General features: G+C 32.2%; 2 protein-coding genes and 1 long non-coding RNA gene across 3 annotated transcripts; 2 read left to right on the top strand and 1 right to left on the bottom strand.

Annotated features, from left to right (window-relative positions):
• Positions 1-11,174: 11,174 nt before the first annotated feature.
• LOC149908425 (uncharacterized) lies at positions 11,175-13,829 on the bottom strand. The gene is made up of 5 exons (XM_090101668.1): positions 13,722-13,829; positions 13,267-13,386; positions 11,990-12,205; positions 11,601-11,757; positions 11,175-11,227 (listed from the first exon to the last, which is right to left on the bottom strand). Exons 1-5 carry the CDS (start codon positions 13,827-13,829, stop codon positions 11,175-11,177), a joined length of 654 nt encoding a protein of 217 aa, XP_089957794.1.
• Positions 13,830-34,190: 20,361 nt separating this feature from the next.
• LOC149908424 (uncharacterized) lies at positions 34,191-53,162 on the top strand. Its single transcript, XR_016456747.1, has 3 exons — positions 34,191-34,253; positions 49,582-49,674; positions 53,074-53,162. It is a non-coding gene; the product is annotated as an uncharacterized LOC149908424 (long non-coding RNA).
• A 3,241-nt stretch (positions 53,163-56,403) lies between these two features.
• On the top strand, positions 56,404-61,082 carry LOC149908423 (homeobox protein abdominal-B-like). Its single transcript, XM_090102273.1, has 2 exons — positions 56,404-56,965; positions 60,178-61,082. The coding sequence occupies exons 1-2, from the start codon at positions 56,404-56,406 to the stop codon at positions 60,570-60,572; spliced, it is 957 nt and encodes a 318-aa protein (XP_089958399.1). The 3' UTR covers positions 60,573-61,082.
• Positions 61,083-72,089: the final 11,007 nt, after the last annotated feature.

The following is a 72,089-nucleotide window of genomic DNA, read 5'->3' as shown; positions in this document are numbered from 1 at the left end:
GTTATAATGCGGTCTTATTATTATCTTATAAGTAGGTACCTACCTATCATACGCACCTACATTATTTTTACTACCTATGATAAGGCTAGAGCGGATAGTGTGTAATTTATATTTCTTAGTACCTACTAAGAAATATAAATTACACAATAATAGGTACCTAAATAGGTAACTACGAATACGAAGTTAGTAAAGAACAGTAAAATGCAATATAATAAACGATTCACCTATTTACATAGGTACCTAATTACAAAACAAATTAGCACTCAAACATAAAGATGCGGCAAATGGCCAATTGAACGCCAATAATTTCAAACATTATGAACTTTTGAGTCAATAAATCGGGTGAGCGGCTCTAAAGGCTTGTTATTTCTCGTAAACGCTTACAAATGGACAGTAAAATTGTAGTTGTGGTGTTATGTGACGTGTTATCACAAATTATGACCGCCTGCAACGTGGACTGTATAGTCCAGGAGCTAGTAACAATTTCACTTAATTATCTATAAAATAGGTACCTACCTATCTAATAACTGTAATGTTTTATTTTATTTTTAACACTTAGTTGTATGGAACGTGATCAGCAACCGTTACGTCTACGTTATCTACGTTAAAATAATAATAATTAAAGAACTTAGTTAATCGAATAAATTTATCGGTAGGTAGGTACTTTCTTTATTCATTGGCAGTCCGCTGCAATATGCTAGCACGTAAATTTGCTCGTTGTTCTCCACAGGTTAAAGTTACTTTATTTAAAGCGTACTGTCAAACATTTTATACTTGCAGCCTATGGCTATCTTTTACGCAGCGGGCTTACAATGTCCTACGTGTAAAATATAATAATGCAGGCTTTAGAGGTACTGTTGGGGCTTCCGCGCTTCTGTAGCGCGTCTCAGATGTTTGCAAATTGCCAGACCGACGATTTTTACACGATAATGAGGAAAAGGGCAGCATCTATGATGAAGAGAATGCGTGAGAGTTCCAATGGTATTCTGAAGACATTAATTGAGAAAGTACCTAGACGGTCCATTCCTTAAGCGGTGGGCAAATTTACATCGTACGCAATATAATTATGACAATGGATAATTTGGATAATTTTTAATGGTTTTAATCTTGTTTTTCTTTTTAATTGTATGAATTTAATTTGTATGAAATTTAATTTAATAATACGTATTAGGTACTAACATAGTTTGTAAGAATAATGTATAGGTACCTACTAAGTACTAACACGAATATGGATGAATATCTGGAAATAAAATATTATTTATTTATTTATTTATTTTTATTAGTTAGGTATTACTAAGTAGGTGGTTAATTATTATTAATTAAGTACCTAGACGAATCACATAATTTTTACGTAAAACTAGTTTCCTTCAGAAATTCATTTACCTTGTTACATTATCCTATCTCACCTTCGTTCCATTATCCATATGATCTATTATCTACAATCTACATGTACCTACTATCCACTTCCTAGTAGGTATCGATAGTGTCAATCATTACTACGAGGAATTGTAGTCTACAAAGGAATGGAATGGACTCTACAATTTGTAGAGTCCATTCCTTTCATACAAAATGGTTGCGAGCGTACGCATGCATAATTGAGTCGGTTTATCACCACACCTCCCCGAAACAAGATGGGGAAACCTCAATTTAAAGATGGCAGAATAGAAGGCGGTGCGTAGGCGGGGCCTATACCCGGCCCTTTACAAATGGCGTCCAAATCGACCAATGACAGCACAGATAGTACACATCTTCGGTACTCCATTGACACAGTGATTTTTTACGAATGAAAATTATTTTTTTATTGAATATATTCTCCTTGAACTGACTCTTGCATTATCCTACAGTTCAGAAATGCAAAATGTTTTATACTAAAATTAAATTAAAAAATAAATTTTGAATATTTTTTTTAATATTGATGATATAGGTAAATATATTATTTATGAAATTTACCTACTTTATAAACTTTAAATTTTTAAATGATATTTTTAATAAAAACTTCAAATACTTAATAAATAATTCAGAATTTTTAATAGTAGGCAAAAAATGGTCTCATTAATAATTTTAATTTAGCAATAATATTTCATTAAAATTTATTTTAAGTATAAACTGACATCTATGAAAATTGAATGGCAATATTTAGTTACCAATAACTTATGAAAACTAAATGCTGTAGTAGTTCTCTAATAAAAATACAGATGTCACCACTTACGGGACCACAGAAAATATTGTCTGACGGGAATAATACTTCCGCTTAATGCTCATAGATGGCACTGTATCCAAATAATAGTTTTAGCTTCTTCCGCTAGAGGGCAGTTATCTAAATAACTGAAATTCCACTGCCGATACAGTACAATATTTAATTCATGTCTAAAATTCTTATACATATATTTTGAACGTGATGAAGTATGTGGGTATAAAGTATAAACCATGTATAAACATTCACACAATTTTTTATATTTGAAAAATATATTTCCATTAGATTTTTGAGCAAATGATAATTTGTCGCGATCAAGTAGGTATCAAAACAGAAAGTTTTATATAGGTAGGTACCTAAACGTACTTTCATAGGTAGACCGTACTTATAAATAAACCAGCAACAAAAGGCAAAAATTTGTTTTAAAAATTTTGTCTGTTTTTACACAATCTTCTGGACGGATTTTGAGAAACATTTTTTTGTTACGTAGCCATGCTCTTTTATATAGCATCCTGTATGTATATCCTGTATTTTACATATGTAGCAGTATAACCATGGTGTAAAATCGTGTGCAAAATAGGTGTATAATAGGTATACCCATTATATAAGTACCCATTATAACTATCATACCTATTAAAAAAAAATCGAAAAAATTGTAGAAGCAAACAGATATATTATATGGCACATACAGGTAAGGCTTTTTTTGTACAAAAAAAAAATATCTAGCTACGTAGACGGACTACTTAGTACTTACCTACTATACCTACCTGCCGCGTTATGTAGGTACCTACCTACACGGTCTATTTTTATTTTCTTAATTGTTATAGTGATTGCTCTACCAATGGTAGCCTATATGAGTCCACAGGAGTAGTAGAGACACGTCTGATATTTTTAAATTGGTATTAAAATAGTTAACTGTTAACAGTAGGTATATTTATATTCTAAATTATTATATCTAGTCGATAATCATGGTTAACTTATTAGTTAGTTGTTTCAAAATATTATTGTTTCCTCTGATTCGGTACCTATAGTTAGGTAGGTACTTATTTTCGGTTGTAGAGCCATTATTCTCCAAGTTAAGCACAATAATCTCGTTCTTTCATCACTAGGTATATTGTTGGATAAGCGCTTATCCTGCGCTTAAATTAAGAAACGCCAGAATGAAAAACTTTATAAAACCCCCAAACCACAATCAACAACAAAGGTAATTGTGTAAGTAAATAATTAAAACATAGGTAGGTATGTGCTTATTGTTTCTCTAGCAAAAATTGCCTAGATGCCAAATTTGTTAAACATAACTTTATTCTATGTTATAAGTATATTATCATTTATCATATAGATGGGTAAAGTATTTATTGGTATATATAGGTAAACCAGAATCTGATGGCAATTAGGGAAATCAAAATTTAGAGTGTGCAACCCTTGGGAAAATGGACTGAACGATCTTGATACTGCGTATTTTTTATTTTGTCCTCAATATCATTAGTCACATTACACAAGTGGATAATACTGTATTTAATAATGAGATATCCACGTATTATTATCCAGGTACTTATTACATGTATAATATACATATTACTTTTCTAAAATACATAAATGTATTTACACATACCTATATTTGAATATAAGTATATAATTATGGCATGTGAAAATATGGATGTAATGATAATGCAGATCAAAACTTATTTACTAGGTATATTTCGATTGTTTATAATTTTTTTATAAAATAAAACAATAATAAAATAAAATCATGTTTATTTTCGTAAGTATTAACACATTATAAAATTGACTTGTACACCTTGGACTTGACAAATAGCCGAATCTGTTATAAGTTTTCATAAAATTATATTTTAATCAACAAACAATATTATAGTTACCTATTTATAACATTTTTAAATTAAAGTATCAAAACCGGGTAAGTCCAACTTAGCAATAAAATCTTTCACGCGCTTTAAAATTGAAAATTGTGATGTGTTTGACCCTTCTTCATCGAATATTTTTCTATACACATTGTAAACAACACCTCTTGCTTGTGATCGCAGCGGTTTTATGGACATTTTGAAGATTTTGAAGACAAAATCCTAAAAATTAATCATCAACACAAATAATTTGACAACCAATTTGATAGTTGTCAAATAAAGTTGCCACATGAAAATCTCGTATTTTTGAAATATAAATATGCCATCAGATTCTGGTAGACCTATACCTAGTTTGTTATCCATACTAATATTATAAATGCGAAAGTAACTCTGTCTGTCTGTCTGTTACTCAATCACGCCTAAACTACTGAACCAATTTGCATGAAATTTGGTATGGAGATATTTTGATACCCGAGAAAGGACATAGGTTACCTTTTATTGCGAAATATGTACCACGGGCGAAGCCGGGGCGGACCTCTAGTATCTTATAAAGCGAAATCACAAACAATGAGTTTTTATAGACAACTGGCAAACCCGGCGAACTCCGTTTCGCCACCAAAGACACCTTTTCTTTGCTATACCTAAACCTTACGGAGCCCGAGACCTTTCCAACGAATGCAAAACCGTGGAAATCGGTTCGTGCGCTCTGGAGTTATAGCGTCAGGAAGCAAAACCGACTTATTTTTATATAGTAGAAAATACTTACTAATCCAAATAACAGTCGCTTCCAAAACGTAAATCATTTGACTTTACAAATTAGAGACCAAAGACGTAAAAGCTTTAGGTATAGGATTTAGGTAGATAACTAAACTATATAAATAAATTCGTAAGTATAGAAAGCAAGATAGGCTCAAACAAAAGATCTAACCGAGATTTAGAAACAGCTTAATGCAAATCAGCTCCTACGCCACGGTAATAGGGTTTATTTTTGCGCATTTTGAATGGTTCCCTCTATACAGGGGGAATAGGGTGGCTACACTGTTATTGATCGGCGGCCATTTTTGATTCGCGCATGCTCATTGCCAACACAATTTCCTTTAACCTGGTAATTATAGAGATGGCGCTGCTAATTTTATTTTAATTGAGTTTCGTCCCTTTGTGGGGAACTGTAATTATTTTATAATTGTATAAGTGAATACGAAATTCTCCCATGTGCAATACATACGTATGAGTGAAAAATATGATTACCTGCGGCAGCTGTAGTTTATTTAAATTTTTGTTTGGTAATAGGGACATTGAACATGTCTGCTACACTAGGTTATAGAAACGATATACCGATCCACCTATAAAACATTAATTATGTATTTGATTTTTTAATATTTATTTATTTTGCTCTTGCATGTAGAGCCATTGGTAGAGACATTTTTATACTTTTAATCATGTCTCTACAAATGGTATACGTATTGCTTGCTTACAAATAAATAATTATTTGCTTATGTTTACACTGTAGGTACTAAAATAAGTTGGAAAACATTTAAATCTAAATTATTTTATTAGAGTAAGTACCTACCTATATCATATTTTAGAAATGAGATCTTATACAGATGCTTACTGGATATGTGGCTCCTTTCTATATTTACAGGAACATAGCTGTGAATTATAAATTACAAAACTAATAAAAAAAAAACCGTGAATTATATAGAAATATTTATTTTTCTAAATACCAGCTACCTAACTATGTAAGTAGGTAGTCATACTACCTTCTCCTGATTGAAACCAAAAGCCGTCGGCTCGCTACCGTCGGGTTTAATTTTATTAAGATTCTTAGTTTCCTATTGTGCTTTAAGTACCTTCTTATTTAACAATTTAAATGTAGGCAATGCCTTTGCTAGGCAATAAATATTTATGAAACATACCCTACTATTAATTTAATTCATGAATTATTGTCTAAAAAAGTAGCCTGTTGACATTCAAATCAGTAGGTATACATTTTTATACTAGTAGTTTAAAAAGTTATTCCTATATATATTTACTATAAGTACCTATGTCCTAACTTGCATATTTAGTAGTTTTAAAGTAGATTTTATGAAGCAAATTCTAGTTTTTTGCTAGCTATTTATATCTACCTACTACCTACCTATACATAGGTATGATTTATAAATTGTATGTACCTAGATACCTATCAGATATGTATGTACCTATAGGTATATTATAAACCCACATAACACGTTGATACTTACCTATAGGTAAGTATAAATGACACCATACATTATTGATTGTTGATCGTAAAAAGTACTGCTACAAGCACATATACAAGAAAACCGGAAAGGCAATGCAGTTATACAAAATGTAATCGTAAATAATTGATAAAATATATTACCAATATAAAAGTACCAACAGAATGAATTTCCAAAAATCTCTAAAGGTATTTTGATCTTAAGGATTCGCATATACCTATAGATACACATGTTTTATTCGCTTTTATTACATGCATAAATTTATCATGCCAATTTATATAGGTAGAGTATGGCCAATTCAGAACCAATGTTGTTATGTGGGAATTTTGCAAATAAATGTGCAAGTATCAAAACAACTGTATTAACTGTATCCTTATATTAACGGTGATAGATAAGCATTAAAATTTTCTATAGTACCTACCTACCTACTAATTAATTATGAATGTTCGTTTATCTACACAAATGATTAAGCGATTATAATTTAATTGCCTTGATGATTCATAATAATTTTCCTCGATTTCACCTTTGAATTCAAACGAGTAGAGGTATCATATTTTATATCAAACATGTTCAGATAATTATACCTATATAATTCAAAAGCCGAGAAGCTATATTTCTTAAAGGTCATATATGTCGTAGAATAGCACAAAAGAATATTGTGCCCGTATCAATACCTAAGAGAGTAGATCGTTGTACGCATCACGTGCTCTCCGTAATAAAAGCCAACAACGGTGCCTTCGGAGAAAACGCTATCTCATGGAAGTAACTTTCTTTTTGCTTTTATACACTTTTCTTTTTACGCCCCCGCCGGGACGGAGACGTGACGGATATATTTCTAAGAAAATTTCGAATAATCTCTAGCCGTTTTTCCTTGGATATTTTCTTTTCATGTTTCGCTTGAAGTTTCTTTAGATTTATGGTTGGCTTTGGAGAAAATTGTATAGATACTGACATTTAAGAGTCTTTTTGTGTACTTTGAATACATTCATAATTAGGTATGCATGGGTAGATTAATACCTATAGCGATTTAAGCGCGTGATAGGCTAGGCTCTATTTATTCAACTTAGTAGGAATAGCATGTAGGTACCTAGTAGGTATATTGGCATGCAATTCAGTATTATCAATTGTTTATTAATCTGAATTCAACATTAGGTTATCTGTTATATTATTATTAGGTACTCTTAAATCTACCAAATCATATAACACTGTTCATTAAGACTCCTAATCTAACGATCAAAATAAGTCGGTGACTAAAAGCATAGAATCGTTTAGAAGAAGGCATGAGATTAGGGTGCTGAGAATTCGTTTTATTCAAATGTAACCCTTTTACGAGATCAAGTCAGCGGTGGGTCGGGCCCAATGCAATAATTAAAACCTCCGCGAGTGACATTTATGCTGATGCGAGGACCCAGCCTTAATGATTGTGGGGCGGGCTCTTTGACCAAATCTACGGGACCCCTTAATTAACATTTTCCATCCGCGATGCCGAGGCACCGAGCTTAATATCGTGCCTTAAATTTCAAAAGACAGCGGCTCAATTTATATCTTCTTATTAAACCACGACGGGGAATTTTGGCAGCGAAATTAAACTCTGTATCGTGTTTCAGGACTTTATTAAGACATAAAATAATATTATAAGGTTAGAAATATGTGAAAATATTTAAGTATTCAGTTTTTCCTTAAAGATTATAACAACGAAGCCATGCTATTAAGTATTAATACACAGGAATAAAAATGAGTTGGTTTGGTTACCTACGCAAAAAGTGGCGCAGATTGACTGTTTGAATGAGCCAAATTAATTTATTAATCTGACATTTCTTCTCTGTAACTTTTTACTACTACGATGAAGTAAAATGTAACTGAAAACAAATTAAATATGACAAAAATATGCTGTATTTCTTCCATTTCATTTTCAAAAGTAAATAATTAATGTAATAATGCAACTTACTTAAAAAGCTCACAACGTGCATTAATAGATTGGTGTGCATTTGGCAGCGGCTATCTAAATGTACTGCCACTATGCACATCACAAAAAATGCTATGCTTGTTAAAAGAAAAAATGTCATTGCGTATAAAAATAGAGTTGCTGTTATTCTTTTATCCTGAAAAATATAAAATTGGATGAAATTTGCTCTACCTATGCAGATCTTTTAAGATTTTGCTTATTTTTTACGTATAACTTACGCTTAGAACTTACGATAAATATTCCAATAAGAAAAATAATACTAGTGACAAAAACCAGTATTTCAGAAACACCAAGCAAATAACCAAATATTTTTGTCAATAACGGTATTATTTCATTACTTTCACCGCAAACAGGACTCAAAATTGGGACTGCTGAATAGCCTGCGCAAAGCTGAAATAAGAATATATTAATAAACATATCTACATTAATGGAAATGCAGTTCTTTTACAAAATAAAATAATTACCTATCTTATCATGTAAAGCAATCAGTATTCGCTAACAGTTCAAGAGATTTCATGATTATTTATCAGGAAACATTAATAGGTAGAGAAAAATTCTATAAATAATAATTTTTTGTTTATAGCTACTGTATATATATTCATTCAAAGTCATATTTATAATTATGTATCTTTTATTTATAGAAACAGATATAATAACTTACGATTCCATGCAAAGCAATCAGTATTGAACCAATTTTTAAACTTAAACAGAAACAACATTGATTCGTTGAAGGTAAGGGTTCGAAAATCGCCATTATTGCGAGTTATAATATTAATTATCAAAATACTATCTCATAAAAATGTATTTCAAAATATTCTCTGTATATTTCCAATTCTATATAAAATTCTATTATATTGACAGTATTTTGACTGTTGGATATTATCTATTGACAGAAGGAAAGTAAAAACTCAAAGGCTAGTAATTAATAAATCATTTGATATCATTTTCTTCCTTAGGAGAAGAATAAATAATAGCAAGAAAATATAGAAAAACATTAAAAGAAAAACCCATTGTACCTACTTTAATAAGGAAGCATATTCATAAATAATTTATAGCATTAATAATTAAAGTTTAAGTTATAAATACTCAAGTAAAAGTTTTTTGTACACATAACCTTTTTTTTTGTCTTATTACCTAAGACCTACATAATAAAGATTGGTAAAGTTGCATCTTAAATAAAAGGAGGTGCATATATTTTAAATGAATGAATATGATAAAAGTATGAGAGCTTTGTAGATAATAAGATTATACAAGTGGATTCTGAAGTAGCACTAATAAAATACACATGTCTGTTGCTGTGTGGTCTCCTAATTGCTGAGACTTTTAACATCACAATATAAAGTATAATTTTCTTAAAACATGACGCTTGGCGTTTTTTGTTATTCTCACGGATTAATAATAGGATTTAAATTGTATCACAAATGAAAAAAAAAGGACCAAAACTTTATTTTCCAATATTTATTTCTCTCTTAATTGAATGATACATACTTTAAAATTATCGCCTACATTTCGGCGCTATAAGAGTTGATGATGATAACAAAATAACACCACACTGTAAGAAAAAATCAATTAAAAGTATTTTCAACTTTATTTTGTAGTCTTAAGAAGGCATAATTTAGAAAAATACTTACTGATAAAATATAGTACAAGATGAAATATTTGTGAAGAAAACCATGGGCATTCAGTATTCTGTTCTTGGATTAACATTAAAATTGAATATGGTATGGATATCACGGATGTTAATATTGCACTTAATATTAGAATATCCGCAGTTAGAGGTTCATCCTGGAAATCATTGAATGTCTTTATTGAAAGGGAACATTTTAGATACTTTTCAGTAGATCATAGATTGAGATATCAGATATAGATATAACTTTAAATGGAATTAATTACTTAACAAAAATGCGATTAAATGTAGAGTCTAGCAGGAAAACTTATTGATATCATACCAAAAAAATACCAAGCAAAAATGCAAAACAGCTCGTTATAAGTATCAATTCAAAAACAAACAGAATCCATCTGAATGTAGTTACTGATATATTTATTGGACTTGATACAGTGTAGAGTTCTTCACAAAATGGTTTACAGAGCACTCCTGCTGTATGCATGCTTGTAAACTAGAAGAAAACCTCAATTAATAGATACATAACATAATCATCAAGAAAATCTGTATTTATGCATACAATGTACCTACCATGCCTATTATGGTAATAAGAACACATGAACACTTTAAATTTCTTGTACAATAACTGAATCTATCGACTACCGGTAACCATTTAGAAAAATATCCCATTAATTATTAAAATACCGTAACTTTCTCTGATTCATGATTCAAAATACCTATTATAAATGTACAGAATAATTATTACCAGATTATTACGAATAGTAAGCTGAAATTGACAATTTCAATATGACTTATAGCACAGTATAAATATTACATATTTCTTCTTGATTTCTTCTGTGCTTATCGAGAAAGATGGGAGCAAAATTTTGTCAACATTTAACAAAAAAAATATAAGTACTACGAAGGTAGTGTGAAATAAATAATAAGTTGAAATTTCAATTTTAACAATTACAAACAGCCATCTTAAAACAAACATAAATTATATCAAAAATAATTATTATACCTACCTATGATTTGCAGTGATACAGAAAGAACGCATCGGATTGATCGGAGAAGTCTTGTTTCTTCTAATTGCTTTTCCTACATAGATACTTTTTTATTTAATGTTACTAAAATGTGTTACGATATGAGAGAAAACAAAATTTATTACACGATTAAAACATTTATTACATTCATACAAAATAAACGATTACAAATCTAGAACTGAATAGACTTATTACAAATCTGCGCACCACTGTTGTTCCTTCAAGCGTTTTACTTATCATGTGTATAATAGCTTTCCTTCCACTTTCCTTCATGATGCTTTCTGTCTGTAGGAATACACTACTATTAAAAAGTAGGACCACACTGAAAAACAACAAAAACATTAATAGAAATATACACATACCTACCTAGGTATTGAAGTAAGTTTTTTATACAGAGACAGTAGATAGTTACGAATCCGTTCTCTAGCAGTTAATCTTGGTGGAAGAGGGTTAGAATAAGTATGCATTACTACTAAAAAATGGAGCCAGAATGCCCACGCTGTAAATAATAATAAGTAATTATGATAAATAGATGGGTATTACTTTAAATAATTTATAATTTTGATACCTACATTTTATTAAAATATTATGTGAAAGAGTTTGGTATGGAATTGGTACTTCAATATTAAGTTATAACACTGCAATCAGTACCTACTTTCTATGATTTAATTAAGATATATCTCATAGAAACGTACTCATTAAATCAACTAGCGCGAATACGAACTCAAAAACTGGAAAAGAACCTCCCATATAAACGCAAGCTGACACATAGAGCATTCCATAGATAAAAGACATTATTATTGAAATGAGTCCGGACGATATAAAATATCTTGCTGCAATTTGACCATTTCCCTGGAACATAAAGATACATAAACTTTACGATAGAAAATCTAACTTGCGAAGGAATCTTATAAATGAGTATTGCTTTGGTCGATAAGGTAGGTACCTAATAATAAATTGATACACCTTATACTTATACACCTGATAAACAATAAACATTGGGCATAATTTAAGGAATTCTTAAATATTTATCAGTCATTTTTATCTTTTTAAGTTTATCATATTGCAAGTCTTATGAACTTACAGTAGCCATCTTTATTAGCAAATTGATGCTCAGCAATAGAAATATAAAGTCCGCGATCAGCACAATCCATCCGATGCATCGCACAGTCTTTACAAACTCCGAATGTTTCATATCATCTTTATTTTCTGTTTCTTCATCAGCTCGCAGTACTTTTGTTGAGTTTTTGATTAAACAGGATGGACCGAGTCCAGCATTGGCGCCAAATCCAAAACTAAGCTGGAAAATTGTAATGAATTTGTACAATATTAACGGATATAGGTAGGTATCTACTTATATAATTTTTTATAGCAGATACAATAATTGTCATTTTTTGAAATTAACATTGAAACGAACTAATTAACTTGAACAATAACGCCGCGCCGGTTGGTGTAGACATGTCTACATGTGTTCAAGCTTACAGTGAAATGCCATTTATTAAAAACTAGCGACCCGCCCCGGCTTCGCACGGGTGCAATGGCGGCCGGCCGGTACCGCCGCAAAAGCTACGTCCCGCAATTTTTAAAACTGTAATATCTTCGAAAATATTCACTTAAATCATACGGTGTTAAGGGCCATATAGATCTATATTAAATGAACTTAAAGAATTAATGCTGTTTTGGTTAAAATCGCTTCGAAAATTAGGTATTATTTGTCGTAAAAAGTAAATGTTAAAAAAAATGTTGTGTGGTTTTATGAAACCACGGTAAAAGTGAAACTGTTCGAACGATTCTGAACACTGCTTTGTGTAGCGCATGTCGCGTGACGGTCGGCTGCCGAGTAGGTATACCTACTCGGCAGCCGCGATACACGCGACATGCGCTACACAGACCAAAAAGTTTGAGACGATGTAATAAAAGTTTCACTTTAAAAAAAGTTATTGTGGGTTATCCATAAGAGATAGACATATATACCACCGCAGACTTTTCTGTAGACCTTTTCAATGTGTATAATACTAAGTACATTATTTTGATAAAACTCGTAGGGTTCAGCCTGCGTATGCAATGTAAGCGGAAAAAATGTAATTTTTTACAACATCACATTAGAAACCTCAAAAATAACAGTACTTCTCCACTATTTGATGGATGTTATTATACATATAAACCTTCTTCTTGAATCACTCTATCTATTAAAAAAAACCGCATCAAAATCCGTTGCGTAGTTTCAAAGATTTAAGCGTACAAAGGGACATAGGATTTCTTTTTTCGCCATTGAAATTCGACAGATTTTTCGTAGAAGCATAGTAAGTAGCATATAGCTAAATATTTGACATATAATGTAGCGTGATACAGGATACTCACTACATTGCTAAGGTTGATATCAACCACGTCTGGTCTTGAAGAGCTTGCTGACACGAAACAGGACACTCGGATCACGTACGCGTGACGAACCACCGCCCATGACACTAGCGGACTTGTCACCTGAAATATGTGCATAATAATTTATTTAAGTATTACAATGGGACACGAATTATTTATACACCTTTATACTTATTTAAATTCAAACAAAACTATAACTGTTGTAGCTTCGTTCTTTAACTATCATTACGAAAAACAACCGCAATGGGCTTTCATTTGAAAAAGCTCCGAGGTTGATGACTTGAGGTTTATTTTTGGTTATATAGGTCTAATATTACATTTAGTTTAGAATAAAAGTAATTATACCTACCTAAAACGTGCGTTTAATTATTTATACCTAAAGTATACATAGATAAAATGTAAACTGATGTATATGAGAAATATAGAAAGGTACTAACAATTCCTAGCACTGCAATGATCGCTGCAGCAGTTTTTATATCATTCACACATCCACAACAATTGTTTACTTCGGGAATTTTAAAATTACTTATTAGCCCACCAGGCATTGTATTTATATGGATTTGTACAAATTTCTATACAAAAGATTAATGTTCATTGATTGAACAATATTGTTGTGAAAAGTTGTCTTTATGACAGAATTTCGACAGCATCATAAATGTACAGATTTCATGACTTCATTGATATCAAATTGCAGATATTAAAAGAAACAAAGCAGATATAAAACTTATCTACGTATTTATATCAAATGTCGAGGTATTACACCAATGAAAGTGTTATATACCTATAATCTTAATAGGTGTAAATAAATACTAATTTCGCGCGGAATCCAAATAACGTGGCTTACTCAAAGCCCCGAAAACCGGGGATTTCAACGTTATTGCTTTGGAGGATGTAAGCGGGGTTCGGTGGAGGAGTGGGGGGTGAGGCCCTCTTAACAAGATTACATTGAAGATAAAATGGTTCACATAATAGCGCCTGAGTAAGCCCAACCCACGAAGCTGCCACTAAAACAAAATTAAAATTAAAGGAAATTCATAAACTTCCTGAAATATTACCTATTTAATGCATCATTCTCTCTCTTGGCTGCTACATTATAATGCTTAAAGAGTCAAGGATATAAAACAGTAATATCCTAAAATGGAGCTATTGCCGGTGTTGCGCTAAATTTCAACTGCTTCATGTTAATAGTAATAATAAATTTAGATTTTATTATTAGAGTATTAACCAATACCACCAATAAAATAAAAAGTAAAACGCCAACATGAACAAATTAAGCCATTGTTTACGATAATACCCAAACATATAATACCTACCCTTTATGTGTAGCTATTAATGAAAGGGTAGGTTTGTTTCCCACCCTCACTACAGATATCTCGATACTTTAGTAATCAAGAGCCGTACATCTAGGGGCTTACTAACGTTTAGTATCGATCCCGAAACCCCTCTCGCTTGTTTCAAATTCAATTCGTAGAGTGGAAATAACAATAAAACTTGATCCAACCTGTATCTTTATTTCGCATCACCTGTGCACGAACGTGAACCGAATTTAACATACGCTTTTGCTATTTTGTGAAATTATAACGAAAACACGTTTTTTGGACATGTTATTAGATTTATTGATGAAGACGTCACTTTATCAAGATTTAGTTTTAAGGATCAAGATTAAATTTTGACCAGACATCTTTATTTCAAAATCATTTCCGAGAAGGAACGCCTGTTCCCGTGCCCTGAGATTCTTCACGTAGCGGTATATTTTACCAAGAAATGTCAAATCACTACATACAAAGACTTCTCACATAGGAGGCGGTTCGTGTCTATGATATATCTCTATTTTTTACTAATGTAATGATACCCGCGTGTGCGGTAAAAACATGCCTGAGGCTCGGTCACGAATCGCAATATGTGGTTCGTGATAAATCTTCACGAATACAAGTTTATTTATTAAGTTGTACGGTGTTTTTACGATATCCCACCGCGGGGGCCTTCATTACTGTGCGTGATGAAAAAAACTTTGCCCCAAGTCTTGAAAAACATTAATTGCGAAAGTTTCAGCTCCCTCTTGAATTTGTTCAAGACATCTTTAATAAGGTACTTTACGATTCCGCCCGAGCCAAAGAAAAAACGAGCACAATTCATGGTGCCTGATAAGAACTTTTGTCGAGTGATGCGGACAGTAAAAAGTCTGAAGACGTCACGTAGCAGCGCTGGTCTGGAAGTTTTATGTCGGCAATTCGGGGCGTGCACAAAAGAATTGCTAACGTAGATGCGATCGTGCCACCCCGGCCCCAACCGAGCCAAATGTCGCTGCTATTCAATGATGAACGTTACGACCAATGCTCCTATACCTATACGAAATCCGAAAATCATTTTATAACTATGCTCCATATAAAACATTGGAAAAATAAAAAAATCTTGTCTCTATTTTTGTACCTATACCTAAAACTAATTGTTTTAAAATGATGTAAATTGATTAAAGTATTTGTGCGATGTGTATTTTAATACAAATAAATATCAGGAATTGAATTTTTATTAAATAAACTTGAAATCGATGGATCCTACGAAAACATAAAATTCCATTAAAATGCCGTATGATGTCATGTTAACATTAAATTTTCGAATAATTCTGAATCTGGTCAATACCCTTTAGGATAAGATATACATATTGTAAGAAAATATGTCACATAAAAAGCCTTATTAATACCACAGTATAAATTCATACCGTAGTAATATCATGCTATAAGGCTTACAGTTCAGCAAACAAATATCTAGATATCCATATTAAAATATATATACCTAGTGTACTAACTGCTCTCTCTTGTAATAATTTATGTTACTATAATTCATCCAGACAGGCAGCCAATTGGTAATTTAGTTGTTTCGTGCAACTTTGTCATAATGAGAACGAAGGAACTTACTGATTTATTACTTTTAAAGTTCCACGCTACGATTGCTACGAGATCTGCGTAGGACTTTTATTATGATAATATTAAAAGTTCAGTATTATTTATAATAGTCATTCACGATTATAAGATGAATCATAAATATCAATATTTTCCTAATTATTATTATTACAATACACAATTAAAAGTATCGGTACACGCTACCAAAAGAAATCGATGAAATAAAATATTAATGACGAAAATTCGGACTCGTACGGAAAAGGCAGAGGCAGTAAATTGTTTCAAGAAAACATGTAAAGGTTCGTATTGAGTAAATTACGGATTATTCTGTTTTATTATTAGGAATAATTAGATACCTTCATAATGCATTTCTGTGGGTACGTTCACACAAACCCATTCCACCGGAGAATTTAAGAACATAAAATACTTACTTAGTATAAATGAGGTGACTTTTTATATCTACACACCTTGGTATTAAGTAAAACATTCAAAAGGCGGATCGTGGCTAGATTTTTTTCGTTTTACTAATCGAGTATTGTTTGAGCAAAATGCACCCTATGAGAAACAAAACACAGATGAGAATTTGTAAAGTATATTGGTATTTATGGCTATCTTAACTTTACAGTTGAATGTTCGGGCTTAAACGAAAAAGCTCATAATATACATACGATATGGCCCTGCGCGGCCGTTAGTTATGAAGTTTATAGTGTAGCCAACGCGTTTCTAGTTACAAGATTATCGAGAAAAAAACGAGCCCAGGTATTAAGTATAATAATTTACAGATTCAATCGCTTCGCTTGAAGAAAATGTCTCTAAATAACAAAAACAGATATGAAGAGTTTTTGGATAGTTGGGTACATTGTTTACGATTGTAGCCAGATATGTTATTATATAAACGTCCTCTATTATATTATGATACACGATGTCGGAATGTTATAAGTGGTTATAAGATATTTTTATTAAATCTTCAATCGTAAAGTCATTTTAGATGTTATTATTTAATCCGTATTTATGAGATTATACCCGTAAGTCACTGCAGAAGGAATTAATTTATAAGGAAATTAAGGAAACTCCAAGATGTGATATTTTATAAAAAAATGAATTGAAATTTAACTAGATTGAACTTCTACCTTAATGTATTCGACAGAAACGTAATCTCAATAACATAAATAACTAAGGTATTACTTCCAAATTCACGATAACGAAGAAACGAAATCGATATTCGATACCAATAAAATAGCGTCGATTCGCAAATACATAAAACATCGGATTCAAGTCTTGCGCACTCTACATAATACTAGAAGGGTTCCAAGTTTTATAGCGAAGAATTTGCATATAAAGTAACCATTGAAGAAAAGCGATCTCCGTTTTGCTCCATGCTTTTTTCGTATTCATTGTTACGGAGGCCGCGGGTTCGCTCACATTCAGTTTTTATGGCTCATGATGCTTTCTTAGCGAATAAATAAATAATCGTATCAACAGTTTTTTAGTCTGTGATTTATTTGAGAAAGTATTAATAAAGTTTAATGTTTTGACTTTTCGCTTGTAGTGATTTATTAATACTGTTATTGTTGGGTTTTGTTTTGATATACTTTTTTTTTGTTTCAGATTCATGGATATAGGCGGCGCATTCTACAAATTAATTTCCTGGTGATATAGGTAAATGTTTTAAAGGCAGTTTAAGATATTTATGAAAATCCTGTTTAATTCTAGGTATAAAATTTTTGTTTATTTTTGTACGGATTAACATTGTATGCGATTAAAGTCAAATAAAATACATAAAGTCCGTTGGGTACAAGATGCAAAATAAAACAAAATATCGTAGTGACCGCGGGGCGTTTCCAGCGATTCCCAATAAAGATGATATTTAATTGAAGCCGATAACGTGTCGCGGCAAGACTAATAAACTCTCTACATTATTATCATGCAGCTCTTTGGTGTGAGATAAATATTTTATACGTATCTTGTATCAGTAAATGCTTTTACTCGTATGGTGAGTTCTTATGGACAAGGGTATCAACAATGTTCAATTAAATAGATATCCTATATATTCTTGATGATAAGTTCGTTTATGCTTTTAGTTTGTTTACCGAAATGTTTTTAAAAACATTTTATATCAGTAAGTAAAAAGAACGGCCTAAATTTATTCAGACAGTGCGAAAAAGTTTATTCTTTTTTAAAATAGCTAAAGGAAATTATGAGCTAGGCTGGCGCCAAAATGAGGCATTAAATAAGAGCAAATATGCATGTGAATGATGCGCACACATTGTTGCTTCTGCATTTCGTTTGCCGTGGAGATAAAACGCATGTACAATAGCGTTAAGTGATAGTTATGGCATTTTTATAGGCAGTTAGATTTATTTTTACTGCAGTGTTTGTTTTAATGCGTATTTTCGCGATCTAGCGTTCGGGCCATTTGCTCTCATATATTTGCATACAAATTTAAAAACGTTTGAAGAAGTTTATGTCTATGAAGAATTCATTTATTTAATTATAAATTGTTATGAGATGGTACTACACGTTTTATGTAAATAGCTTTGAATTAAGGAAAAAGTAATTATTGTTTACCTAGCACCTTTAAATTTTATTTTCAAATTCATTCATTTAACTTAAAACTAGACAGTCATATAAAAGTTTGCTGTTCAGATTTTTTATATACCTACCTATACAAAAAAGACTTTAAATGTTAATGTGTGTGTAAATGTTTGTCATTGAATAGGTCAGTACGCATAGGTAACTCAAATTTAAAATCACGTCATGAGATTGCTCATGTTTATAAATATTTTAGGTACAGATTTAGACTCGATCTAATCCACTTTTATGTGATATCCACAAGGTAAAGACCGGCGAGCCTAATCAGGAAATACAGGGTAATAAAATTGGCCAGTGGTGTCTTAATCAAATTGTCGAAACGACAATCGTGGCCTATTCGTGACGTCATCTGTTTCTGCGGGAACTAATTTAATCTCAGTATGTTAGATTCTGAATTATATAGACGTGCTAAGATCGTATAAGTCTTTTACTTTAATTGAATAAGGTTTTCTATGTAAAAGCTTTTCCGCTGAATAGAGCCGCTGCACTAGCGTCAGTTTAAGTATTTAGTACTTCTGGGGAAGGGAAGTAGGATATTTAAATTTAAAATTAGAAATGGGTAGGTACTGTATGCAATTGTTATTTGATTTATATTGTGCTGTTATTTTACAGTTTCACTAAAAATGTATTGTATAATATACCTAAACCTATGATAGAATTTGTGCTACCTATATTAAAATGACAATTATTCAACTGTTTTATAGTTATTTAATATTTTATATAAAAATATTATTAACTGTTTATTCTTGATCCGCATATATGCCGTTAGTCTAAAACAAAGACCTCTTCAAAAATTCAGCATGTGACTCCCGGGATGTACCCAATAAATCAGTTTTACAGCATTCCCGTGTCATTTCAGTCGTCGAACGGCATAAAATGATAATTTTATTGCGCTCCCCTTCCGTCTTCGAGTTTACGACAATTGTGAAATGTATCGACAGTTTGGATGTCACCTTCGAGGTGGACCTATCCACCACCAAGGTGCCTAAATTATAAAACGACACATCTTTACTGGCCTGGATATAAGATTTAATTTCGTTCAACAAATGGTTTTTGAACTCCTGCCATCTTTTGCCTTGCTCATCGCAACATATGGTGCTTTTCCGTATGTTCCCACTTTTCCCTCAAGCTTATATTTTGGGAACGGAGCTCAAAAAGTCATCAATCTTTCAGGTGAAATCAATATTAAATTTAATGATAGGATCGCATTGTAATGGCTCTACATTTAGATACTCTACAAAACAAATATGTACTTTAAAACGAAGACGTTGTTTTCTGTGTGTATAGTTACCTACAATGTTTTCCTTATAAGGTAAATAAATAAGTGACTGTGATGCGATAATACATTATACACTCTACTACTGAATATACATTATACACTCTACCTATATAAAAATATTAAAAGTATATACTCAGTGGTTTTGTAGTACCTATGTTATAAAATGTGTAGTATATCTTATTTTAATACCTACTGACACTTGTCAAGTTAACTTTACCTACTTAAAATAAAATGCATGAAGTGGCGTGTGTCTTCGAAATAAAATAGCATAATTTTATCATACATATATCCAACTTTTAGTTTGCATTTGTATTCACACTAAACCGTATTTATTTAAATTAAAAACTAAAAGTTGTTCGCACAAGAATCGTTGAAGCTTTAACACGCAATTTTACGCTAGCCTAATATGCTAAGTGTAGTGATCACTAGAACATTACTCATTCGAATACAATGTAACCAGCTTTGTTTACGAGAATTGGTTCCACTCATTATTGTTGTTTGGATATACTTCGGTTTTAAAGTACCTACGTTTGTTCGTTTATAATGTAATTTGCATTATTTGGAGCAAGCACTTTCTTTGGTTAGAGAAAGGTATTTTTGTTATCTGTAGAGTGTAAGTGATAATATTTGTGTACCTAAATATTACCTATTATTTTTTAATGTGATCTAGTGGCCGGTCAGAGTAAATGTGCTGAAAATAATACAAATCGCTGAAAGGATTTAAATTATTTGTTAAATATTAATGGGAACTTGGAAAAAGACAAGCTATTTATTAATTTATAATAATTAAATGGGAGCGTGGGACGCGAAGTGCACGTTCACTAATTTAATTTAACGAATATTACCAATATAGCAGTATATCTGTCATATAAGTCAATCAAAAAGCGATAAATTTTTATTAGGTATACCTAATTAATAAAAATAAATGCTATAAATCGATTGTAGAGGTCAAAAATGAAGCTAGACCATTAACACAAGGGTTGTATCGCTACAATCGTCTAGTTTATAACCCTACTTCGCTTTTACAGCTATAAACGGTCACTATAAAAACCATTTCACTACCTCATCAGCGACTTTTGTTGTGAACCAAATGAAAAATAAATCTGATAATGATACAATAGTGTTACATTTTATGACAAATATTTTAAGAATTTATCATGGGAATTCTACTATTAGTGTGCTATGCGGTAGTTTTAGGTAAGAGAAATAAATTTTCTTGTAGGTAGAGCTTAATTAATTAGGAGATAAGATTAATTGATTTTTCAAATTTCTACTATAAGTTTTCTTGTTCTGAGCTTATTTAATCAAAACAATGATACATATTATTTATATTATAAAGAGAATATAATAATAAAAGATGTTAATTTCTCTACCAACCTAAAATATAGAGCTAATTTTATTTTATTTCTATAATTCTTCCAGTGTTCCACGGTATTTAAATATTGATTTTAGATATTATTTATGTTTTTTAAATAGGTACAGGCTAATAAAAAAATGTGTGCGTGTAGGTACTAGTGTACACACGTAAGAAGTGAAACTTTTTTTATTTAAAAAAAAATAATTTACTATATGCAACTTTACAGAAATACGTCGAATCACGCGTGGTAGGGATAAGAAAAAGATGGCGCGTAACGGAAAAATGTCACGTGTAACGAAAAATGTTACACTAAATTTTTTTCCAACCCCGATAAAGAAGTTTCACTTCAATAAACATATTTCTAATAAAATAAAATAAATAATACCTATATTTATAGAACCAATGATTAAAGAAGTCATAGGCAAAACAAAATAATTTGATTGACTTTGTTAAGTTTCTAAGTTCTATTTACACACAACTCGCAAGTCAATTAAATATGGTATCTACAAATAGGTACATAGACCAGATTAAAAATAAAATATTCAAATAATTGATACATAGCTATATGTAGAGACAGAAATATTTAAAATTTATTCAACATTCCGGTGCTACCAACCTTCAGACGACGTACCTCTAAAAAGCATTCGTTCCACGCACACACAGTTAAACCTTACCGGTTTGCTTGTATGTGTGTGTATGGATTAGCGCGGGTCGCCGCGCGAGTGAACGTCACAAAATGGCTGCCGTAAAAACAAGTGAAGAGTGAGTTACGGTCGCCGGTCGGGCGCGTGGGTCGGTGTGGGGAGCGGGAGCCCCCACGGACCAATGGCGGCGCTGAGCGAGCACGACGCATTCTCCCGCCAACTCTGCTCTTTCTTTTATGGTCGTTGTTTTTCTCCGGCGCGCTTTTTCCTGATTTTTTTGCGGGAAATTATTTTGTTTGCTTTGTTCATGTCTACAATGTGTCTTTTAGAGCTTTTGTTTTGTCAGCGCTGTTTAATGCGGGACGTTTGCTTTTTCATGCGTTCGTCAATTGTATGTTTTCTTAAAGTATTATAAATATGTATTTAAAAAATATAGATCTTATTTCCTAAACATATTAACATCACGAAATAAGGTCTATAATAAAAAAAAATATAGTAAATAGTTTTAACTGCCTAAGTTAAAATAGCTCTACAATTTACTGTAACTCTCTCTATCACATTAAATTGTAAACTGAATGTGACAGTTATTAAGAACTGTATGAATGAAAATTTTAATTAATCCTCATACTACTTTATAGAAGATTCCTAAATCTAAAATAAATAAATAAATGTTTATTTTCAAGAATAACGATTGTAATTATTACCTCAAGTTAAGTACAAGTATCTAGATACATATATACATATCTATATATCAATACCTATCGCAGCGTATACCTAATTCATAAAACTTTACTTTTTCTATACCAACTTCTAATTATAAGTACCGTCTTACCACCTACAAAAATAAAACCAGACCTACGCTTAATCCAACAAGGTAATAAAAAGTAAAAAGTTATTTAGTACAACACGAAACTCATCAGAAAAGTTGCAGAGTAATAATTTACCCGAAGATGGAGCCAACGTCTTAACGTCTTGTAATATCTTCCACTGACATATTTATTGTTTCAAAGGGGCGGGGGATGACTCTTCTCTGAAGGGGAGCCCTTATTTATACGAATAACTATTTCGTTCTTACAAGATAATACAAGAAAAAATGGCTGCGTGATCACGATCTCTATCATGACAAAATAAATTGCTAACAAAAGTTTTTGTATCTTATTTTTCATCAATAATTAAGAAGCTGAGGAAGACATAAAACCATACAAATATTTTAATTTAAACTGTCATTTATTTATAAAATTTATGGCTTCATTTATGATTTGGAAATCTACCTGTAAAATGTGTCATTCCATTAAGTTTTATGAATTTTCGTTAAACAATGACGAATAAATTAGTAGTCTGTAGTCTAGTACTACAGAAATAGAAGCTTAATAAAGACGTAAAAATAATTATGACTAACAAAGTGGTCGGTATTTGGTATTTGTCGATATTTCTGTCGGAGCTGGCTACGTTACCTCCTGTATGGTTAGGGTGTGTTTATACAGGCGTCTGTCAGCTGCAGAGTAAAATTAAAAACCGGACGAGTTGGTCAGGGCTATCAAAAACTGTACAACGACGTGTACTTATCGTTAATCTTTTATTCAGGAATTTTGCTCCTTCGATTTAATAGAATGGAACACTAACTGGATTATCTGTAGTTGGCCATAAACAGGTTGTCATAATTTAAAATATAGTCGTGTGCTTATGTAGCCTGTCATGCGAGTTTTATGGTAACTAAAGCCAAGAAGGTACTTGCTGTTCTCATTGGTCTCATAATTTATACGTAAAAATATAAAAAATGCTTATTGAAAACTGCTTCAATAGTAGGTATCATCAATAATATAAAAATGAATCCCAAAATGTGTCGGTAAGCGCATAACTTGAGAACGACTGAACCGATTTCGATAATTATTTTCGTATTATATTCCTTGAAGTACGAGGATGGTTCTTATGTAGAGAAAACGTAAATATGTACCACAGGCGAAGCGGGCGGACCGCTAGTATAATATAAATTCATATTTATAAATTTTAGTGCCTTAGTTATGTACAAAAATACCTATGATTTATTTTACTCTAGTTATCATTATATTTCTGTATTTTATATAAGTTATTTTACTACATACTCCAAAGAATACGTGTTGTATATAGCTTGCAAGGGATACGCAGCCCTGAAAGCTCAAACGACTTTGGGCTCAGAACGCGGGTCGTCGACCGGCCGTGCGCTCACTGAAATATCGCAATATCTCGCTTGCCTTAATCCCGTAAAGCGTGAGTTTGTGTTGGGCCTTATAAAGCTTTCTTATTATACGATGAATTATTCGCCTTTATAACACTCTAGCAGGTTATAACGTTTGTTAAATGGTTGAGGATTACAAAAATTATATTTATAATATTAATAGGAATAAATAGATAGGAAGTATTCATACATAAGAAAATCATATCTGGAATAATAATATCCTACAGGCTTAGATGTTTTGTAATTTATTTAATAACAATTTGACTAAGCTAAATTCAGTTTAAATGCAGGTCGTAGAAGCATCTGAAAAGAATTATTTTGTGTTTGGGAATCGGTAGAGTTGTAGAGTAGAGATTAACTATTTAAACAAAAATACAAAATTATCTTATTAAAATTAAAAGTGATTAATTTTTGTATGAATTAAAATAATGTATAAGATTAGACTAGCTCTTTTTAAGAAATTTATATACCTACCTATGAAATGGTTGGAGACATCGTATTAAGACGTTTCGCAAACCACAAGAAACGCAGCTTGAGCTTGGATGTTCGTTATTTACATAGCTACTAGCCTATAAATAAATACCGGCTCACTCACACGTGCACAATATGACGTTGTTTTAAGTTTATTTTATTTTTATACGCCAGGCGTTGGTGCGCGCTCGCCTGTAATTTCGCGGTGCTCGCGGCGCTCAGGCGCGTACGCCGGTTCAAGATGGCGGCATTATCATTACAATAATTTCGAAATACGAATCGAAATAAAAGTTCTAAAGATAGAAATACTCTTCGGTTGTATAATCGGCGCTATTGGCTCCCTTATCAGTGGTGCTCCATAGACATTGGTTTTCAAGAGCGTAAGAGCATGTTAATAACCTCTTTACATAGTTATGACTCAAGTATGGTTCTGTGTTATACTTTAAGGAGATCTAGAAATTTTATGTGAGTATAGTTTTTGTTTTATGTAGGTAAGTATACCTAAACCTAACAAGTATTTTAAGTAGCTGTAAATTGTTTTTTCAAATATAAATTAGATATTAGAGAATATGATAAGAAAATATAAAATAGATTGTAAAGTTCTTATGATAATTTCCATTATAATTTATTGTTGAAGAGGCAAAGGTGTCTACTTTTGAAGTGGTTGAACACGAGGAAAAAGAACAACCCTACCTATATGAAATAATACCTATGGTTTTAAATAATTTTATATTATGAGATGAAGTGCATAGCTGTTTGATGAACTAAAACAATAATTTTCATGATAACATATTAATAATATAATGAATAAATACCTAGGTATGTGGAATGCATAAACTGATATAAATGGTTTAAAAACATGCCTCACGGATAAAAAACATGAGAATTATCCGTGTGCCACAGTCAGTATATAGTAGTTTACGGATTATAATAATATATCATATGCATGCTACGCAATCGTGACTATAAACTATATCCTAAAAGCTATTAATTGTTAAATATTCACGACTGAAATTCGTGAGTGCACTACTAAATCGGTTCGTGTTACACGTTCGCATGAAAAGGGACCATTTTGCTCGTCCGCGTCAGTATGAACGGAGTCGTGTGCGATCTGCTATGTACCTACCTACCTACGTATACGTGCTCCTTGAAACGGCAAATTTTTTATCGCAAGCCCGTTATCGTGGCCGATCATAAATCTGTTTTCGAATCGTGAGTCGCCATTGTTGGCTGCGAGGTTGCAAGCACATGCTTCTTGCCCCACATGCGATTTTAAACCGCTATTAAATAGGTTTAAAGTTTAATTTGCGAAGGCGAATTGTAATTGTTTACTACGTTCAGGAATTCAAAGGGTTTATTGTCGCGCTGTACCTAAGTATTTGCCAATGCACGTAAAATACTAGGCTAGGTTCTTAAAATGCCAAACTTATTTATGGTCCGAGGGCGTTGTTGGCGAATGACTTCACCGAAAGATAATAGCTCGCCTAAAATACGGTCTCGAAGGAACGGCAAAGAAAATGTGTTCTTTATATACTGTTACAAAGAATATACAACACACAAAGAACATATTATAAAAGAAATTTTACTTTTAGATGGTACATTATATTTATAATACCTAAGGCAATATCTAGAAACATATTAAATTATCCATATAAGTAGATATGTAGGTACATGTAAACGTTTAATATTTGCATGAATACAACATTTACTTGAGATAGAGATTATATTATGTTGAGCATTATTCTGCAAGCGGTTGTATATAAATACTATTAATTATATATTATGTGCAAACAACACTCAATTTCATAAGAGTGGATAAAATAAACAAAATCTTAAGTACATACAAGAGGAAATGAAGCTGTGATGGTCCATTCTAGGTACAGAAGGTATTAATTGAGGGGTTTATTGGCAAAGTCAATAGTCATTTATTGCTTTCTCAGCGAGACTCAATTACGATGGATTAATTCATCAGATGTGGTCGGCGCGCGAAAATTGCTTCTTCCTGAGTAAATTTGTTTTACTTGATTGATACTGAATACATTCTCTTTTGAGAATAACGGCTCTATAATATAAAACCTAGCGATTCGTTTTCTTTAATCTGTTTAATGCAAACTGCAAAGACACGAATGTAGATTTTTATTTAAACAATATGAAAATCTGTGATACTATAATTTAACCTAAAGGTTACTCGATACGCCCTAATTGAATATTAATATATTTATAAATATGTAGACTTGGTCTTTGTCAAAGGCCAACGTAGATAAGAATAAATGCCTCATAAATAAAATTGCGATTTACATATAAACTTCATATATTTTATATACCTATCTAATTAACAAGTTGTATACAATCCGGAATATGTAAATTGTGAAAGACTGACAAAGGATATTGTTTAATGTGTATAAGTTGATATGTACTAAGTATGTAGAAGATTTAAATGAATTACATAAAAATTGTAATGAAGTCTCGCATGATGTAGAGCAAATTTTCCACAAGCAATTTTTATTAGTTTATAATATGCCTACACATTTAGATATTTAATACTTAAATATTATGTGAACTTGGATGATAATATTAAATAAAACAAGGTATTCTGAAATTGAGCTAAGCCACGACATTAATCTCGAAAATTTCAGGGAAAATTTATGATATAAAGCCGACATTGTGCTATAACAAAAAATGTGCCCGCACCCGAATTGTTTGATTTATTATACTTAGATCCAACGCAATTAGAGCTAGCCTGCGGGTCTCTGCGGGAGTGATTTATGATGATTCATAGTAATCATGTCCGGGCAGCCCGTGATCCGGACTGTTTCTATTTTATGACAATCTCCCTGATGAGCGCTCCGTGTGGTTACGCCGCCATCTTGTGACCGACCTATTGCGGTTGACATTCTCAGTGGAAAACCAGATAAACGTCTTTATCAGAATTATATATCTTAATTTTCTTATTCTTAAGGATTTATCTTTTATGATGTTACTGTGTGCTAGTAAGCTACGATGACGTAAAAATCTTTCAAGCGAAGACCCTGTGTATATTTTATTGATTTTTTACGTGTTACGTTATAGTGTTGTCGCCACTAACTCAACGCAACCAAAAAGCTATAAATGGGGCATTAAAGGTGACACTTACATGTAGATTGGCTTTACATAGAGCTGATACCGCGTCATCGGCTGTCGTCGCTTAGCTATAACCGATAAACAAATTGACTCCACTCTTCCCCTATGTCGTGAGTCGCGACAGTAAAACATAACTATGGAATAACACGAACAAGTTTGAATACAAATCTGTACAAACTGTACCGCACTCACAAAATATATGTAAAACACTCGTATTAGATATCTTATGGCAACGTAAATGTTGATCATAGCAGAAAATCACGCACCCACATCGGTACACTGTTGCCTCAAAACTATCATTGCTATGCAAATTGGAGACAGTTTGAAAACGAAATGGCTTTCGTTTCCCACAAAACTCAAAATATTTTACCGAAAAAGGTTACATTATGCAAATCACACGATCGTGAATCAGAATGCCTAGTGTAATAATAATTGTATTTATTGTTTCACTGGAACGAGTTTTTTTTTTGGTTAGACGTTGTACACAAAGGAATCAGTAATTTGCCTAATGCGTATCGATAATTTATGAAAAGGTTACGCAAGATACCCTATTGTTAACGGGGAACAACACTTTCGGTTTCAGCGTACTGATTTGCATAACAGGGAAGGCACAAAGCTCGGACACCCTTTCAATCCTTTCCGTTTCACTTTTAAAGCATTCAATTGTTGACATTTCGAGCGAGTAATAAATAAATCAAGAACTTTATACGGTCCGTCGCATGTGGTATATTGGACCACATTGTTGCTTATGTGACTATAGGTAGGTACCTAAGGCGTTTTGTAATGCGTGAACTTTGTATTCGCTTATTTCCTTAGTTTGTTCAGTAAGTAGGTGCCTAGTGCGTAGTAAAGAGCGATGTACTGAGTATTTACAATGCTTCAAACATTAGTAAGTATAGGAAAAAATTGTTAATCGATCGTAGTAAATGTCTCGTAAAACAATTGCTTATATATTAAGCGGTCATTGATGGTAAAATGGTAGAAATAAATGCCAATAACACACGTCATAATGGCGTATAATATCGTTTTACAACTTTAAGGCAATAAATAAATTGACTGCCGTTTGTACATTTTATTACGATTTAAAAGTCGATGAATGTTTGAAACGAATAATTGATTTATGCCGGTTATTAATGTTAATTTGATGCCGTGTTAAGTAACACTAATTTCGCTGTTTGATTGTGATTTCAAACAATGTTACCATAAAATCTTTGATTATGTTTATTAACGACTTAATTAAATTAATTATTTGACTATGCCTAATTGGAAGAATTTATTGTTTCAAAATCATTTAGTCTTTTCATGAAATTGGACTCAGTTACAGTTTATTGAATAGTAAAGCATCTTGACGTTTAAATGTAAATTTTATTATTATGAGTTAGAAATACAATTTAAGCACGGTTTAAATAAAGCATTTTAAATATTGTATCATTACAATTGCTTAAGAAATAAAACTTCCAAAAATGCTAAATAAGCTATTAAAATAACTAAGATTCATTGTAATTCAGATAGATAAACTTGCCCAAATAAAACGCTGAATTGTGTCATAAATTCAATTCGCTCGTTAATAAATTTTATACTATTATTAAATAATAATAACGACTTGAGTACGTAATTACAATAATTTCATTCATAAACATATAAAAATGATATATGCTCTTTACTACCAAACTATAATGTGGAGGTATTTGAATAGTAATTCATCACACTCATATGTTAATGATCGGTGTTTTCTACAAATGTTTTAGTCTTTTACTCATTCAACACGTGTTAATATCCAATAAAACAGTTTAGTGGTACATAAAAGTTTGGATTTATAACGAATAACTTACCAGTACGATTGCTAGACTCGTGGCCGATTTACAGCGTGATTATGATCTACAGTTCAAGTTTCATTGACTTACACTTTTGTTTTTGCGATTATTACTTCCGAAGTCTATTGCTGTAGTAATATTTTTACTGCCCGTTTAAAATACATCAAATTGTTTTATGCTTTGTACACTGTTTATAAGATTATATTTTAGCATGTGATAACTTTGTAACATGGACTAGTTAGTTTGAAGTCTATGTTTTCGTGAATATATTGCAAATTGTTAGTGAATTTCCTTAATAATCAAAGTCGACTTAATATAATATTTTTAATTATTTATTTAGCCGTAAGCTATACATATATCTACTGAACCGAGAATATTTACATCTCAAACATTTCTACATTTTGAAATAAGAACGTCCGAAACTCGAAACAAAAAGCCTTTTTTTATCAACTTTACGATAGGTATGGCAACATACACATATTTTATATAAAGCAACGCTCGCGCCGCCCACGTCTCGCGAAGGGACATTCGCGGCGTGGGAGCGGTATCTGGAACGGGTTGATCTGGCGGACAGAGTCGTAAACATACAGAATTAGTGCTCCAACTAACTGGGAAGAAAAAATGCAGTTTAAATTTAGAGACAGGGCCATCCGTGGACGCTGAACGTGTTTCGAATCGCTGGAGGGCATTCGAAATGCTTTAATGAAAGGCAACTGCCGCGTTTCGTGTAGCCTTTGAGCACAAAATATAAATGTTTTAAAATAATGTATTGAAGTATTTTTGCTGTAGGTTAACAATATGTTAAATTATTATTCATGTCGATTATAATTAAAATATAAGTAATTCAATGCTTATTTTCTATCATTTGAGAAAGGTTCTCTAAGGGTGAAAAGGGTGAAAATATTGTAAACAGAAACGATATTACTTATAATAATTATCATAGGTACATTAAGCTTATATTTACCAAAGTTTTAAGTTTAACTTTTAATCGCAAAAAGTATTGACAGACAAATAAACAAATATATTAATGCCTTCTACGCCATGTCTAGTTATACCTTCTACCTATATTAGGTACTTTACTTCTCAGACAACGGATGTGTTTTAATTAAACCTTCTATTCGTAAAAGTACCTAACGGTATAATTTATCGTTTCCATTTACTAGATTTTACAAGTCTCTCGAGTCTATTTATTTCACGAAAGTGTTACACACTCAAACCATTATAACTTTTCCCATCAAGCTATCAAACCCGAAATTAAAACGTACAAATAGGGATAAAAGATTTGAATTTTATTGGCATTGTTAAAAATAAGGTTCATAAAATGAAGGGAATATTAAGATATATATTGCGGGAAGTATTTATTCTATTATAAACTCCTATAAATAACTCGAGTTCAATAGAAAAGCTCACTTAGATTTTTGTTCTCATAAACATTGCATAAAAATGATTTCGTTTAAAGATGTGTTAAATTAAATAATATAATATTATGTATTATTCGTAAACAATACGAATACCTAGAATATTAGAGAGACGCGGGTAATAAAATACGGACCATTTTCCTTTCGCCTGGAAACATCGCCTGAACACAAGTCATGAATAATGCATGGCCTTTAAATTTTCTAAGCATTACAGACCATTTCCTCGGAACTATGAGTTGGCCAAAATTATATCTATCACAAAAGAACCAGGGGAAGACTGGCTTTTTTATTATTTATGTAATATTTTGCAATTTTTTTAATCAGAAGGGTGGATCCCCTCACTAAAGGGTGGGCCGGGGACGAATGAATTTATTGTCCTTTGTAGATAAACATATCAATTTGTTAGTGTTTTGTTAGCGGCATAAATATGTAACAATTGTGGACTAGCATGACTTCAGTTTAGATGACGACTTTAAACGATACACTGCAGTGCAGTGAGGACTTTCTCACACATTATTTTAATTGGATACTCAAGTGCTGTGTATTGCCTTTAACATAACAGTGATTTTCCGTGATTCAGTTGCCATTAGTTTAAATAGGTACCTATATAAATACTTCGACTAGATATAGAGGATTGGTAAGTCTTGAAATACACTATTTTTTAAAGAATTTTTACACTGTGGCAACGGCTGTAACCACTTCGTTGTCTAAAATTCAGCCTGCGTTTACCATACGTAGGCCGTAGCGTCTACGAGCAATTTTATTCATAAATCGATTAGAAATCGAGCGAATAAAATCGATTTTCCCCCAAATTGAATACTCGTAAAATGTAGGTAGCAGTTTTAATGTTCGGATTGTTTACATGGCGGCGTCACGAGTGTAAACGCTTGTCGATAATTGATGATTTGATTTACAACATCACTAAACAACCGGTGTTTGGGCTAAGACTTGAGCCTTTGAATGGAACGGATTGTGTCTTCCTTGGACTATTCTTGTATTTAGGTTACACTTCCACATTCCGTCGCTGTTACTTTGGTGACGAGGTTTTCCTATTTAATAGTTCCACGGTAGTGGCATAGCGATAAGTTAGTTTAAACAGGCGTACCTTCAAGCCATGTTTTTGTTTTTAAGAAAATATGTATTTGCAATTAATTTAACGCAATGATTAAGTATATAAATAACGAGAAAATTATATTATCGCAATAGAACCATTAAATTTTCAGGGCTCTACTATAAAAGTTACGGTAAAGTATAAACCCAATCGAACAATCAAAAATTATCGGTAGGTATATACCTAGGTATAATGAAATATTAACAAATACGCCGCAAAGTCATTAAAAAAGCGTAATCAGGTGATTTAAAGGTCATCGACCGGCTATAGTTCTCTCATAAACCTGCAACCACTATAAATTTTATTCGATAAACAATGAAACAATCGCTACCGTAATGGTTCTGTATGTCACTTTCGTGGTTCTTATTGGAATTTATTACATTTTCCGTGTTTTAATTGATTTTTCATGCTACGCAAATAATGATTGACTCTTTAAAATATATAATTTATGTAGCTGGTTTTATTTATTGCGTCTTACAATTTTGAATTATATTGTCATACAACTTTATCGATTATTTCTAATTAATTTGATATTTGATTTATTAAATACCTACTTATTATACCTTTAAATCTTAGTTTAACTTTAGGCATCTCCAATCTAATATAATTAAGATTTTTTGTTGAATATAGATATGCTCATTTTGCATATCTACCTATATTTAAGAGAAAATGTCTACAAGGAAGACAATTTAAAAGCGTGAAAGTGGAAACCGCTCCTCATGACGCAATAAATTTTTATTGCTCGCTCCTTAGTATTATTTGACAGTGTCGATGCGTTAAATTGCGATTAATAGATGATTAGGCATTCAGTATCGCGTTTATAGCGGTATAGTAATAAATTGAGTTTATTGCGTATCAATCATGAGTATGGACGAGTGCCCTCGGTCCTGGTCTTGACCTCCGCAAATATGTTGTAAATTAAATTTTATCGACTAATAACTTGCTAGTGCAATGACGGCGTTTATCTTGGACAAATTATAAAATAGAGATTGAGGATTGGTTTAGTTTTATCAGAGTTGAAGTTCATTGACGTTTACATAAGCGTCTAAATTAATACAAATTTTGCTTATCTTTGTAAAATTTTCACTTAAAGGGACTTTCATAATTTTTTCTCTGTATGAGAGCTTTTCAACTTCCTCGAGGTTAGCAATCCAACTTTAGTTTTACTTTCGACATTTACAAGATAAGGATACCTACTTTCCATCATTTAATTGTTCATTATTTCAAGTTATATGTATGTACATATTAGTGTTGTTGGTCAGGTATTACGGTAGCATAAAAGTACAGATTTTGTAGTACGTAGGTAATTGACGCTTTCAAGTAGGTAGCTCAAGTATCGATCGAAATAAATTCAGCTGCGTCCAGTTCAACCGTTCAAATGAAACAAAATGGTTATTGTTATGAGCTACCAATACTTATGAACTTAAAACAAAAGCATAGTAATTGAGTGCAGCCATAAATCCGCCGCCATTAATATTTGCTTAACTTACCATAAAGCGGAGTAGTGTCTGAGGTCTCGCGAAGACAGTAAAATGTGCACTTAGTAAAGATTATCTTGCGCTGCGGTTGTAAATATTCCCGGTTAGTGCAGTCTAGAGTTAATTTATGTCTAGTATCTGGTGTCTATGTAGCCGTGCATACCTGCTTCTATATAGGATATCTGAGTAACGAGATAGCTACGTATATAAATTACGCCTATCTCATCTATACCGAGACTAATATACCTACATAAGTATTAGATAGAGCGGCCTGTGGTTATGTAGAGATATGAACTTTATAGAATCGAAACGCGACCATAATAAACTATTTAATATTACAAAAGTTTATAGGTAGGTACTTATCAACTTTTTAGATTGTTTCCATATCCACACTGATATAATAATGTTTACTGATTATAAATTATTAAAAAAATGCTTATGTACATGTAGGTTATTGGATCTTGGTATGCAATATCAGTTAAACTTTATCGGAGACTTTTTTGTTTCAGATCTTTTCAAGATGGTGTAAAAGGGAAAAGTAAATCAACTCATACACGTGTTAATTTTTGGGTAAGTAGAAAATGTTTTTAGGTAGTAGGTATAGCAAATAGACCTATGTATTAACTATTAAGTAACTATGAAGGAACTAGAACTTTTCATTGGGTCTTTGTTTGTTTTTACTTTTTTGTTGCTATATTTTCTTGTATTTTGTATTTATACGGTAAAAAACAAACAATTTTCAATACCTGAAGGAAAACAATAATTTTGTGAAATTAATTGTTTCTTTTGAGCAGAAAAACAAAAAATATAAGTGCAACAATATAAACACGTCAAAATGTAGAGCTTTTAAATTTTCATTCCCCTTCTTGAATTTGAGCTTTTACCTATTACGAAAAAGAGATAATGTTATAATATCTATTTCACCAGCCAATGTAATTTCACACACGAGTAAAAGAGATAGATGATAAACAAATATGGCGCCGCCTCGGAACAAGTAATAGCATCACTTATAAACACACATTGAAACTTTAAACGTGTGTGCGTTACATTTTGTAATATTTGGGACGGCTCTAAGTTCAGGTATACAAAACTTTTGGTTCTTTTGTATAAAAAAAAACGACGAATGATTTCAATCTTATAATAAATTATATCTTGGTATAATATAATATAATATGTATGTACCAAAATACTTTCACTATTGTATCTCAATAAGTAAGTATGTTGAGGGATTAATTTTTAATTAATTTTTTCATTCTAAAATATTTATTTTATTAGGTAGTATTACAAAACATGAAAAGGTATCTCCATTATACTTTGAAAATATTTTTTATGCATTTTGAGCATTTAAAATTGATGAAAAATATAACCTACTTTAATATTTCAAATATGGGAAAATGTATTTGCTGTCTTTTTTTCATGTTATGATACGTATTTTTGTGTCCAAATAATTAGGAGGCTAGAAATAGGATAATTTTTAACAACGGTGAATCAACTCATCCCTATGGGAAATTCCTTTAACGACGCGTGCCAAGCCGCCAGCAGAAAGCTAAAAGAAACTTTACTTACATCAACATGTTGCACAAAATATATAAAATTTTCAGGATGAATCTTGATGATATTTTCTATAAATAACAGTTTTATTGTTCACAAAGCGCATGGCAAAAAATCAATCTCAAAAATAATAAATTGGAATAAATGTTTGCATTCTCTGATGTCGCTGAATGATTTTAGTTCGCTTACTTTTAAGGAGATGGCGTTGAAACCAAACTTTACTGGTTTACTATTCTATATTTCTACATTTTGGGATAAATCAAAGGTGATCAAAGTAACAACAATGCAAAATATTTTTGTTTAAAATTATTTTGCCTGTTAGTTTTGAAATATTTCTTTTATAGAAGCAATAGTTAGCTTATTTTTTACCAAGTCAGAATTTGAAATTTGTTGATTTATATCTATATAATAAAATTAAAATGGGTTCTTCATTTAAAAATAAAGTAAGTTACTAAACTTAAAATTATTCCTTTTTTCATAAATGCGCTTTTTATTATGAAGGTATTTTTAAACACATAATTAAAAAATAAAAACATAATTTAAGGAATATTAAATTAAACAAAAAGTGTCAAGTTTGAATTCTTGATCAAATTCAATTATGCTCCAATGTATGCGAATGAAAGCTCCAAAAAGCTCGCAGGACCGTATTAAATCATAGAAGTTCAAGTAGTACACGCAAGGTGGCGCTGTAACAAATAACCGTATAAGGATCATTATTCTTAAGGTACTTACTTTAAATTTTGAGAAAACCGGGCTAAAATTTTTTATTATAATATAACACAATATGCCAATATTATTTTGATAAGTATTTACTAGTTACATAGGTAAAATAAATTATTAGCCATAGGTAGAGCCACAGTAGAGCTAACCTAAGTAGGTACTCTACCTAATAAAATTAGCTTTTTTTATGTCAATTTATGTACGTACCTACACAGGTGTACTTTTTTAAAAGTCACAGTTTAAATGTGTTTCAATTTTATTTACAATAATAAGCACACAGTATATTGGAATTCTTACTTACCTACGTCAAAACATCAAATTATGTGGCCACTAAAGTAATAAAAAATACTCTAATCAATTGTAAGCAATATAATATCCTTCACTTTAACAAATAATTACGAGTACCTACTTCTAAGAATAACTAACTACTAATTACGAGCTTACTTCATATAGTTTTCAATTAAAATACAATAATATTTCTTATCATATTATATAGGTATAGATAATCAGTGCCTCAGCATTCACTGGGGCGTATTTACTAATTTTCTAGATTTATTAAAGATTTATTTGTGTAAACATATGTATACATATTTACTTAAACTATGGTTTATGGTTGTTCATATTGTGCGTACGATTCTTAGAAAAGAATTCTGACCTAATTCTCTATTAAAATTCAAATTAGTTTTTTGCTAGTAAAGAGAAAGCTGCAAAGAGTCAGTACGCCGTTAGATTTAATGCAGTTGTGTTGTGTTTAAAATGATAGCTTTGACTAATAATTTAATGTTGCTTTTAAAATCCAGTAATAAAATAAACAGAGTGCGTGCGTGTGTGTTAAATTGGCGCTGGTTCAAACGTTTTACTCAAGGGTAAAAAACCGGAGGCGAGCGGCGTTCTGTAGGAAATGGTAAAGTAAATGAATTAACGATTGATATTTTTGAAATAATTATAAAATATGAGATCAAATTTTCTATACCGGATTATAGAGGATTACCGGATTATCCGGATTATTCGTCATTTTTTAAAATACCTACGTGTATAAAGGCAATTATATTTATTATAAATTATCTATCTCTAGTTTAATTCGTTATGTTTATTATCCCTCAATTTCCAGGAGAAAGTTTTCATATTTAAAAATTCAAGATAGTGTTAATAATAACATAAATTAGGTGTCATCAGGTTCATGCGGAAGATGGCGAAAGTGTACCCGCATCCCGTAGCAGCGCGTTGGTACACGGTGGGGCTTTAGTCGGTAGGAATCCGACATAACCCATGGCTCCTTCCTCGGGAGCCGTGGGTATTTTAGGCAAGATTTCCCCACTTGAAAAAAAATAAAAATAAAAAAGTGCCATCAGCTTTATTTAAATTTTTATAATTACTGACAGTATTATATCTTCGTATAACCTATAATTTTAAACTTGGATATCTAGGTAGGTACTAAAAGATAAAATTATATACCTATGGATGGTACGGTGGAAATTATATAGGTATGAATTACTTATTCAGGTGTACGTTGTACACCTGCAATTTAATGTAGTGGTAATGGTAAAATGTTTTCCATTTTATTGACTTTAAATGTAGATATCCTACCTATGGACCTAATTAAGAAAACCTCTAGCATATAAAAAAAAATACGTTAAAAATAGGAGACTTCTTATTTATGAAGTTTTGCGTTTTATCAACTTGCGTATAAGTTTTTCATCATAGAGTCGAGTATCACAAGCGAGCTTGCATTAAAAGAAATAATACCAAAGTCAGTTTTATGGCATCTTAATGGATGTTTGAATTGAATTATCAAGTTAAAGTAACCAGTCTTGTGGCATCCTGTGTGGTCTCGGATATATAATCTTATTAAAAACTGATACGGACTTCGCTTCAAGTTTATGATTTTACTTCACGGCAAGTTAATTCCCACGTATGAACATATTACCCATTATCTGCCGTTCTTTAAACGTTTTTATGGAGACAATAGGTAGGTAAACATGTATTAAAACACTGTCGATAAACTTATGTTATTATTTTGCAGTGTTCATAATACTTATCTATATGAAGCAATTTTTTACCCTTTTTAATTAGTAGGTAGGTATAGGAAATTTTTTTTTCTTTGTAAATAATTAATTTTCCTATCATAAACCGAATAGGTAACCATAGAGAACCTACCCGTCTAGGTAGGATAATATAATTGTAATTAAATATCAGACATGTCTACATTTATTTGAGAATTTCAACAACATAATGAAATCTGCGCTATTAAAACGACAATGAATAGAGTTCGCGTGCTTACCATTAACTAGATAATATACGTATATTACTTATATTTGCAGATTTGTTTTAGGTACATTGATTTATCGTATCATTATGTATGTTTTTATTCGCACTATCTTGAAGATCCCTTGATATGAGCAGTAGTTGAGTGAAATCAGTACAATGATCAATGTAAGCATTTAACTATCTTGGTGCAGTAGCGTCTACGCGGGTGTTCTAATGTTCTCAATGAAATATGCGTTTGTAACGAAGGGTTTACGGCCTCGCACTAATAAGACCTTACTATCACTCTCCCAGAATAGATTATTTTACAAACATTAACGGCTTGTACTTTAAAGTTAAAGTGCCCTTGATATATAATGATATTGAAGTCAATATCATTATATATCAAGGGCACGATCTCAGGATCTACAAATTAGAATATAAATACTATACAGTTTGATACAATCCTTTTTATTTGAAATGCGTAAATAAATCTCATAAGTGGAAATACTTGTATGTAGGTATAATTTGAAAGTATAGGATTGATACTTACATGATTTAAATGCTTTTTTCTGGTACCTTTTTGTACACATTTGTAAATGTAATCAATTTAATAAGACGTTCAGATTTTTACGAGTTTCCTCACGATAGGGGCGTAAGTGGCAACACATCGGAAGCGGGGAAATCCACGCAATAACAATAACTCATACAGTTCGGAAGCCCCCCGCTAGATGGAGCACCGCGGACATAAGTAATCCATTTATTCTCGGGGCGAGCTTTATGTAGCGAACTCTTAAGCGATACACTCATATTGTTTTATATTACTCTTAGTTAAATATGGTGAATGCGTGCCGAGCGCTCTGCGTTTAGGATAATGGCCCCTCTCACCGCAATAGCTTTACTTTCCTTATCCTTTTACTTAGTCCAAACCATTTGTTTACTTTCATAGATCAACGTTAAGACGGTTTTTCGATGTTTACATCTCATTATTTCGATGATTTATCTATACCTAATGCACAGGGTAATTATGAACAAGATACCTATACGCAAAATTGTGCTGGATAATTTTCTTATCGATATAGGTAGATACCGATTGAAACTAAACGACACCACAGGATGTACACTGATAAAGACGTACATATAACTAATTGATTCTATGCATGTAAATATCCATGTAATATTATTGTACGATAAAAATGTATTAACCTACATCGATATAAGTGCTATATCAACGTGCCGTAGAGCGAGTAACATTGCGAGTGAGAGATATCTTAAGAATTCCGAAGTCATTAGCCGACGAAGCGTGGATGAAGGAATCTTGGAAAGTTTCCTTGCCTGCGGAATTCTGCGGATAAACGTTTTAATTGGATCGCTTGGATATTTCGTAATTGCAACCCGGAGCTCGGAATCAGACATACCTATAATTTAACGCCGTTTTAGCTGTGCTCATATAACGTAAAATCTTTGAAAAAGAAAAATGTAGAGTCTTGAATTTAAAATACATTTAGTTTTTGAAATTATGTTGTATGCTCACAAGTTCACAACTAACTAGGAAATATAGGTAGCTATATAAAAACAAGAATAAAGTTAAGAAACTCCTTAAAACAGTTACTGTAAAAGTATTAGAAGTAGTTACTTATAAAACTTCGTCTTTCCTGTGAATTTCGGTAAAAAAACAAATACTTATTTTCCCTATTGTAAAATCCCATGATGTTCTATAAGTAGGTAATGGACACTGGTAGATATTTGATACGTTATTTTCCAATACATTGGGAAATTCCTAAAATAAACTTACATAACGCAAACCCACAAAAAGTTATAAAACGAATATTAATATTCCGAATAAAGATTAAATCTACCAGCGTTAACCGTATCTGACTTTAATTTAAAAAGTTTTCATACCGCCCACGATTTTGATCAAATTAATCCGGCTGCCATGTTTTAATATAACGTTAATCTAAAGTAATGTAGGTAAAGGTAGATATTGGGTCTCGTAAATGTCATTTAACCCTTCGTTCGCAGTTTTCCTCTGAAATGAGAATTAAGTTCGAGGAGTTACCGATAGTATCGGGTAACAAAGAAAGTTTTTACTGTTTAACTTCAGTTACTCGTAGATTCGACTCGTGTTTTCTTTTCCAATTTGAGAATAGACGGTAGTAAAACGTAAATAATACTGACTAGCATATTGTTGTTTAAAGACCGTGTTTTCATTTAAACTTACAATTTATACAAGTAGCATGGGTATTATATTATCTTAACATAAAATAACAACAACAATGGGTTCGAAATATGAGATATTGGATCATAATACAATTCGATTCGAGCGTCGGATGGACGGGCTCATATTTGAATTTAAATTGGTAAATTTATAATAATGTCTTTGAGAGACGCCGCGCCCACCCTAGCCATTCGTTTTTTACTTTTTATAATGTAATTTTCTTAAATCACCTCGAGCAATCCACGGCCCTCCAACCTGTCTATTAAATCGTCCAAATAATAACGTGATGGAAACAAAGGAAGGAATTTTTCTCTTTTATATTTTTCTTACTTATCTGCTTAACTACCGCATTATTCTTGAATAAAAGAGCGATATTAAGAGAGGTAAAATTTTTCAAAGAAATTCAGGTTGTATTTAAAATTTTAATGACAGTTTATGATAATGCAGATCGCAGTGAGCTTCGATATAAAATTAAAAGGGTGCCCGCGTTATATTGTATATCGTAACATTATTTTATACAAACAGATTCAATTAATTACCTCAGTTAATGACTTCATTTACCGCAGGGACCATTACTCTTACCAAATTAAGAAATTTTCCTCGACATCGATTACAAGCTGCGTAGGCGCATGTATAAATCACGGACGAGCGGGCGGGCCGCGGGAGTGTACTGAGGGTCGTTCACCCTAAACATCTGTTACCATATTTCAGTCACAGACTTATCAAGCTCGTTTAAATGTAAATATCTACTTGCACTCATACTCGACTCGTTATCTTGTCATTAGACAACTATTAAACTAGCTCTATCGATACATGAGTAAGTAGTTAACACCTAATTCATTAAAACCAGTTGTGGACGTTTAAAATTCTGCTCACTTGTTAAACGTAACAATAGGTCAATAACAAATAAATTCATTTATTTGAGACATTTGTATTATTGTACAGCCTAAGAATAATATAAAAAACTTTATCAAAACTCTACAACATAATATTAGACCTATTAATGAGAGTCTCTACATTCTAGTATTTTATATAAACTATGTTTTCATAGTTAAGAAATATAACTTATTTTCAATTTTCAACATGTCTCAATTCTGATACAGAATTTTTCAATTAATGTGAATTAAAAATAAATTTAAAACGAAATCCATGTTTCCTCTCCGTAAACACGGTAAAATGATCGTTGAGTGTCGCCGTTGACCTCAGTGCATTTTAAAATTCTTGATTGTGGTCCAAGCCGAATCCAGACGGCCATCCTTTGATCTGATATAATAATAGGGAGTGATAATGCCCATAGGTATCCGCCATGCTCCATCTCGTCGGGATGCTCTGTGATTGGCGCGTAAGGCAACATGGTTGCCGCACGGTGTATTTATAAAAGCCGCGCGTCCGAACCGGCACGATTGGAGCTTTTCAAACTAATCGACCAACCTGACAACCTAATATCCACCTTATCTTAATAACATAACGGTGAAATTTGATTACTTCTTACGGATTATGATTATTGCATTTTTATAATCCAATGTCAATTTGAACGTAATCGATATAACGTATTTTGTTTAAAACACCTGTGTTTTTATGGGTGGAATTAAATTGGAAAATACAAATTTGCACGAGATTTCGTTTTTTATGCCATAAAACTCATTAAATTTCATAATTGTAGAATAAAACCAATTTTATTTTCCGTAGTTGTAAAGATTAGCTATATTTTTAAATGTCAATAATTAACTAATATTTTATATTAAGTTTATCTATCTTGTTTTTCCTCTTAAACAAAGTAAAACGTCGTTATTATTTTCATGTAGAGACGTCGATAGAGACACAAATTACTAAATTAATTATAATATATAGATATCATTTAGGAATGGTAACAAGGCTATCATTGAATCATTCAAGTCTTAAAACGTATAAAAACAATGATATATCCAGCAAAGCAAAATAAACAAGAACAGACAGTATTGTTTGTGATTCCAAGTGAATCGTGTCGCTCGCTTATTTTCATCCGTCGGCGGTTCGACGATTTACGATCGTCTTGCTCAGCGATTCGGCACATTTGCCCTCCGCAAACATATCTGACAATCGTCTGTCTCGTATTTTTATGAATTAAATCGTTTTTTTTCAACATCCACATCGCGGTAGAATAGAAGACAGTTTTTTATTACACCTCAGCCCAATGTAGGTAACTATACAGATAATAGAATACGTTGCCTATATACTACGAATATTTAAATTACAGCAATTATTTTAATACATTTAGATACTTACATCTAAAAAAATAAATCTGTAATGATGATTTTATATTTTTTTTGTACCTCTTTAAGTACTAACTGCTTATAACTTAGCACCTGCTCGTCTAGTTATTTTTTATCATTAGTCTGAAATGAATGTGGACTTATAAGATTATAATGCGGTTGGTTTAAGTTTTATACAAGCTGAAACTTCTATACTTACGTAGACACATCTAGCTCAGCTTACCTACATGCCTTTTTAAAAGGCTGTATCCACCTATCTAGGTCATTAGAATTTATACTTTATTCGGACGTGAGTAAATCGAGATTACTGTTAGAGCTTCCAAACATATCCCGGGATTCGTTATGACAAAAGTTGTACGATGTAAGTTGTTTAAGTTGAGTTGAGATAAGGTTTCCGGCGAGTTGGAACTTGGAAGCTATGGATGCGATATTCTTGTATAACTATTATGTATATGCTCTATTAGAAGTTATGCTTTGTTTTGAAAATGCGCTATTTTGATAGGTAAATTAAAACTTTATATCTCTCATTTATTATTCAAATACAAAGTTTTCTACCAAATAGGTATAGGTATATATAGTCTTTTAACTAATATCTATATTTTGTAGGTAGGTATGTATAATCTATAGTTGTGTTACTGATAACTCTCTATCTAATACTGCTTACCAATAATATTATAAAGATAGAGTATAAAAATATGAGAACAATGCCGACTATTTATTTATATTTACGAACTGTTTTAAACAAATAGCTATAAATATCAGTTGGAAATTTTTTTTAGTTAGAAATATATTCAGAAACTACAAGTAACAACACATACGTTTCAACGTACACTCGATATTAAGCCAAATCTTCATTTAGAGAAGCATAGCCGGGCTTAGTTTGCGGTCCGCACAAAGTTACGCCCTTACCCGGCCGTTTAATAAATACCCGGTCCAAACGGTCGAGGGAACTGGGAAAATCGAGAAAATTAGGCTCCCGGAGAATCACAAAAGCGGCAGTAAAACTTTCTACTGAAATGATTTTCTCACACTAGGGAGCTGGCTGAATTATAAAACATTTAAACTAAATAATTTCGTTAATTTTGTAGATGCGGCGATGACACTTTTTGTTGTTCTGTTTGTTTTTATGACAATTAAGTGTATAAAATATAACAAAAGTGTTAAAATAGCCGAAAACTCTAATTTATATTCCACAATCTGTATCTATGTTTTGCAATGCCTGTTCTTCAGATTGTTCCAGATAAATTGTAAACAATAGGTCACACTGTCGGCAAAAAATGGGAAAGTTGAAATGTGGCCCAATTTCGCCAAGCAATTCATTCATATTCATAGAGCCTTTCACCCTTTGTCGTGTTGCGTAACCGTCCTTTGTACCTTTCTTTGTTCATTTGTAACCCGCTATCAACTCATTGTCATTCAAAATTATTTTGCCCAAAAGTCCTGTTCTGTATTATTTTAAAACATCGAATAATATGAAACGATTTAGTATGCATTATAAGCTATATAATATTGTAGTAAAGTCAGTTCAACACACAAGAATGTAGGTATGCCTACTGTTAGAGTCTGCATTAATAGAAAACAAAAAAATGTTTACAAAAATGCATAAGTATCTACGTTTAAAAATGTTTTATAGATGTAGTCAAATGTGTTGAAGTCGTTGTTTTCTAACTAACCTAACTAATGGAAAAACGACAATCTAATTTAAATGCAAATTGTTATTTCTTAATTTCAACGACAGAACTTGTTTTTAACTTACTTGACAGGATTAAAAGCAATCATGTTGTTGGCACCTCACTATTATATATATAATTAATGGGTAATGGGTTATAATATAATTAAGATACTGTTATAGTTATTTTACCAAAATAATTTATAATGCAGGTAAACCTAGAATTTATGTCACCTACGTATAACCCGAAAGCAGGTAAACTTGGACTTTATGTTACGTTTAATCCGAAAAAAAAAACAAACATTTCTTATTTCAATGCTGTATATTTATGAAATAATTTTGCATTATAATTACAAAGGAGATGGACGAAATAAGGGCTATTAAGCACCCTCGCCTAAAGAGGGAAGAAATACATTGATATACATATTTTGACGATGTTTGTATTTGCATTATATTTCTGAATAATATTTTGGGGCAATGGTGGATAATGTCTTGGCAATGATAAAACAGAACGTGAATATTAATTAAAAGAATATGAAAAGCAAATTTTATATTTCTTTATCTAAGCTGAAATTTTCGATGAAAACTATGAATGCGGTGTATTTAAATTAAATAAACATACCTATAAAGTTATTATATTCCTGATTCTAATTTGCAACTGATAAATTGTCTTATCATAAATAATAGAAAAAAGTCTGACGTTAATATAATATGGAAACGTAGCTATTCTCGCAGAAGCTTGTCGTCAGGGCTCACAAACTCCATGAATCCCAATGTCCCGGAAAATATAACAAGGCGATTTATATTCGGGGGCGGTTTGGGCCTCACTCGTTTTTCTATCAGAAATCTGGCCCGAGATGTGCGCGCAACATAAAAATATATGTAGGTAACATTCAGATATTGAAGTAATTTGTAGAATATATTGTAAAATATTTACCTACCTCAGAGTTAGGTTAGATACGATGGTAAGTTTAGAAGTGAAAATAAATATACGCACTACGCAGGTATAAAATTATCTGTAGGAACTCTATATTAGCACAACTACCTATGCTTATGGGTTCGTATATACCTTCTTCAAGATGCTTTAACCTAATTACAGTGGTTAGGTATGTGCTTTTATATAGGTAATATTTTTTGTAATCTTTAATTATGCCATTATGGTTTGGAAGCTTGATGGTTTTAAAAAGTGACTCAATGGTCGAATTTATAGTTGAATCACGAAAAACAGTTGCTTCCTGCTAAAAGGTAGGCCGCGAATGACAAGCAAGGGGGTGGCAATATAATAATTTCTATTAGGAAACGGGAGCCGCCCCGAGACAAAAGGGATACATTACTTTTATATGAGACGACCGCTGAATAACAACGTAGGGTTTTTTCTTTGAAAATATCTCAATATAAACAGAAATGCATTAAATTCCTATCACGTGCCCCGCTTCCTTTTTTAGCAAGCGTCAGCTAAATGAATATTGTCGTTTTGATTTACGTTTATTTATTAACAAGATTTATTTTTATTTAAAAGGATGTTCATTGTTGCCTGTCTAATTTGTGTTGTGTACAAGAATTTGTGAGGAAGCTTCGTTGTAAATTCATCTCTCCTACGGACCTTTTTATATTTCCTTACATTTGTGCCTTCACTTCAAAGTTAATTAGACTTTATAGAGCGTTCCTTCCCAATTCCGTTTTTACTCTCGTCTGACGCACGGAAAGACTTATTCATTGTAGGGAGGTGCGAGGGGAGGGGAGGGCTGAGTTGGCCCGAAATAGCAAATAAATGAGACGAAAATGTAAATGTTGCGCTTCTGAGATGAAAAGCGCGCCGCTCGCTCGTTCTTGTTAAGCTCATCGCAAATGTAGCAGAATTAGGAGCGCGGCTAAAATCATTTTCAGGCCAGATGTAACCAATGTAACAAGATTTTTTCATGCAAGCCATGGTGGTGAGATAATTTAAGATTTCCGTGCGTGCTCCTATTTAATAGATAGTGTATGTTTCTTAATTGTTCTTCTTCGTTTTAATTCTTATTAGAATGTAAATCATATATTTTGTTTATACTTTCTGTCATTCTCATATATAAAAATATTAAACGTAATACTATTTTATGTCTATGCTAGGCAATAGACACACACACGTGATCTTAATAATAACAAGGAATACTAATAATACAAAATAAACAAAGTGAGTTGTTTTAATAAAAGTGTACCTACAAAACCACTCGTGGACACATGTCGTCAGAATATATTGAAACGTAGCGGGCGGTCAAATTCCCTCCCTGCTTATCTCATATTGCAATGTGCAATAACCGATATAATGCAATTTCTTGGGTTTCGCATTCACTGAAAATTAAATTTCGAAATGTATGCCAAGTTGGCTACGATATCTACGTACGAAGTAAAAGAGTTTCTAAAACAAAATGAATTTAGAAAACTGTAATAAAATTAATATGGTTTATAAATAATAATCTAAGATAATAATACAACCACTAGCTTGATAGTAAGGCCAATGGAAACAATATTTGCATTCACATGTATTTATTTATCTGATGCTTAATAAATGAAGGAACCTTCCTATAGGATAAAATGTAGGTATTAAAACATTATATTATTCAATGAATCTGTATTATAATTTATTCAACGGTTAGAAGGCAGCATGTCCTGGATTTTTATAGCATTACTTCTATGTAAATATAAAGATTATTCTCAGCGAGCGGTTACATAGCGATGTCGTAATAAACTCGGACATAAACCTGCAAAACAAAGAGATGCATTTATCTCCGCCCCCTAAATATGACATTAAACTCCATAAAACTTCACGTAATGCACTTATGCACTCGCCAAAATAAATATTAAGGTATCTTGGCTCTCAGAGCAAATTGCTTAATTTCATTTGATATGTGCATAAGGAACAAGATAGCTTTTAAAGTATAAAATAATGGGAAATTATATGAAAAGGTTAAATTATTCAGAAAAACAAAATAGCTATACCCATGGCGCTACATATTATTAATTAATGTGCTTGTTAATTATTATTGTTAGTCGTTATTGAAAAGAACACTGTTTCGAGTGTAGGTGTGACATTATTATAGACTCTACATTCTACAATTATTCTCATAGCCGTGTAGGTTAGTTACAAAGTAATATACTTTCGCCTCTTTTATTATAATAGGAGCATTAGCAAGTTATACTGATTAATGAGTATTATTTTATTCTCTACCTGTCTGATTACAAAGCGCGACCGCTACCTATTTACTTTGTACTGAGTTGTCTTCATTATTTTAATTCGCGCTAACAAGTCAGGATGTGAATAAGTGGTGGTTTGCTTGAAGTGGTTCTGCTATAGTAAATACTTATTATGTTGACAAGAACATATAACATGTAGGCACGGTTTATCGCAGTCAACAACCTGTCTAATTATGCTCGAGGCGAGGCTAAACGCTATCTAAAAGCACATCGTTGCATCTGTAACGACTTGCAAGATCCTTGATACTGCAGTTCTTCGAAACCTTCAAGTGCAATGTACCCAAATAAGGATGCAATTCGCTACATTCTGACGTGGTGTCATCATTCTCTATGGTTTCATTTGTATGACTCCTTATGTACATTTTATATAGATACTTTATGGAACCTTATGCATTCAAATACTCAACTACGATTCGGAGCAAATACCTACATGTGGTAAAATTTCAGTCACTTCAGTCACACAATTATTTTACCATGTAGGTGTGAAATAAATGCTCATTATTCTAATTATTTGACTACCGCTTTCCCCTGATTAAGTATATTGTAAACAATAATATTTTCTTCGGGACATAAATTAATTTACTGAAGTGGAAACCGTGTACCTCACCACTCCTGTATTCATTCAAACCCCGTAAATATTTTATGACCACAACGAAAAAATACGAAGACAAATTACGAGAAAATATTGGGAATGCTTGACAGTCTTATTCCTTGAGTGGAACAAACGATAAAATAAATTCAGCACTCGTGGGCACTTATTACTGAGATTTCTTGAGTTTTCTACGACCCTCTTTAAATTCACTTCATTTTTTATGAGTTTGGAATGTATTGTAAAATGGTAAGGAAGTTTAAAACGATCGTATTTATTCAAACAATTAACCTTGATAGTATACAATTTTATAAATTACGTATTATTTATCGATCAGTAGGTATAATATATATCTTATTATATATTTACCATTTACTTACAGTATGAAATCTTCAAGTTTCATCTGCCACCGTCATACGAAGACGCGGAGCTTAAAATAGTCCTATATTTCTTATGATGATGATATCTATCTCGCTTCATATTTTAAAAATAATCATACAGGCATATCATCACGTATTCATAACCCACTCTATAATTACCCCACATATTATTGTGCTGTGTCGAAGAATCAGATAAATATCATGCCCTACCAGTTCTTAAAATTGCTTCACCCCAAAAGGATCTTCTCGTTAAGAAGGCATGAGCTATTTTAAACATTCTTAATATATACCTAGTTAAAACAACGAAATGGTTGAAATATATATTGCTGGGATGCTAAACTAATAAAGTTGTTATTTTCTCTTTCTGGGACATAGGTATAATATATGTAATATGTTTATTGTAAATGTTTAAGTTACCGACGTATTAACTTCAATCATATGGATACTTACTATTGTATTTTTAAGAAAAAAATAAAAAATAAAACAACCGTGTCTTGTTAAGTATTCCATTAAATACAATGTCGCAAATAATGAGTTACTTTTAAACATTTACTAGTAAAATAGCGTCTTGGGTTTAAATGAGTATTAACTGTGTAGGCTTTTTAATGTTCATAAAATTACTTAAGAATGAACTAAAGGAATCATTGTTTACAATATTGTAACGTTATACGTTATAAAATTTGGTTAATTTATTTCAATAGTTATATTACAAAATTTAGATTAATTTTTGTATTTGTATACATAATATATATACTGTTATTTAGAATGAACTTATTTTCTTGACTATTTTATTAGAACTTTTCGACATTTCTCCTTTTTATTCTTTTTTTCATTTCTTAAACTTAGTTTTTGTTACGAAAATTATTTTCTGATCAAACTGTCCTACCACTTTAATAGGTCCTAAACGTGGTAAGTGGATCTCTACATTTGAACAGCTTTTATTAGTTCATGAGTTTTCAACCTCTGTTCAAATATCCGTCTTATAATATTATTTATTTATATAATAAATAAATAAACTTACTATGGTATTTTTTGTTTCAGACGTGTAGGGGGTAAGGTTCGAGCGCGGTGAGCCTCGCGGTCGGCCCTTACTAACAGGTGAGGCGACGACGCCACACAGAACATGATACTAAGGTTTGAATTTGATCTTTTATTTTTGTTTTTATTTTGCTTTCTATTATGGCTTCATATTTATCTAGACAGTTGATCGCGATGCGTATAATATAAACTCGTTTTTGGAGAACAAAAAATTGGGGCAGTTTATTACTTATATTGCTTAATATATATAAATATTGAATATACAAACGAAATAATATAGTATGGAGATTACAAACATGCTACAACTTTCCTTTAGCAATAAAAATAGGTAGTTTATTTGCATGTAACACGCAGCGCGTACATATTTCAATTTGTGGTTGAACTATTACTTTACTTCACTTCCCTTTCCCAAATTTATTCCTTTTTATTGCAAAACTTGGGACGATATTAAAATATGTCAACGAATATTTTGTTCACACGAGTATTTGTACTGTGGATATAAAACAGTCAGGTAGAAGCACGAAATGCATAAAATGTGCATGAGAAGACGTGTGCTCGTTGTCAAAGTTTGTGCTTTTTTGCATTTTTATTACGTTAGGATTACGCCTTAAAATTTACTTTATATGTGTGTTTTAAGGTTAAAGACCTTTTATATACCTACTTTAAAATGCACGTAAAATCTGAAGAAGGAATACGTGCATGTCTATATAGGTAAAACTTGTATATATAACAACTACGCTTGTATATTAATCATGTGTGACAAAAAGCCGTCCCTCTGAAAGACATAGAACTTATTGTATCACATGGATAATAACTTAAGGAAATTATGGTTTGAAAGGGTACCATTATACTGTTTAAGTTTGCCGCGGCATGTTAATTTAATGCTTTAATTTATCGCCGAGCAAATTATATACAAAAAGTCACACAACATTGTAGCGATTGTAATGTCGACGGGGACATTTTAATCACATCGTCGTGCATGAACTTGTCAGACAAATATTAATAAATCAGCATATTAATTGTTAAATTACACAAATAGCTCCGTTATTAATAAAATATATTATTACATAGAAGGATAATTAGGTAAACAAGTTTTTTTATAAAAAGATACATTATTTCTAGTATGTATGGATATTACCGACATATCCATACTAGAAATAATGATCTAATTGAAAAAAAAAATTTAAATGAATAAAAAAAGAGGCGATCAAAAATTGTCGCTAGAAATTGGGTTATTCACATGAAAATGTTACAAACTTCTAATTCATCAGTTGTCTCGTATATCGAACGGATGATCTATTCCGGGCGATCGAACGAATCACAAATCTTGTCCTTGACGATAATATCAGCTGCATGAGTGAATCGAATACAGATTGGCTAGACCACCGAGTAACACATGGCTTAGTATGTGCGTCAAGTGCGTAGAACCTAATCTGGTAGGTAAGTGATCGAGGGAGTTCCGATGGGAAATTTCATTTCTGCGCTCGTATACATTAGGTGGTCGATGGCTTTTGCTATTAAATAATTCATTGCATCCACTTTATTATTCAAATAAGATATAAATTATATTACGACAAGCTATCAGGTAGGTATGTTGAGTCGAATGAATTAAGATATACGTTACGATATGTATATGTTAATTCGTTGGACTCCATAATAAAAAAATATAATATAATAGTTTAACCACATTTTGCATAAATAAAGCAAAATATGGTTAAACTAATCTATGGAATAACAAATTGCATGAATCAATACACATACTGATATTAAATCGTAGTTAAATATTTGCTACGCGGCCATTCTCGGAGTACCTACCTACTCGCTGCGATAGAGTCCAAATATCTTATGTCTGGTTTCAGGAATAATGTTCAATATGAAATTCGTTTGTGATGTTTGTAGGAAAATCGCCGTTGAACCGTTGCTAAATCGCAGTTAGAATTGCAAATGAATCGGCCGTTTGCTTTCATGTCGTAAACTCAGGGATATGATCCAGTCAGTTTTCGCGCCATTAAACTCTCGGACAATCTCACACTCCCCTCCTACTGTTATTGTAAATATGTCTTTATGTTACGTAAACAGATCTGTTTACGCTACGATAATATATCCCATGTTATTCGCAATATTCAAATTTGCGCAAACGTATTGATTACATTCTTGGACAGCTCATAGTATTATAACAGAAGGTAAAATATTAAACTATCATTTTGTATAAGCGTGGGAGCGTTTTGTAAAAAACAAAAATAATAATTGTTAAGATAACGAGACCCGACAGGCTGAGATATGTGCATCCAAACTCGTCCTGTCACCACACCATTGAACCTTTCCATATATCCAATGTAAGAAGACCCTTCAATATCGCGCAGCTTTTCTTTTAACGTAGCGGTGGCGATAGATCTAATTAAATTGGTAATGAAAATAGTCGCCGGCTGCGGCTGCCTTTGCTTTGGAATTGAGTCGTAAATGTCGCGTCGAGTGCTCCGTGCCATAGTTAAGCTGCTATTTACCCATACTTGAATCAAAATAACAAAAAAATACTTCAGACTACGATCGTGATAGGAGCGTGGCTGTGGCATATAGAATTGAAAGGTCGATAACAAAGTTTACATTATGTAGAGCTTCAAAATTGTACTTGTGTACAAGGTTGTTTTATAGAAAGAAAATGTGGTATTTTTGTTAAATAAAATAAACTTACCTCGGTTTATGTAATAGTTACTCAGTAAACAAATGGTCTATAGCAAGATCATTAATCATAGTGCCATTTATTTTCGAAGCACGTGAAAATCTGTTTAAAATCAAGCTCTACGGAAACACGGGTAATTGTTACAAAACACAAAACAGCATTTTACGATCGCTAACACGTCCAAGTCTCTTGATCGTTAAAGAAAAAATCCTGTAAACATATTTTTTCGATCAAATATAAGTGGGTTGGTGCGTTCCACACCCCGATGACGGTTGGAAAAAACCGTGGCATTCGGCGCAAATCACCTATTTTATGTAAACTTCGTGACTTTCCGCCGTATCGAATGACTTAGAAAGGATTTATTTATATTCGTATCGAAGTAAGGCCAACAAATAAAGTAGGGAATGGCAGGGCTTTGTCAATGCGAGTGATGGGTGGAGTACGGCATCTCGAAATAGACCGGCATGTGTTCACCTTTCTGTACATTTAAAACACTCTGCTTTTAACCTTATAACGTATTACTTATTGATTTCAAAATTTATTTAACACATATACAGAACACACTTTGTTTATGTAACCAATATTCCTTAAGAGCTTTATTTAACTGTATGGTACTCTATATAATGTGTACCTATGTATTATTATGTAGCGAACTATAATATTTTAAATACACTTGAATAAATAAGTAATATTAAATAGTGAAAAGCGTTGGAAAACCAAATGTTTATGTGCTTATATGGACTAAAAATCTATTCCTATATAAATATTAAATAGTTATCTTATTTATAACTTTGTGTTTAACATTTTGCTTACAGGTTACAGTGCCCGTTCACGCAGACGTCGCTAGCTAGTTTACGACAAGGTGAATATTGTGAAATAATATAATTATACTTTAATATATGCTAAATGTGGGTGTATAATGTATATAGGAAATATGTTAATAAAATAATTGATTCTATGTAATCATAGGAGATAATATAGTTGGAAATATTGAGAAATAGAAATGTAGAGTCATGGTTTTACTCTGGTTGTGCTGTTGCGTAAATATATTTCCGATAAAAGTGTTAAACAAAAAAATATTCTGTAGATTAAATTATGCTACGTGATAAATCTGTCGTAGACATTGTAATATATATCATCACAGTAAATTATATGAAAAAGAGAATAAATAACTCTTCTAAGCCACGATAAATTTTATCTTGGCAATGGTGTTTGTTTGACTTGGTCGTGAACTCATGACATACTAGAAACCTTGAGATGATAATTAAAAATTGACTCTTATCTAACCATAGAAGGAAATGTATGATATTTTGATTGAATAAATATTTTTAATATAATTTTAGATGATACTACATTATTATTTATTATATAATATAGGCACCTAGTTAAAATTCATTTAGGTATTACTTATCTGTAATACCTACCACAAAGAGCTTTCCTATAGAAATGAAGTCCAAATATCACGAAACAATTTTAATAATTTACACACAATTTAATCTCGGAGATCATGTGGCCTGATCGATAAATAGCAAGATCCAGGGTAGGTACTTAAACTGTGAATTTATGATGTTACGTACCAAGTGATAAGAGAAAGGTTGTTTAACAGAAATTAATTCACAACGAGTGCAACGAGTTTTTAAATTGCGTCCTGATTTTTAATAATCATTTACGCACACATGCAGGCGTTTAATAATAATCTCGATACTACTAAATGGTTTCAGGTAATATTATTTTTAATATTAAATCCATTTGTATTTAGATTAAAAGTTCATGCTTCATTTAGACAGCACAGACAGCTGCTGCACAGACGCACGCTCTTTGAATCGTGTAGTTAATATATTTACACGGTATATGAATTTCATACGCAAATGTAAAGATAAGAATGCGTTCTTATTTACTTGCAGCGCACCGACCATTGGCCTGGAGAGTTTCCTAACGTAAATATTTATAGACGGGCGCGGCTCAGGCGCACTTGTTCCTATGTTTGTGTCTGTCATTCAACGCGTCTGTACTCGGCCTCATCTGCGCATAGATAAAATTACGATAACGTCGCCTTCTGTTTAAAAGCTATATGCTCAACACTGGGTTGTAAGTAATAAAACATTTACATTAAATCGTCAATTTTAGATATAAATAGAAGTACGGTACCTTCTATATAATATTCATAGAATTTAATAAATATTTCTAATTTATCAAAATTTACTGATATCGTCGTAAAATGTTAACCTTTTAAATTAAAGTTCACGGATATCCATACGAATAGCTAATGTACCTACGTTTTTACTTAGTCGTTTAAGTATTGTTGTAACCTTATAATTGCTTTTATTCATTCGCTAAGTGTGGGAAATTAATTCTTTGACCCGATCACATATATTATTTTGACAAGGCGGTTACAATTATCATAATGTGTTGAAAGAATCCACGTACAAGAGTAATAAGAGTTATAACATTACTTAGCGTGTTATGTATGTTTTTTCCTTTGTTAAGTTGACATATTTTATAGCTGTTTCTTGTGTAAACAGAACACGCATTTTGTATAGGTGTGAAATATTGTAAGCCGATTTATTGGGTGTCCTACATACATTGTTCGTTTCTCTTTGGTATTTCAATGAGGGTTGTACCGTGTACGGTGTTGAGGGGAGGTGTCTTACGAATTATTTTGACGCTCGTAAGGTCGAATTTATTAAGCCACGTGGATACCTTGTAATTGCTACTAATAATATGTAAGGGTACCTACATGTGCTAAAGATAGTATAATAGTAGGAAACTTCGACGTTATGATCATGATTGCATCGTAAGTGAAAGTTATAAGATAGTAATACCAAAGTAGTAAAAAATATGAGTCAGAGACCACGACCTTGCCATTGACACAGATTATAATTATAATTTTAATATGTCTACAGTCTAGGATTGTTCGTGGTGAAATTAACAGACGATAAAATTAAGTTTATATTCACAATAAAACGTGAGTGAGTTGCCGTCATAAAGTCTCGCGTTTTTTATTGATGGTAACTCGACGATGGTCGAGTGACGCTTGCAGTTTGGTTAAACGGCAGTTTATGGCTATTTTGCTTCCATTAGTCGCTTTACTACGCACCCGCGTCCGCACCCAGTAGTGACAACTCTACCTACGTAGAGCAGGAACATTGACTTCGAATGTGATCATTTTCAATTCTTTTTACACTAATGTCTAATAGGTAGTTTATAAAATTAAATACTTACGTATAAAATTCGTCGTATATTAAATTAAAAAATATATGTGTTATAATTTTTATAAAACTGTGATTATATTTATAATTTATTCTGATATTTAGATTTTTTTTCTTAAATGAAATAATAAAATAAAATATTGTAATTGTTTTAAAAATATAAAAAAATATCAGATCGAGAAAAAACGAATATTTGATTAGTCGATGTACGGACGGAATGCGAATTGCGGGCGGGCGGGCGTAGAGAAAGAATAACGCTCGCTTCAGCCGCCCGCTACTAGATGGAGTTTCGGCGTGCGCCTGTGTGCTCCCAGCGTCGCACACCGCCGCGCGCCGCCACTCCGCGCTCGACCGCGCTGCCGATCGCGCGCCTCGCGTATATTTTATTCTCTGTTCACGCGGACACCTTACGATACACTCGTGACTTCATAAAATTTACTTCGCTGTAAACTACTTCGCAACTAGTGTCTAATACGAACTTTTTTAACTTCCTATGAACTTTTCCAATAAGGAGTAATAATCATAGAGATTATTAAATTAATTAACATACGTTGAAGTGTTATTTGGACTTTATTTCTATAAGGTTACAGCTGCAGGAGCTCGTCATAACATTGACGTGCGTTGTTCCTACAGTTTTCCAGTTAGCTCGAGTAGTATTTCAGACCGTTGCGGTCGTTTCTCGTCCGGTCGCCTGGCTAAATTGGGAACCGCGTTTTGACTTTCATGTGCCGCTGTTCTGTGGTCGCGTGTGCGCGTGCTGCGATGTGCCCGCGGCGCGCGTGAACTGCCGGCCTCCTTTCCTGCTCCCCCGTGGCTTGCCCGGCCGCCACCCTGTACCCTGACAACCATGTCGGGGGCCTCGGCGCGCCCTGCGACGCGGCTGCCGCGTCGCCAGCGCCCGCCTCCGGGCACTCCGCCGGGCCAGCCTGGTGGACCATGATGAACGGTGTCGGCGGCACGCTCTACGAGGAGCCGCACCCGTCACCACCAGGCGGCTCGCCTCCAGCGGCCCCAGCTGCGGCTCCGCCCTCTGCCTCCAGTGCTTCCCCGGCCTCCGTGGGTTCGAACCCACCACAGCCTCTGCATATACCAGCCAAAAGATATGAACCCGAACCGGGCGTGATACGACACGCTCAGCAGTCGTGGGGTTACCCGCCTGATGCAGCTGCCTCCTTCGAGCATCAGTATCCAGCTGGTCCTACGTATTATAACCTCCCGGTTGAAAGAGAGCGCAAATCTGCTTTGCCATTTTGGCCGGCGAGCGGTGGAGAATACAAGCCTTATGCCGATGGTTGTCATCAGGGCTTCTCACAACCTTGTTGGAACTATCCATATGGCGCTCCGCGAGGAGACCAGCCTCTGTCCTACGTTGGGGGAGAAGAGCGACGAGCTGCCGTTTCAGAAGCATCCGGGTTCTCACATGATGCTTATGGCCTACGTAACTATGCACCTGACACAGTATCGAGTGCACCTTATCCGCCTCCTAGTGCATTACCAGGTTAGTTATTACATTTAGTCTATTTCTTAATCGTTTTATTTCGTCTGATGTCGAATTTACACTCACGTTTTCTGACGTTAGGTCGCCTCACGTCATGTTTGTAATCTTTTAACTAACTTATCGCCCTGAACATGTGCAGCCAAAACATTCTTTAATTTGTAAACAAATACCTGTATACGAATAGATACGAGTGTTAAGTTCGACATCTATTTTTAATTCATACTGCTTAATTGTTGTGCATAGCTTTTTAATTTTTATAAATAAAAAAAAAATATTTGATTGTTTTTTGATGATGGAGTGAAGATGTTTTTTTCTTTTGAAATAATCATTTTTGGTGGATTTGTCAACCTTGACCCCTCTACACGTAAAGTTGTACTCCTTTTGCCACTAGAGGGCGATATACACACGCACACAGCAACAACGCTCTAAAGATGTTTGCGTGACTCACGCTCACAGGCGCGTGGTAATCGTGCTTGTGGGAGTGTATTATCACTGCGTTGCAAGAGTGCGACACAGCTATCGTTGCATTTGCTGCACTCATAATGTAAAATGGCGTATAGCGCAGTGATCGTTGCTCTGAGTAGATTGTAAATGATTGTGACCCTTATTATCAATATGCATAAAATAGCGCATAAACATTTTTGAGCCTTAATAATTGCTCTTACAGTCAATTCATTTGCAAAAAAATAAAGAAAATTCAACATGATTCATAATAATATAGTAGGTCGCATACCAATAATGATAAAATAGTTTAAATACCAAAAGAATCAACCAATCAAAACATTTTCCCACACAGCACCATAAATTTGATGAATGAACGAAACACGTGCTACAAATGTTTAAAAACGAACCGTAAGCGCCGTTTTATAGGCAATGTAAAACGGCGCTATACTACCGACAATAAATTAAAGTTTACGTAAAATAAGACGCCAATAAAAAAGTAGGTAGGTATAACTAATAAATGAACACGATACCTGAGCGTAAGACAATAAATGGTGTTTAGCAATAAACCAAACATTGTGCTTCAATAAATAGATTAGAAGCTGATGAGGCTATAAAACCATATCTTAGAATGGACGGGACAGATGCATTCTATTCAAAACGTTCGAGATTTATTCCCTTCTAGTCAATCAATTTTATGATATCATAAACCGTTACTAATTTGGCATGCCACAACACCGGTTTCGTCTCCGAAAAATGTAGTAGTAATGAGAAAACAACGGTCAATTATAGTAATAAAACGTTTGTACACGCTAGAGAGTTTGCTTTGATTTCGATTGCTGACTGACCATAAAGATGAGTTTATCGCGCCTCTATTACAGCAGACGTGTAACTTGACATAATTTTGCGTAAAACGTGCATATAATGGCCCATTAAAAGGAAACAATTGTTGAAAAAGTTATACGAGGTGTTCACGTCACTTTATGATTGTATGTTTACGGCCCACCTGAGGTTGACATTGACTTTGATTTGAACATTTATGACTTTGTACAAAGTGAAGAATGACTCTCATTAGTGTAGTTTCATTTTAGTTTAACTGTCATATTATTGTACCTAATTGTTATAAAAATATCATATAGCCAGCTTTAAATCAATTAAAAGCATTGACGTTTGCCGTCCTTTGCTATTTAAAGAATAGCAATTTATCAGCATTTATATAATTTTACGGCTTTAAAAACATCAAATTGGGCATGAATATCAAATTCATAACAATGTTTTAACAAATTAGTTCCTCGTTCGTAATAACAACTTATCATTGAAGGTCGAACAATACACAGATAAAATGACGCTTTAATTCAGATATAAAAGTAAATTCATCTTGTTTAAAATCGCGAATTCTTGACACTTAACCTAAAATTTCAGAAAGTCATAACAGTTCAAGGCACTGTGAATGATTTTCAACCTTGTGGCTTTGTATTAAGGGAAAAGTTTGACGTTTGACAAGTTCTCACAAGATCGCTGAGCCCGCGGTCGGGTAGGTAACTTTTATGGGCGAACGGAACCCGCACTTTTATTACCGATGATCGCTACCTATCCCCTCTTAATTGACAACTCAACTTGTCATTATGTTCCCTTTAAACAATTGTATTGTTCGTGGAAACACCACAACTGGATGTACCAGCGTTTGCTAAATTATGCCTTGTCCTACTTTTGCTAAATTCATATGACCGCGTTTCAGATCGAATTATTTTACTTGCTTGTATTTTATGACATTTCGTTTTCCATAAATCATGAAAAATGTCAATCCAGAACATTAAATCTACAAGTAGCTATATAGCACATCTAAAGTGAATTCCTCACTTTTATAGTATACATGACATTATTATAATAAATCAACGAACTTTAAATACAAAAATGTCAATGAAGTTCTTTAGTCATGCCATAATATACTTTAAGTGCATACATCTAAAGGTTAATAATGAAATAACTTAATAAGTACGTGCCGAGCAGGTAGTCTTCTTCAAAGTCCTTTTGGAGCAGTTTTCGTATAAAATAAAATACCAACTGAGTAACGTAGGCAAATCTATGACGCAAAAATAATAGTTCTTATCTAATTCTTTCGTCAAATTACGCCAATGCATAAAATGCGAAACATGTAAATACATTAAATGGATTATTAGTCAATCACAAAATAACATTTACAATGATAAATTATAGCAACATAACTTACAAACGATAATGTATTGTTTCTAAGCGTTACCTAACACGTAAAGTAACAAGTAACATATTTTATTAGTTTCCTTTATTAAATTAATTGTTTAACGTGTTTTAAGTGTGTCAAATATGATTGAAACCCACTAAGACGTCGGAGTTAAATAAATAATTGGACGTTTCTTGTGAAGGTTCTTACGACAGAGCATAAGCATTCATTTGTTAGACAATGAGGCATCTATTTCACAACGCTCACATATAGTACCGTTTAAATAATAGGAAATGGTGCAGTTTGCCTGCATCGAATATCGAGGAGGTTGGCGGTCGCATACAAAGTTATAGTTAGTGATCTCATCAAAAGGACCGCTTGTGGTAATCAATCACGCTATATGAAAATCTAATGTGCATTCAATTTTATTTGTCACCATTGCATAGAAATGGCTCATTGAAATGAAATATTAGTGGTGATCGTCTTCATATTTATTAGGCACACGATTTGATATTTAACTAAAAAGAATTCAATGAAAAACAAAACATTTAATTCAATTTTCTCTGTGCAGGATCGCTGTCGATGTCAGTCGGTGTTGGAGTAGGCTGTGGCTCATCAAATCCTTTGGACTGGACAGGTCAAGTGACCGTCCGGAAAAAGCGCAAACCATACTCAAAGTTCCAAACTTTGGAACTAGAGAAAGAGTTCCTGTTCAACGCTTACGTCTCGAAGCAGAAGAGGTGGGAACTGGCACGAAATTTGAATCTTACCGAGAGGCAGGTGAAAATATGGTTCCAGAACAGACGAATGAAAAATAAGAAGAATTCGCAGAGGCAGGCGGCACAGGCGGCCCAAAACAATAACAACAATTCGAACGCCAACAACCACAACCACCACGCCGGCCACCACCACGCGCCGCACCACGTGGCGCTGCACCACGCGGCGCCCGCCAAACACCATCAGTGACCCGCGCCCTTCTCTGGGACTTACCCCCTTCATCACGGTATAGCCAGCTAAATCCGAGGAAGGCCAAGTTCTGATTGACTCGAGTGTGTTGTGTTTGATGGTCGTAGGTACTTAAGAGGATTGACGTCCAGCGCTTGTTACCCGAATAGATATTGCGATTGAGCTGTACCGTGGTTTACGTAAAACGGACGCTTCGCCGGAACGGTGCCGGTGCGCCGCAAGTCCCAGAGAATCTCATAGTAAGATAATCATTGTGTTGTCGATTTGTGTATAGTATTAATTACGAAATGTTCTTGTAATTTTTAGCAGACTAAGTGTATGCGTAGTTACGATTCCTGATATTGATAGAATCTAGTGTAATACAGATGTATTTGAAAGTTTATTTAAGTATCTATAATGCAAATAATATTTTCAGCTGATGAATTATGATTTCTAGATAGTTTATCTATTAAAATAAATTTGTAAAATATTTTTGTGAGACTGCTTTATTGTTGTATTCTTAACGCTGTTTGGAAAGTGTTTAAGACCTTATCAGTTACATTTATTTTCGTTACCAAATTGTTGAATTACTCGGGTTTCTTTGGTGGCAGTTGTTAATATTTTTGCGACGTGTTCTTTGGACGTAGAGTTAAATATAAGAGAGCAGCCATTTAGGGAAATGAGTGCATCATAATACTTAAAATTTTAAAAGGATGGTTACTATTATCTCATAAATTAAGCTATTATGAAAGCATATACATACCTAATTATGATCAAATATTTATTACTGTTTAATTTCTTATCTCATTTTGTTATTTAAATTATGGATTTCTGAAAAAGCTTTAACTCAGTTCCAGTAGATATATACATTAAGTTACTGTTATTTGAAAATATTGAAGTTGATGTTGTAATCAATTTAATTAGGTAATATGGGCAAGTGCATTACTATTGTCCTCTATTGACTCATTGTACTGTTCGCTTAAGCCGATCTATTGCTTTTATATTTTTTTTTGTTTTAGTTAAATATTTTATTATTTATTTATATACAAATTTATCTACAGTCTTCTTAATACTATTGTCATAAATAAGTTTCGTCTTCTCGTACATCGAATAAAATCGTGAAAACGTAGGTGTACTTTGTACAGTTATTTGAAAATATTCTAATGTAAGTATCGATATAAAATATTCATTGATAGTGATATGAATAAAGTCATACCAGTCTTAAATTGTCATGTTACTATTTAGCTACTTATTCGTACATCTTTCCTATTTTATCGTATATCTGTGTAATAAATGTTCTATCGTAAACCTAGTAGATCGCTAAATCTTTATTGTTCTGTAATAATTTAGATGATTAGGTGTTTTGTACAAAATGGCGACCTCGTCTAGGTAACCGAATTTCTACATAAGCGCAACGCATCTCTGCTTATTTCTGTGTCGACCTGCAGCTAATAGGATAAGACCACACCATTCTATTTAGAATAATTTTTTAGCACAAAAATGAGATTCGCACATTATTATTTTGTGTGAAACTCAAATCTTATGCACTATAAACCAGAGAACAGCTATAACTATTAATTGTGAAAAATTCCTTCTGATAATCGAAATAATTTGTGTAAAATGATTGAAGCAAATTCAACTACAGACAAAGGTGTGGTTTTATATATTCATATTAAAATTAATATTAACAGAGGTCTCGTTCCTGAAAAGCAATTTATGAATACCTGTCTATAAACTATTGGAAATAATTACTACATATACACATATTTAACTTTATCTACGAATGTGTTTACAAAAAATAAAAAATAATCTTAAAGAACGTTGGCAAAGTACTTATTCCTTTTATGGAAGTTCACAAAAAATACTTAGCAAAAAATAATTGCTTTTCAGGCTCTCTTAATTATAAGCTCCATTATATATTTCAAACTGTAACTTCAGTAGAAATTTCTGATAGTAATATATTTTCTTCTTATTGTAACTAATAAAGGTCTCGAAATAAACATTGTACAGATAAATTAATTAATTTAGTTATTTAAACATCACGCCTGAAGTGTGAAGTTTTATTAAGTAACGATGTATAATTAAAATGAATGTGCTCTCGACAGTTTTTGACGAATTTAGAAAAAGAATGTATGAAAGGGAAAAAAATAAATATTTCGTCGTGTCTTGGCTTATTTTATTTCTGTGTTATGTGTGGTGTCCCAGTTATTCTGAGTTTACCTACCGAAATGTTTAATTTATTTTACTCAATTTTAAGTGGGTAGAATTTATAATGATGATCATCATATCTATATTAATATTATAAAGCTGAAGAGTTTGTTTGTTTGTTTGAACGTGCTAATCTCAGAAACTACTGGTCCGATTTGAAAAATTCTTTCGGCGTTAGATAGCCCATTCATCGAGGAAGGCTATAGGCTATATATCATCAAACAGGAACGGAGCTACGTGGGTGATACCGCGGAGCGCAGCTAGTAAATTATAAAGTAGGATATAGGTAGGTACTAGGTACCGACAACAGATCCGTAATCCTTTTTTGCAACTAAATATAGATATGTAGGTACTTGGTAGTTTAAACCCTCTTTTCTATGCATAAAGAAAAAAACTGGATTTTTTTTACATTTTTCGTTTTAAGTAAAAAGTTAATAGGTAGGTAAGCTTCTGTTTCAAATATTAACTTTAATATAATGCAATTAGTAGGTAGGAATTATTAGCAATTAATTAAAGGGAATGGGCATGAAAGTTTCTTATAATTGCGAAAGATCTTATTCTTAACCTTTTGACCGCCAGAGCAAAAACGCATCGCCGTGCCCTCCACGCCAAGCCACAAATTCAATGAGATAACCTTGAAAATAGTAGGGAGTCCAAAATGTTATCGATAAACATAATAATTCACGTCTGAATATTTGAATAAACAGCTTATAACACAAAAATAATATTTATTTAACCTCATCTCCTACTGTAAAAACTTAAGACCACATTTATAGCAACTATCAACAAAAAAAATCAACCTTTTGAGATACAAAAATACATATAAAATTGCAGCAAGTTACAGCACTATTCTCTATCAGTTACGCCCCATTGGCATGTATACATGCCAATGGCGCGGGCAACCATCCTTTTTTTTATAATCTCTCGCTTCTGATTAGGGATGTGTAGCTGTATATTATTATAACTTATCGAGTTTATTTATTAAGTTTATATGAACTATAGGTATTATTGTGGAGTGTTTATTTGTAAATATCAAAACAACTATTACCTTTAAATAAAGGGAATTGCATTAAAACTACATATTTATTTTCCAATCATTTAGTTTAATACTTGAGTTATTACAAATACTAATTATATGTAGGTACCTATTTAGGTCAATTACCATATTTTGATATGACATAGCGACAATTTGTATCATAAGAATATCTAATATAATAATAAATATATATAGAATATCTTCTGTACTATAAAACTCTTCACTTGCCATTTTTGCGATTATAATATTGGTAGATACCTACTCGATAAAATATTTTTACAACTTTCCGCACTTAACAACACGGCACGCGCTTACGACGTCACCAGTCCGACATCTATTCATGTCAATGGCGCAGAAGGGATTGCATATCGATACTGTGCTAGGGATGCGCATGATTGGCGAAAAGGAAAATATTCAAATCAACAATATCCACAATATAGACAATATGGTATTATACCAAAGAATGTAGTATTTACCTTTTTTCTCAGTGACTAAGCTTATATATTTTTTTTGTAGTTATTACAAAAATTAAGCGAATTAGAGTAATTTCGCTGAAATTTTAATGAAGTTACTTGAATATTACACTACATCACTAGTAGGCACGTATACATGTCATTGGCGCGAGAGAACATGCTTTTTTAGCCATTAATTAAGTTATTTTTTGTCATCAAATATTTGAATAACTACTTGGCAATTTTGTTTACTGTGTACAATTATGTAATAACTGGGGATTCAGTTCATAAACTGTATAAATAAAACACGTAAAAGTAAAGGTTTAATATGTTTATTTTGTATTTATCTATGATCTGTTTCTTGGCATGTATAGGTGTCGTTGGCGCACAGGGCAAGATTGCGCATGACATCTATAGATGTCATTGGCGTTCAAAAGGTTAAATGGGTACAAATTACAATCACCAATTTAATTAAGATTACGATTAATTATATTTCATTGGTCGATTTTACATCAACAGTAAGATTTTTAATGGGCACTATTGAGTTTGTAACGTGGATGGTAATGGAAACTACTATATAATATCATAAATTCGTATGTAGAAGGAGGTACCTTCCTAATTGTGAAAATATCCTTGAATCATTCAAGTTTAAATATCAGTAATCATTTCTTTTAAGTCAAATTTATTAAAAGTGAAAATTTGTGCATCATGAAACAAAAAACATCGAATTTACCTATATCATCTACCAAATTACAGGTAGGTTCCATTCTCCAACTTATTTTTTTTATGAAACCTGTGAATATGACCATAGATTTGCTTTGAGAGTGATTACAAAATAATATCTATCAATTTCGAAATTTTTCGAGACTTTCCCTTGACTGTATCGTTCAGTAATATAAATGGAGATGAACGTTGATATCATTATTACCTAGGTCCTGTCTTCAAATTTAATGTAGTAGAACCTTCTGTTCAAAAGTTTCGTAATTACTAGATTCAGTACCTATTTGTATCTATAGGTACATTATAATGAACTATTTTTTCAGTTTACCTTATTAGGTAATAGTATAAGGTATGAAATATTATTTGTTTTTAATTATATGGATTAATTTTTTTTATTTATGGTAGGTAGGTACCTACCTATCAGATAAAATAGATTTTTTAAATTTCTCCTATTTGGAGATAGCTAGTTAGGTGGGTAATTTCTTTGAGTGAGATTGAACATTAATTATAAAATTCGTTATTCTTACTACTTATATAGGTAAGTATAAACCTAAGGGTTTAAAAATTTCAAAAAGATGAAAAAAGGAAGTTAATAAAGGAATACGAATAATAGAACATATAAAAATTAATATCATTACACTAATGGACAGACTTGTTTTCTTTTACTGAAGGATAATGTTAAATATGAAGAGCTGTGAAAGGGAAAAAATCTTTTCTTATCATAATATGTATGAATCATCGAATACTTGTTTCATGAATAAATTTATACTACTACTAATAAACTAACTATTTATGGATTCCTAATTTTTACAGAAATATTGGTTCCAATCTAAATTCTAAACCATTCCGGCATTTAACTTAACTAGCGCCATCTACGTTGCTTTGTTCATCTCGAACCAAAAATTACATTTCATTGAAAGGTTATCTATCATGTACTTTACTAAATTTTGTGTAATAAATAAAAGAGAATGATAAGTCGATTATTTTCCCTTACAAAATAAAAAAATAATAATATTGTGTAATCTCTACATTTTAGCTAGAGTTCAGGTAATTCTTAATTTGTAATGTAATCCTTATATAAAATGTATTTTCTAACTTTTATGCAAATTGGTATAGATGCATATAATTATAAAAAGCTACTTTTTAATTTAATTAATTTTGAGCTCATTTTTATAATGATTTTTACAATTTAGTTACCATGCCATCTAGTGGACAGCTTTTAAAATTGATATTAATACAAAAGTTTTTCTTTCTTTTGGAAGGTAAAGATTAATATAATTATAAATTTACATAAATAAAATGCTTCATTCGAAAAAAATATCCCTTAATTTAAATTTATTTCAATGCTAACCATATTAAAAATGTTTTACTTTCATACTTTGCTCTAGGTAAATATAATTTATCGGTAATAACCAATTTTTTTACTACTAGTATATTACTGCAAATGATACGTAGGTATTATTTAAAACCTGAATACATTACAAAGTAACCGAAGTACTATAAATACGGCAGGCGACTGCGCTCTATCGCTCTACCGGTTCTGAAATAAGCCGCCTCCACGCCAATTAGCATATAAATGAACCCGACCGAAACAACTTTATATTTCTTACCATTGTTAAAGATCCTTTACACCTCCCCTTATATTGTAATAATAGGACGAATGCTGTGTGAAGTATCAGAATAGCACGGGTCAAGGAAAACTGGACGAACTCCTGTTACTCTCACAACGTGAGCATTGCGATTGGTCAAGCATAACATACCACCTTCCTAGTTAATCTGCGCCAATAGCCTGATTGTAATCGTAAAATGTAGTTGATATTTAACAAGTCTAGATCTACATGTGATACTGACATCTTAAGAAGTGATATTTAATGCAACAATGTAACTTTAGAATATAAAATCAACTATTTTTGTTTTATTTATAAACGAATGCTTTTAAGGCAACTACTTACTATATTATTATGTTTCAAATTGAATAGCAACGGTAATAATCATGACATTTCAGTGTGATTTGAATGCATGGATAACAAAGGTCAGGTACAGTGCTAATAGAGCACATATTTTATGATTTGTTATCTTATGTGTTTACATAACTAATTATCACATTTACACGCAATTGACACCTTATTCAACCAAATCTCTGTATGTAGGTATTATAATTTTACACTTATAATTCACTTTGTTGGTAAGTATTGGGTTTTAATTATTACAGAAAAAGAAATAGTAGGTAAATACCCATGGGCCTTATTATTAAGTTCGCTTACTCACTTACCGTATTATAAAATAATAACTATATTATTGTCTATAAACCTCTGTGAATATAATTAATTTTGTTTTATTTTTTTTGTAGCTTACAATACACAGTTATTTTTGGACTGTCCTTACATAATTATTGGTATGAAGACCTATATACATTTTAGAGCTTAATTTTAGTATGCATTCACAATCTTAGAAAACTAAACAAATTCAAGAATGCCGAGCTGTAAAAGTTTATCAGATAATGTAATTACGCACTGAGTGTTACGGGACACCTCAGCTCACTCTACGTAATTGAGTGAGCCACCCTTGCTGCTATTAGGCAAATCGAATCTCCTCACTCCGCACTCCCGAGTGATGAATATATGAAAGAGTTTCCTCTTGGCGCGTAACCAAGGATTCAATTTGCCTGTAAATAAACCGCTTGTCAGCGAAGTACTTGAGGATCTCGATTTATTATATCAGAAAGGCGCTGAGCTGAATTATCAATAAGTGTGTAATAAAATTCACCTATTTTTCCATATAGGTACGTTTAACTAAGATTTTTTCAAGCATAAAATGTCGTCACAGGGTTGGCGATGCCTTCTGGACTGTTTAAGAGGTAGGTAAGAATAAATAGTTTGAGTTGAACAGAACATGTTTCATGTTTGTAATATTCAGTTTTATGATAGAGCAGAGTGAGAGGTGTGGTGCTGGTGGACACAATAGAAATAAGTAGAGCTTTTTAGCTGTACAGCAAAAATTTTAAACAAATCTATTAATTAATTGTATTAAACATATTTTTTTTTATTTTGATTTAATTTCAATGGTTCATTTATATCAAAAATATCAATTGTATCTTTCAATATTTGCCACCGTATCGTTCGAAAGCTCGCATGGGTGTGCCAAACGATGGTGTTTGTATAGCAAACAATAAAAGAATTCGTAAAATCCCTTCCCCTTGCACCCCTGCGGCCGGCACGTCGGGGAGCGTGCCACCGTTTGATGGTCTGCTCTCCAATGCTGGCAGAGCCCATATAACGTAAGATGTACGGCTGCGCTCTGGCGACGCCTATATTTCCTAAACATCTTTTGGTGGTATTGTGCCGCGCGATGTGACCTTGTAAGTACGTTTGATTTCAATTTTCTTATGACAAATTTTTGTTAATGCTGTAGTTGTAACTGTTAAGCATGTTGGTGGATGTGTTTCCCATGTACGCATGTATAAATTTTTCAATTATGCCATATTTGATACATAAGTAATCAACTTATTCATACTTGTAGACATATTCATACTTAGTTTTGTGTAAGTTTTCGTAACTAAACTTAAAAATCATAATCATATTTTCCATTTAATTTTAGCAATTATGCCAATAAGTCAAAATTAAAAAAAAAATATTATTATATTACCTAAATCCAATGTATGCGTAAGGTTAAAGGTTACAGCTATTAGGAAATAGTCTGAATATAGATGCACATACAAGGTCACATCGCGAAAATATGCATCACGCCGTCCGTCGGTACGTTACGAAGCGGATACCAATTCTATCAACAACCTATAAACCGCAACCTTTCTTTGTCTCGCGTCTTAATATCGACGCGGTGTCGAGCGAGATAGAAATCGCCGACTTTAATGGGCTGTTACGTGAGAAAAAATCAGTTCGCATTCGCGAGCGTAGATACGCAAGTGATAGTGACAAGACGGAAGGATATTTGTAGGCTGTTGTGTTGTGGTACCGGTATTCCGTGACGTGCACGCTACTTGTTGATACAATGCATCGTTCGAGCTACGTAAGTAAACTTTACTAGTTGTACCTACTATTGTAAATCCGTTAGCTGTCATTGAAGAGGCTCTACAAATTGAAAGTGAAGCGCAACTACATGTGTTCAAATGCATAGAATGCCATAAGCTTTAGTTGTCAACCGTTTTTGTGTGTTTTTCAGAGTAAACTATTCATCTATAAATTTTTACGTAATTTAACTCTTTGTTAAATACAAACGGCTTCTATTTGATTAGATTTTTATTTTATTTTATTTAAATTAAGATTTGTAGGTACTTAATTATGTTATGTATATTTGACGGTTATTTAATCTTGAATAAGTCGACTTTAATAAACTTTGTCGTATGTAGAGTCGTACGTCATTTCAGCAAGCGTGACTAACTAATACTGAAGTTATGAAGACTAGTGCACTTTGGGGACCGGTTAGGTAACTTTTAGCCTTGCCAGACTTTATTCTAAACCGTTGACGCATAATATACCTATAGATACATATAGCTATTCATTGTAAGCATGTTTAGTGTTTACAAAACAATTAATATCTAATAACGGCTTAACCTATGTTTATCAAAATATTATAATTAAATGACATATTTTGTGATTATAATTAACGTGAATTATTAATAACCTACGTAACTGAATAATATTATATTTTAAAGCTTTTTCAATAATTGTGTCATCGATAGGTACTATCGAATATCTACTAATATGTATGTAGTTAAAATTGCTAGGTATATTAAGTAGGTATCTTATAAATAGGTATAGGTTATTGCTGGCACAGCTTTTTTTCATTCTCAAATAACCGAAAGATAAAATCAGTCCTTCCTTTCCTAAAGAATCAGACAAGCTTTCACTAAATTAACATAACAAGGACCAAGTATCACAACAGGCCATTGACAGATTCCAAATCCCTTTTGTAGTCACACAATGCTTTCCTTATTGAGATCTCATTAGCATATTTGTCCCAAACCAAGTAGATAAATTATGTAGGTACTAAAGTCCCAATACTATAGGCATAATTCGAATTCCTATAAAATGTACCTATGTAATCCAACAATGTGGTCTGTTTTTCAAATAAATTTAACCAGAGACCTTACTTACCTTGTAGTTTAATAACTATCATAAATCAAGCACAGGTTTTGCAATGAGAATTAATTACTCAATGGATTGTTTATAGATTTAATTAACTGAAGTTAGAATTTATGAATTGAAGATTGATAAAGCAACAAGGTTTCTTAGGATTTATAGTCAGGAAGCTTCCGAATATTATGTAGAGCTAGATAATCGACGCTAAATGCCTATATCTAACCGAAAAAGCTCTGTAAACAAATTTATTTAGTAATACATAATTATTAAGTTAATGAATGTATGAATAATTATATAAGCTATAGTTATAATACACGTATCATATTATGATACCTGAATGTAAGAAATGGATTAATATACTACTATTATAAAATTTCCCAATAAATCGTAGCGAGTAGGTATATCAATAATAATTGATACAATTTTGTAAATGAAATTTTGGAATGAATAGATTGCAGTATACCGTTCAGTGTGTTAGGATTTAGGATACCTATACACACATAAAATAGACGGTAATAGGTATTTCTCTATAGTATTCCTTTGCGAATTATTCCTTTTCAATAACAAAAAAAATAGCTTGAGCTTTGGAAGCTTTTCATGAAATCACAGTTTCCTTACAATATACTTATACATATATACTGTTCTTCTCTGAGTATAAAGTACTTATGTGTAAGTACCTATATAAAATAGACGTCTATAAATTTTCGGATCGGAATTTTAAGCTCATTATAATATAAACTTGATCTTCAACAATACATTGGGATGTTGTATCGAGTCAAACGATCCGAAGCCGATAATCTTACAAGATTGTCTCTGTATTGATAAATATCGACAGGCCAAGGAATGAATTTCGAGTTTCTCTTATTAACATAACAAAGGGTATTGACCATCGAAAGGCTGGTTCTAATATTTCACCCACCTATTTTTATATAAAACTTGTTGATTATCGTAAAGCTTGTGATAATAATAATCGAGAAATGGATTGAATTTAATTATTTATTAATATATTTTCTTACTTAAAAGTAAACAGTTCTGTGCTATCTCAATAAATTAATAATCTAAAGTTAAAATTTTAAGATAAAAAGATACAAAATATTTTAAATAATAACAGTCATGCATACAACAATAGATTTGACTATGCTGCAATGCTGGGACATAAAATTTATCTAGGTTCGTAAAATTGTAAAGTCATATAAATTCGAATTCGTATCGAGGTCTGATCAATTTTTATTTGAATAAATATTTGTAATGAAAGGTTCAAAATGTGAATAGTTTTTTAATTAAATATAAATACTTACTTTTACTTATTTACATTTCACACATTTACCGGTATTTTAGGTATTTATCAAGAGTAAACTGTTTATAATTTAATGTTAAATGGATTACGATATAAGGTCAGACAAATTATTATGATTAAATGATTAAATAGGTATATGAAATGATAAATATATCCGCTTATAGATAGGTCGAACTAGGTAGGTATATCCTCTTTAATGCTCCATCCTTTTTAATGATTATAGGTAATGAAAATAATTATTAGACTACCTATGTTTACTTCAATTAATTTGTATCTACCTATTCAATATTCATATATATAGTGTAAATAATATGTACCTAGAGCTATAGTGGTAAACCAGCATTAATTTTCAAATCTAATCTAGAATCAATTCTCACACTAATTAATACTGTAACATATTTAACTGAAATAGAACCCGAAAATTGGCACTCCATGTAGGTGCTATACCATTTACTACGTTTAAAATAAAAAATCTATTTTATTACAGATTTAAAAAGATCCCTTTTTACATTATAACTAACCCATACTCAACTGAAATTGTGAAATAAAACGAATTTCATCACTTACGTATCTATTAGCTAGTAAATGTGTTGCAGTCTTGTTGCAGTATAGAGCACTTAATAAAGCAGATAAATGACGGGTTTAGTATTGTTAAAGCGTAGGAGTACCTACCTACCTACGGTTGACTGACAAAGCGCAGTAATCCTAAACTTTCAAGTCGACGAT

The sequence above is a fragment of the Colias eurytheme genome, chromosome 5 (assembly GCF_061535395.1).
Source record: "Colias eurytheme isolate Ceu_HAF_F1 chromosome 5, ilColEury1 Martin Lab GWU primary, whole genome shotgun sequence".
NCBI classification, from domain to species: Eukaryota; Metazoa; Arthropoda; class Insecta; order Lepidoptera; family Pieridae; genus Colias; species Colias eurytheme.
Note: the sequence above shows the minus strand (reverse complement) of the source record. Positions and strands in the feature narration are given on the sequence as shown.

Coding starts and splice junctions, on each gene's coding strand:
- LOC149908425 (XM_090101668.1), bottom strand. CDS start 13,829: ATGCCTGGTGGGCTAATAAGTAATTTTAAAATTCCCGAAGTAAACAAT. Junction 13,387..13,721: donor TCATTGCAGTGCTAGGAATT/GTTAGTACCTTT, acceptor CACATATTTCAG/GTGACAAGTCCGCTAGTGTC. Junction 11,228..11,600: donor CGCGCTAGTTGATTTAATGA/GTACGTTTCTAT, acceptor GTTGTTTTTCAG/TGTGGTCCTACTTTTTAATA.
- LOC149908423 (XM_090102273.1), top strand. CDS start 56,404: ATGATGAACGGTGTCGGCGGCACGCTCTACGAGGAGCCGCACCCGTCA. Junction 56,966..60,177: donor GCCTCCTAGTGCATTACCAG/GTTAGTTATTAC, acceptor TTCTCTGTGCAG/GATCGCTGTCGATGTCAGTC.